This window comes from Triturus cristatus, chromosome 9, assembly GCF_964204655.1.
Source record: "Triturus cristatus chromosome 9, aTriCri1.1, whole genome shotgun sequence".
NCBI lineage: Eukaryota > Metazoa > Chordata > Amphibia > Caudata > Salamandridae > Triturus > Triturus cristatus.
In genome coordinates, this window is record NC_140592.1 from 408,319,758 (window position 1) to 408,391,846 (window position 72,089).

The window sequence follows — 72,089 nt, forward strand, 5'->3', positions numbered from 1 at the left end:
AGCCCGAACTGCCAAGCCAGGTCCTCCCTGGACCGGAAACAAGCATCCTAGGAACGGTTTCGGGGTTTCACCCCTCTTCAGCCAGGAAAGCTGGATTCCAGTGGCATGCAGAGCACGGAACCCACGTCTGGGCATAACCGTTCCACTCGTGGTGACATGTGCAAAAACAACAGTTGATGGACAGAATGTAGAACAATGTCATACATTCACCCAGTACGGCGATCTGGGCCTAAAGCCATCGTTTTTTGCTCACCATGCCATCAGTGGCGTAACGAAAGTTCAGGGCCCCCCCCTGCAGGGTACACAGTGGGGCCCCCTCTCCAGATTTTTCCGGAGCACTCATTCCTGAGTACTGTGATGAGGGGGCCCCTGCAACTCAGGGGTGCCCCTGCACCGCGGCGGCTGCGGGGGCCTGTGTCAGCCCCTGCATGCCATTCCAGTTTGAACCCAGCCATAGGCAAATCAGTCTTGACCCTGTGCCTCATGGGAACAGTCAAGCCCGAACTGCCAAACCAGGTCCTCCCTGAACTGGAAACAAGCATCCTAGGACCAGTTTCTGGGTTTCACCCCTCTTCAGCCAGGATAGCTTGATTGTAGTGGCATGGAGAGCACGGGACCCACGTCTGGGCATACCCGTACCACTCAGTGTGACAAATGCAAAAACATTTGATGGACAGAATGTAGAACAATGTCATACATTCACCTCAGTACAGAGATCTGGGCCTAAATCCATCGTTTTTTGTTTGCTCACCATGCCATTCCAGTTTGAACTCAGCCATATGCAAATCAGTCTTGACCCTGTGCCTCATGGGAACAGTCCATCTCGAACTGCCAAGCCAGGTCCTCCCTGGACTGGAAACAAGCATCCTAGGACCGGTTTCGGGTTTCACCCCTCTTCAGCCAGGATAGCTTGATTCCAGTGGCATGGAGAGCATCAATTGTGTGTCTTTTGCTTTCTCACCCTAAGTGTGTCAGGTATGCCCAGACATGGGTCCTGGGCTCATTGTGCCGCTGGAATCAAGATATCCTGGCTGAAGAGGGGTGAAACTCCGAAAGAGGTCCTAGGATGCTTGTTTCCGGTCCAGGGAGGACCTGGCTTGGCAGTTCGGGCTGGGCTGCTCCCATGAGGCACAGGGTCAAGACTGATTTGCATATGGCCAGGTCTAAACTGGGGTGGCATGGTGAGCAAACGAATGATGGATTTAACCCAGATCTCTTGACTGGGGGTGAATGTTTTGATTTGTTCTGCCTTCCGTCCATCAATTGTGTGTCTATTGCTTTCTTGCCCTAAGTGCGCCAGGTATGCCCAGACGTGGGTCCTGGGCTCACTGTGCCACTGGAATCAAGCTATCCTGGCTCAAGAGGGGTGAAACCCCGAAAACGGTCCTAAGATGCTTGTTTCCGGTCCAGGGAGGGCCTGGCTTGGCAGTTCGGCTGGACTGTTCCCAAGAGGCACAGGGTCAAGACTGATTTGCATATGGCCAGGTCTAAACTGGGGTGGCATGGTGAGCAAAAGAATGATGGATTTAACTCAGATCTCTTGACTGGGGGTGAATGTTTTGATTTGTTCTGCATTCCGTCCATCAATTGTGTGTCTTTTGCAATTGTAAAAATGGCCAGTCCAGTCAGGGCCCAAATGGAGGCAGTGAAATGATCCCCTCTCCCTTCTAATGCGGGAGCAAAAGGCGTTCATAATTGGGGTGCAAATGGCCCTCAAACCCCTGGGCCCCGATACCATTGCACTTGCTGGATTAATGATAGGTATTCCCCTCAGTATATAATACTGACACCAGTGGTTCTATAATTGAATCACATTGTAATAAAGGTGTGAAGCAAAACTTCAGAATAGCTGTAAAATAAAAAGCAAGCAACTCGACCACTCAACAGTGATCGCCGAATGGTGCAATTCCTGGCACAGTTGACCTCCTGCAGGCTTGAAGGAGTGGAGGCAGTGAGCCGCAGTTACTTTGCCAAGCGTCCACACTGAGCATTGCTCTGGATTCTCTTTAGTGAAGAGGTTTTCTCAAGCTTCAGTAACATGCTGAGAATATTTGTCACATTGGCAACTTCGATGTATTAGAAATGTTTATTTTGGATCTTGAAAAATCTATAACGTATACTATATACAAAACAATAATGTAAGCACAACTCCATGGCCTCCCAGACACCACATTGGCACCCCTCTCATCAGGGTCTGGTCTCTGGAAGTGATGCCGCCGGATTCCTATTTACCTTCCCATCACCAAGAATCCTCTCAGGTCGCCAGGATCTTTTTATCTGCTAAATAGTGTAGAGGGAAGAAAATCAAATTTCAACACATAATCAATAAGTTGAATTTAATCTCCAAAAAGACCACTGACTACAAATCTAAATTTTTAGGAATTTATTACAATCAAGAATAACTGCACATACAAGCACCTCAGTATAAGGTGAAGCAAATAAATGGGCAGTAATACAAAAGAGATTCTATGCAGGAGTCTCATCTGACCAAGAATAAGAAGAATCAATTCCAGTAACATCAGCAATGCAATAATTACTCCAGTCTCTATATTAGTAGTCATTAGCCTAAAAGAAAATCCATTAGTCTATCCCTACTCTATCTCTAAGGTGACATCCCTACTTAGCATTTTCCCTTCCAGGTAAGAGAGTAAAAAGGTGTCAGCAGTGAAGACTTCCTTAGAAGTGCCCTCACTTAGTCAGAGCTCGCTCTAAGATGCTCCTTCTAGCTTCCCATCTAAGCCTCAACTGCTCAAGCCTCGGGGCACTGTCCCTAATACAAAATCCCCAAAACATAGAACACGCCCTCCGGCACACCTCTTCAGCCAGGTCGTCTTCCAGTACTTTTCCAGTGAAACTTGTATCCCATCCAGCGACGGTTATCTTGACCTTGGGTCCCAGGCACCTGCTCTGCCGAAAGTATCATCCTTAAATTCCGGTGTACTCCCATACTGGCTTCTCGTACCATCCTGACTCCTAAAACAAAGGCCTAGTCTCTCTAACTAGCTAAGTGTCCTTGCACCTGCAACAGAAACATGAGAACGAGAAACTTTCCACTTCTCTAAGATTTCTAACATCCTGAAACCCAAAGCCTTACCAAGGGAAATCATCTTCGGCCTACAGCATTTAGCTAACATAAGAAATGACAGGCCTTTCTCTTTAAACGTATATGCGATCAGGCCTCTACACAGTTAAACACACTTCTAAAATCACACCACAAGCATTCATTTCATTACACTTTATATATGAATAATCAAACTACATGTGCAGACTTTAATATGGTGCACATTTAAACGCAATGCATCGCATTACATGAAAAACAATCATTATGCATTGACTAAAATGCATTTGCAGTAAACTACGATATTTCTCTTCATGAAAAGCATGTCCACCCCCTCCGTCCCTCTTACCTTGGTATCTCCCGAAGCTCACCTTAGAATGTTGACAACCTGCTCATGTCAGAGAGCGGATGGCTTGAATAAAGTGACAGTTGCACTTCTACTGGTGGTGTCACTTTTATTACTACACATGGTTACATTTCTAATCATACTAATATAAGCAGTTTTGAGTGATACATTACTAAGCCACACTTTGATACAATTTCGATTAATATGTGGGTGCGGACTAACAGAGAATATGATGCACCCTTACAATTTTCTGAATAACGTGGTGCTCTATCAGAAGCAACATGGGAGAGGGCGGGGGGACATGGAAACAACATGGGAGGGTGGGAGATGCAGAAGCAACACGGGGAGGGCAGGGAACATGAGAACAACAAAGAGGGCAGAGCGGATGCAATATGTGGTGCAAGAGCGATGCAAAGGGGCTCGTAAATATGCCCCCAAGCCTTCTTGAGCAGCTCCTCATACCTTGGGGCACTTTTAAAAAGCAGAAAAGGATTCCTGCAATGAGGGCACATCACACACAATCTTGAAATCTACACTTTAGAGTTGTTTCCAGCTCATCTTGTTCTTCACCATGTGATTGTGGCCCTTTACAAAGCGCTGTGTGGTGAATCCCGAAAATGTGTGTCACACGCAACACCGTGTGAGTTGGCAGGACTGTTGATGATAAGATTGTTTTTTTGGGAGGCCTACGAATATGTTCCTCCTTAATGAGAGCAACAAAGGTCTCCTCCCCAATTATGTCTCCTCTTTCTACCTAAGTCCTTAGGAGGGACTCATTTCCATGAGAGCTCTGAGTCTTCTGGTGGACTGGGGTGGGGAACACTTGCTGGAAAAAAAAGAATACATCCCATTATGTAGCTACTGCTGCCCATATACCTTGTACATCTTGGACCTCATTTATAAAAAGTGAGGCATTGCTGCGTGAAAATAGTGATGCGTCACTTTTTATTGGGCTCTCCTTGCGACATGCAGCAAGTCCCATTTCAATGTGCTTGCATCAGCTGTGAGGCAGGCGTAAGATATTGATGCATTTGCGTCCTAGAAATGGCGCAGTGAAATCTCATAGATTTCACTGCGTCTCTTCTATGAGGCTTACTTGCGTCAGAAAGCCCACCCTGCATACATTATTCCTGGCACAGGTATAATATGGCGCAGGGGTTCACAAAGTGATGCATCTACCTAGATGCGTCGCTTTGTAAATATGACGCAACGTGTTGCATTTTTTACGCTGCCGGTGCGCCACAAAAAGTGCCGCACAAGCGGCGTAAAAGTGACGCAAGGGCTCATAAATAAGCCCCCTTGTACATATCACATATTTACCTCCCACAGTTGTAAACATTGGTAATCTGCTCTATTTTGGAATATACCTTTCTGGCTTGAAAGAAATGTTTTGGGCATGGACACTTAAACTGGGTGTTTCATGTCACAGCAAATACCAGGGTAAACAAGGATTTCATATAAAACCATACAGTCAAGTCAAGTCAAGTCAAGTCAAGTCCAAAATACTTTTATTAATTCTTTAAAAATCATAAAAGGATGGCAAACCATCATAAAATTCTAATTCTAAACATTATGTAAACATATGTATATAAAAGATATAATTATGTAAAAAGTTGTTATTATTATTATTATTTTTTTTAGGTATTGTTTTGAAACATTGATCTGGAAGAAATCATTGGAAAAGGGAGCCATGATCACAGTAGAAAGTCCATCAAAAAGTTAAATGTTTGCTTGTCATGAAGAAATTTTGTCCAATTCTTTTGCTGCTAATTTCCAAAATTTTATAGCACTGCAGGAGAGTGGAGTTGAGAACCATCCAAGACACCTGATGACCGCAACTCTACATGTTCTGATCTGTTCTTTCTTTAAGATCTCCCGACGAATGGATTTACGTTTTTTCAATAAAATGGGGCATGTGCATAATAAGTGTAATAATGACTCCTCCCCTTGACAGCAAAGGCGACATTCCTTCGATGGCCATACGTATTTCCATTGCGGGGTTAAATCTTTTGAGGGGAATGAACCCAGTCTTAGTAACATCAAGTAATGCTTTTTATAGTAAGAAATATGTTCAGTCAGATACCGTTGCGGTTTTAGCCTCTGGTATGTCTGAATCACGGCCCAGGTGTGATGTTTTTTAGAAAAAGTCTTTTTGTCAGTTAATAGGGAGTTCCTCTTGATTGCGGAATTTGCCGCATTTTTAAATCCGGGATACGTTACTGGTGTTGACCAGACCTCCTCTAGCTGTAACGCCGACAAGGATTCTGCAGTATTCTCGTCGTTGAGTTGGCATGTCTAGCTTGACTTTCGATCTCAACCCAACAACGATGGGCTAGGGTTTTATCTTCTGCCTCCCTCATCCTCCAATAGTACTTCACTAAAGCACCTTGTCTGGCCATGATCTGGTTTTTTAGTCCAAATTCTAGACGGATTTGGTCTTGTGAGATGTGTAGCGGAATTGTACACAGTCTTTTGAAGAATACGGATTGTGCTGTATTTAGGGTAGTTGCATCTTTGGTATTCAGGATTTCAGAACCGTACGAGATGGAAGGCAAAAATTTTGCAGCGATCACTTGAAGCAGGTGGCTAGTAGAACAACCTGTGAGCTTTTTTTTCAAAACTTTAAAGGCGAACAGCAGTTGTTTTGCTTTTATGCTTCCTTGTTCCATGTGTTGTTTAAAGTTTAACTTGCTATCGAGCAGAAAGCCTAAGTATTTATAGGAAGTTACGCAGGCTAAACGTTGTTCGCCCAATTTCCAGGAAAAGGAGAACCTGGACGAGATTTTGTTATGTTTTGAAAAACGCATTATTTTTGTCTTTTGATGATTGATCGTAAGTTGGTTGGAGTTGGTATAGGCTCCTAGTCCCGTGATCAGTTTCTGCAGGCCAGCTGGTGTTTGTGCTAGTAGTACTATATCATCTGCATACTGAAGGCATGGCGTTGGTATTTTGCCCAGTTTTGGGGGGTCAGCTGGAATTGACTGAAGGTGTTTGTCGAGATCTGACGTGTAGATATTAAACAAGCAGGGCGCTAAAACGCAACCTTGTTTTAGCCCGTTCAGAGTTGAAATCTTACCGGTGACCCTTAACCCGTCTCCTTTCTTAATTTGCACCCAGGTGTTAGAATACAGATTGATGATGGCCTCCAGGAGTCTAGGCGGAACCCCCCAGGCCTGCATCTTAGCCCATAGAGCGGCTCTTGGAACTTTATCAAAGGCCGCCTTAAGGTCCACGAAGCAGGCATACAGGGGCCTTGATTTTTCGAAGGCCTGATTGGCTAAGAGAGTGACAGCAGAGATGTTCGTTAAGGTGCCCATCCCCGCCCGAAATCCAGTTTGCGTAGGAGGTATTTGTTTTTTTAGACTAACCCAGGCCTCTAGATCTGCTAAGAGGTTAGATGCATACATTTTCGCCTCTACATCTATTAATGCGATCAGTCTGTAGTTAGAGGGGTCCGAACGTGGACCCGACTTGTAGATTGGGGTAAGGATACTTCCTCTCCAGGACTCGGGGATCAGACAATACAGCTCCCAATACAAGTAGTGAAAATCTCTTAATTGCAAAAGAAAATTGTTTTTAGCTCAGTTCACCTCAAAGGCTACAAAAATCCCAACAATCCCTATATATTTTCCCCAATAGCTTAGGCCTTACAGCCTATGTTAGTAATTGTTGGCGGTGTCTTTTGCAGTAGAAACCCATCATTAAGTTCGCTCGACTATAGTTGTAGGAGTTTCTTAAATATTAATTAAAATTAGAAGTCATGATAAATGGTAATTGATTGTGATTGGATGAATGAAATAAAAATACAAGAAGTAAGAGTACAAACCAACAATTATCTGTGACGTATTTGAGGACGGGCCAGAATATGGCAATATTTAAGAAGATGAAAATTAGAATACTGACTATCTTAAAAATTTACTTTATTCAGCACTCCTCCAACAAAAGCATGCTAGACGTTTTCAGATAGTCGAATAAACGATTTTAAAAAAAGAAAAAAAAAACATTATGTTGCGATGGTGTATGGATGATGAGACATGGAGAAAAAGTAACCAAATGAATAAATAATGGGATCTAAGCTGCTCTAAATTATGGTTTGTAAAGAATAAATACATAACGCAGTGCCCACCTATTTACAAAAAGTGTTCTTCTGAAGCTGATGCAAAATATCAATATTGACATCGCCCATAAAATACAAGGGGCCTCATTTATGAAAAGTGTCGCATTGCTGTGTGAAAACAAAGCGATGCAACACTTTTCAGTCCGTCATCCTTGCGACACCATGGATGCGCCATATTTGCTGTATGGCACTCCATGTCGCAAGGATTTACAGATACGTCAGTATTCCTGATGTATCTATAGGCGTAAAAGTGGCACATTGCTGAGGCAAGCCCCATGTAAAAAGGCCTGCATCACTCCTTATGCCTGCTAAGAAGAAGGCATAAGGATTTGACGTAGTGGCCTCCTAGAAGTGGTGTAGTGAAATCTCATAGATTTCACTGCGCCACTACTTTTTTGCGGGGAACGTCCAACCTGCATACATTATACCCGAAGCAGGTATAATGTAGCGCTGGGGTTGACAAAGTGACGCATCTGCCTCGATGCGTCACTTTGTAAATATGGGGCAGTGTGGCGCATGTTTTACGCCGCCGCAGCATCACAAAAGGTGATGGAACAGCGACATAAAAGGCTCATAAATAAGGCCCAAGTTCCTTGCTATAGCATGCCGTAGATTATAAAAACCCAAAACTGGAACATTCCTTAAACAAAGAAGCAGGTCTGCAATTTTCCATCAACCTGAAGAGTACTGTATTTTTTGTATTGTAGCATGTATATAGTGCTTACTACCCCTATGTGGGGAGCTGAAGCACCTACCCGGTCAGATGACAAGCTACACTGTGTCGGTGAGTAGTTGGGAGGGTGTTAGGCTTTTTTGGAACACTGTCGCAAATATATTACTAAAGCATCCTGCATAAGGACACTTTCATTAGCAGACAGCATATTTTCTATTGAAATAGCCACAACATTTCTACTGACCTGCAGTTCTACTGATAAAACTTTATAGTACATAAATAATGTGCACATTTACATATCACAGACTAAATGTATTGATTTGCTTTCAACATTTTACAAATTTTGTTTCAAAAACACATCAGAATTACATAAAAAATTTTCACTTGTGCTTTCCTTTTTATAGTTCAGCTGCAGTTATTTAAAAGTTATGCATTAAAAAAACTGACATCCTACAGCCTTTCTTTTCACACTCCCTGTAATCCAGCAAGGCTGACAGATACTTCACTGTACAAAATCCTTTAACTTTGCAGTCAGAGAAAGTAGAGTAAACACGCTCTTAAAAAACAAGCAGTAATGTGTCAAAAGACATAGACTGACATTTGACCCTAATGTTTGAATGTACAGAAAACATGACAAGATAAAAAGAAAAAGCATGTTTATACTCAGTCTTCCAAGCAACAGCATGGTTATTTGGGGGATGCTGTAGCAACCCCAGCACCCTTACTTCCAGCACATATCCCTACTCCTGCTAGGCTGAAGGAAGCCAACATTTTTAGCAGGGACTCTCACCCCGAGTCCCTCTGAGGGTCTCTCATGCTCTCAAAAGTGGACAAGCACCATCCGGGTGAGGCCTGGTTGGGATATAGCTCATACCTCCGCTATATGGGCACACTGCAAAAGTGAGACAAAGCGCTTTGTAGGTTGATGCCCTGACAGTCCAAAGTGAATCGGCTTGCATTGTGTTTTTCTTTGGATCTCACTTCTCCATGTGCTCTAATACTTTTCTTGGATTCTAGAGACCTTTGTTCTTTCTAGTTTACATAAGGAGGCATCCTCCTGACCTTCTACTGCTTCCTCCCAGAACATCTTCCATGTTTATTATTAGTACTGATTGACACTTCAAGGTAAAAAAAAAGAGACTATATGGAGAAAGGAGACTTACCCTGTTCCCATTATTTCTCTAGGACAACAGCGTGGCACCAATTTGTTAGTTCTCAGTTTGTTCAAGCTTAGCTAGCTCTTCTCATCTGTGCACCTCACGAAAAACACAAAATATCCCATAATGCTTTAATGGGGTGCATTTCCGGTGACAATAGGTCACAATTGATACGGAAATCCTGTTGCACTGAATCATAAAATGAAAGGATACGTAATAGAAGCGGCAGCATTCAGTGCTAATCAGGTTTTATTTCCATAAAACACTGGAAAAAGGAGGGGATAATGTAATATCACATAGGTGCCTATCACGATCCGGTAAAAACCGGGTACGAACCGTCGGACGGAGCATATTCTCCGTCCGACGCGTACCCGGTCGTCAAAATTTACAAACAAGGAATTACGATTCGCACGGAACACCATTTCCGTACGATTTGTAAAAAAGCCCGACCGAACAAAATAAACCTACCAATCCGGGAAAGGGCCGACCTGACGTCGGGACGCTCGCAGCCTGCCATTCACGAACCAGGAATCACGATTCGCACCGACGTCATCCCGCACGGTGAATATTTTCCGGCTGCCAAAAACTGCCGGGAAATCAGGACGACGCGAACAAGGACCACCAGTACGCGACGGACAGACAGGACGCCGCGAACAAGGAGGACCAGTACGCGACAGGACGACGCGATCAAGGAGTAGCAGTACGCGACGGACACACAGGACGACGCGATCAAGGAGGACCAGTACGCGACGGACACTCAGGACGACGCAAACAAGGAGGACCCGTACGCGACGGACAGACATGGACCCGAAACTACGTGTCATCCCGGCCCTCATAGCAGTCCACCTCCTCTACAGGTTCCGACGCAGACGCCGCAGAAGGTCAGAACAACTAAGGGAGGGGGGAAAGTGGGGGGGGGTGGGGGTGGCAGGACCAGGGCAGGCCACAAAACCCCCACCAAAGTCACACACCACACATGCCCAGGACATACCTGACACCCATGCCCTGGTCACTACGAGGGGGTGGGGGCGTGTCCAGCTAAGCCAGCGACCGCCACAACGGAAGTCCGTCACCACGCGAACCGGCAACACAACCAGACCGGTACGTCCCGTACCCACGCCTCAAGAGCGTGGGTACGAGACGTACCACGCCCACACCCACGTCACCCCAACAATGGCGGGACGGATCGTACCCACGTGGCAAAGGACTGGGTACGGCCTGCACAAGCATCACATAGCGTGGGGACGGATATGTACGGACCCTACCCCCACCCGCGTACGTATGGAGCGTACACCCACCCCACCAGTGTAAGTACGACTCGTACCCTCACCCGCGGACGTACGGACCGCACCCCCACCCCAACATTGTAAGTACGACTCGTACCCTCACCCGCGGACGTACGGACCGTACCCCCACCACACCAGTGTAAGTACGACTCGTACCCTCACCCGCGTATGCATGGAGCCTACCCCCACCCCAACAGTGTAAGTACGACTCGTACCCTCACCCGCGTATGCATGGAGCGTACCCCCACCCCAACATTGTAAGTACGACTCGTACCCTCACCCGCGGACGTACGGACCGTACCCCCACCACACCAGTGTAAGTACGACTCGTACCCTCACCCGCGTATGCATGGAGCCTACCCCCACCCCAACAGTGTAAGTACGACTCGTACCCTCACCCACGTATGCATGGAGCCTACCCCCACCCCAACAGTGTAAGTACGACTCGTACCCTCACCCGCGTATGCATGGAGCCTACCCCCACCCCAACATAGTAAGTACGACTCGTACCCTCACCCGCGGACGTACGGACCGTACCCCCACCACACCAGTGTAAGTACGACTCGTACCCTCACCCGCGTATGCATGGAGCCTACCCCCACCCCAACAGTGTAAGTACGACTCGTACCCTCACCCGCGTATGCATGGAGCGTACCCCCACCCCAACATTGTAAGTACGACTCGAACCCTCACCCGCGGACGTACGGACCGTACCCCCACCACACCAGTGTAAGTACGACTCGTACCCTCACCCGCGTATGCATGGAGCCTACCCCCACCCCAACAGTGTAAGTACGACTCGTACCCTCACCCGCGTATGCATGGAGCCTACCCCCACCCCAACAGTGTAAGTACGACTCGTACCCTCACCCGCGTATGCATGGAGCCTACCCCCACCCCAACATAGTAAGTACGACTCGTACCCTCACCCGCGTATGCATGGAGCCTACCCCCACCCCAACAGTGTAAGTATGACTCGTACCCTCACCCGCGTATGCATGGAGCCTACCCCCACCCCAACATAGTAAGTACGACTCGTACCCTCATCCGCGTATGCATGGAGCCTACCCCCACCCCAACAGTGTAAGTACGACTCGTACCCTCACCCGCGTATGCATGGAGCCTACCCCCACCCCAACATAGTATGTACGACTCGTACCCTCACCCGCGGACGTACGGACCGTACCCCCACCACACCAGTGTAAGTACGACTCGTACCCTCACCCGCGTATGCATGGAGCCTACCCCCACCCCAACAGTGTAAGTACGACTCGTACCCTCACCCGCGTATGCATGGAGCCTACCCCCACCCCAACATTGTAAGTACGACTCGTACCCTCACCCGCGGACGTATGGACCGTACCCCCACCACACCAGTGTAAGTACGACTCGTACCCTCACCCGCGTATGCATGGAGCCTACCCCCACCCCAACAGTGTAAGTACGACTCGTACCCTCACCCGCGTATGCATGGAGCGTACCCCCACCCCAACATTGTAAGTACGACTCGTACCCTCACCCGCGGACGTACGGACCGTTCCCCCACCACACCAGTGTAAGTACGACTCGTACCCTCACCCGCGTATGCATGGAGCCTACCCCCACCCCAACATTGTAAGTACGACTCGTACCCTCACCCGCGGACGTATGGACCGTACCCCCACCACACCAGTGTAAGTACGACTCGTACCCTCACCCGCGTATGCATGGAGCCTACCCCCACCCCAACAGTGTAAGTACGACTCGTACCCTCACCCGCGTATGCATGGAGCCTACCCCCATCCCAACAGTGTAAGTACGACTCGTACCCTCACCCACGTATGCATGGAGCGTACCCCCACCCCAACATTGTAAGTACGACTCGTACCCTCACCCGCGGACGTACGGACCGTACCCCCACCACACCAGTGTAAGTACGACTCGTACCCTCACCCGCGTATGCATGGAGCCTACCCCCACCCCAACAGTGTAAGTACGACTCGTACCCTCACCCGCGTATGCATGGAGCCTACCCCCACCCCAACAGTGTAAGTACGACTCGTACCCTCACCCGCGTATGCATGGAGCGTACCCCCACCCCAACATTGTAAGTACGACTCGTACCCTCACCCGCGGACGTACGGACCGTACCCCCACCACACCAGTGTAAGTATGACTCGTACCCTCACCCGCGTATGCATGGAGCCTACCCCCACCCCAACAGTGTAAGTACGACTCGTACCCTCACCCGCGTATGCATGGAGCCTACCCCCACCGTGTATGTTCCAAGCGTACATATCCAGAAATAGGAGGTGTGTGTGCAGAGTCCTCCCAGCAGTGCCCTGAGACAGGAGGGGTCGGTGTGGAGTCCTCACAGCAGTGCCCTGAGACAGGAGGGGTGGGTGTGGAGTCCTCCCAGCAGTGCCCTGAGACAGGAGGGGTGTGTGCCTATCACTCCCAGCAGTGCCCTGAGACAGGAGGGGTGGGTGTGGAGTCCTCACAGCAGTGCCCTGAGACAGGAGGGGTGGGTACAGAGTGCTCTCAGCAGTGCCCTGAGACAGGAGGGGTGCAACACGTGTGTGAGGCTGGAAGTACCCGCATGCATACTGCCTACAAGGGAACATGTCCCCATGAACTCATGTCAACAGACTCCACACACAAGTACAGTGATCACCAAGGATGCCACGAATGTTGCAGGTGGAGACATGGCCCTGCATGCATGGCCAAAGTAGAAGGGCTCCGTCACACACACAGCTCATGTAGACACAGCTCTGCGCTAAACATTGGGAACACCCTGCAGGGAAGATATCAGGGTACACAGAGGAAGGAATACACCCTGGGACAATTGCACCATGCATTAACTGCTCACATGAACAAAGAAACTTAGCTAACACCTTGTGATGGCACACAGATCCCAGGGTCCCCCAAATGACAGCACACTACTACAGATCCCACACACCCAACACATAAACACCACCCAAAACCATGTAGCAGCCCCACCAACACCAATACCAGCATAGCAGTAGTGTTATAATGAAACAAAAATTAAGCTTTATTCAGCATGAGCACAATGTCCGTGGATCGCAGGCAGTTCAATATTCACAAAGCCCATAGGGCAGTCAATGAGTCTCAGCTGGATGGGGGACACAGTGGGATGCGTGTCCCCTACCTTGCCTGCACAGTTACATGCCATCGTCTTCCACAGGGGTGAGGGCATCATGGGGGGGGGAAGCAACAGGCACCGCAGGGACATCAGGGCAAAGGGGAGGCGTTGTGGGTGCAGGGATGGAGGACTCCACCACAGGGGGTGGGGCAGGGCCAAAGGCGGAGGCCAGGATGGCACTACACACCTTTGCAAGGTCCTCCAGGGATTCCCCTGCACCCGAAGGATCCACAGGCCCCAAGGAGGGGGGGGGGGGGGTCAGAGGGATGGGTCGCAGCGCCACCGGGGGAGGGTGTAGACAGGAGGGGAGAATCAACCACCCTGACCGAGGACTTCCTTGACCGCTTGCGTGGTGGTGTCACTGTGGGGCTCAGGGACAGAGCGGCCATGAAGGAGTCCTTGGGGGAGATGTGGCCAGGAGAGCTGAGGGGAGGGGATTTGGAGGGAGTGGACTGGGTGGAATGCGGACTCCCACTATGGCTGCGTGTCACACGTTTGCCCCCCGACCCAGTGGGTGTGCCTACCTCACCCTGTGTGTGCGTGTCAGGAGGAGTGCGGTGGACCTTCCCTGCTGGTGTGGTGCCTGTGTCTGTTGATGTGGGTGCATGCCGACGTCTGGGTGTACATGGGACAGGCATGGAAGTGGGAAGTGTGGATGGGGCAGGGGTAGGTGGGGGGAGGTCGCGCTGCAGGAGACCCACTGCTGCAGTCAGTGTGGAGTCTATGGACCTCAGCAAGTTGCGTTGGTCAGCCTGCGATGAATGAATGCCCTCCAAGTATGCCTCGATGTTGGTGAGGGTTTGGCCGTGGGCATGGAGGACATTAAGGATCGCAGCCTGACCAACCTGCAGTTGCCGCTGGATGTCCACAGACTCAGCATTGGCGGCAGCAGTGGAGACAGGGGCAGGGGGTGCGGTGCCTGGCATGAAGGAGACATGCGGTGACCGGGCACGCTGGGAAGGGACACGAGCAAGTGGGAGGCGGCTGATGGGAACTGAGGGGGCGGTGCGAGGTGTTGTTCCGCTGTCAGCTGCTGGTGCAGCCACCGCCCACTCGGAGACATCCTCCTCGGACCTGTCAGCTTCGTATTCTGACGTGCCAGTCGACAGGTCCTCGGCCGCACTATCCTCCACCTCTGTCCCACTCGATGTGCCAGCCCCGATGTCACGGCTGGCACTGGTGCTCGGTCCCTCCGCCTTGTCTGTGTCCATGTCTCCCTCTGTGTCCCCCGACGATGCTGTGGGCAGGGTGGAGAGACAGAAATTAATGAGACACCTGTACACATCTGTCACATGAGTCCAATCTAAATAGGTAACATAGCATAGCCTGAAAAGGAAGATCACTAACATCTACTAAACAAGGTACCGATGTAGGGCATGAAACACACAGTTGGTTGAGCCACCATGCCACTGAAATACCATGGAGAGCATGAGACAATAGCTAAAGACAGGAAACGGAGTCTGACATAGCACCCAGGCCCTGGGGACAATCCAGCACTGCATCTGCACCACACAGCGTTGGCGAAAATACCGATGACCAGGGACCATATCCATGAACTTGAGACACATGCTGCATAGGTAATGCTGAAAACATGCCCAACATGACTCGGTCACTGCACCTTGCGTGTGTGTCCAGACAAACAACACACACTGGCCAGACCCAGCAAGTAGAAATCAGGATTTGACATATAGGCTGTGCCCGCCCCAGCCACCCCCTACACGAGGCAAATAGTTGAGACACAGGTGGCACCAACATCTCATAGTCTGGGTGATAAACACAGGGGCAGGCAAAATGCAAGATTGGACGCCAAACAGCCAAGGTGCGCCTGTACAAATAATGAGGTACCAGTGCCCATCCTCAGATGAGTATAACAAGACACACAGGCACTAGCAACTGTGAGTATGAAGAAGGACATTCAGGTCAGGCTGCACAGTGGACACCTGTACAAAATAGCACGTCTATATACATGGTGCCAGGGGACAATGGCACAGAGCACAACCTACGCTGTAGACACTGAGAGTGTCCACGTTTATGATGACACATACAACACCGATGAAAAGGTGCCCGAGGGGACAGTAGTGGCCACGCAACTCCATGCTCCTGAATGGTAATGACTGCAACACACGCCACCATCCCTGCACTATGCGTATCGCACACTCATGCACATCATGTCACAGGCCACTACATAGGACATGCGCGCTGTAAGGCATGACACATGAGAGACCAACTCCCATATCTGGACTCAGCATCAGTGCCAACTGACATGGAACCCACATGCAGTGAACTTGACAGGGCACAGCCAAGGTCCCAAAACCTGTTACGCACCACCCCCACACATGATGCTACAGGCATAGTTCTCGTGGACAAAGAGCCAGCCTACATTACCTTGTGGAGGAGTGACTACACACAGACCAGGGAACACATTGCAAGGAGGGGAAGGGTGGCAGGGGCGCAGCGCTATACTGGGGCAAACTGGATCTGCACAGCACCTTTAAACCCTGGCAGTGAATTCATGCTACTGTGCCCTTACAAATGCCGGTGACACACAACAAACACACATGTACCTACCCCCTTCCGGCTGCTGCATCGCCTGTAAGCGCCTATCCAAGTCTGGAAAGACCACCGGCAGCACACGCCTGTGGAGGTGGTTCAGACGGCGGCGGCCGCGGTTCTTGTGGCTCACAGGTGAGTCCCCCAGCAGGACCCGTGCAATCCTCCGCGTCCAGCACCGGATATCCTGCCAGCGTTTCCTCACCTGGGACAGGCTCCGCCTCCGACCATCCACACCCCTCACGGCACTGACGGCGGTCAGCCAGATCTGCTCCTTGGCAGTGGCGCCTACCTGTGAGGAAGAACAAGTGACACCACATCAATACACCAGCCACATGTCACAGAGAGACATTTGATAACAAATTAGCTGGTAACAACAAGGCATGTCATGCAGCCAACGCATTGCACCTTTGTCATAGGGACATGATCCTCTGGTGAGGGAAAAAGCAGTACGTGCCATAGTGGGTACACAGGTGGAATGATGGCAATGTCACAATCAATTATCAAAGCTCACACTGTGCATCACACCCACCCCTCCTGTCTCAGGGCACTGCTGTTAGTGATAGGCACACACCCCTCCTGTCTCAGGGCACTGCTGTGAGGACTCCACACACACCCCTCCTGTCTCAGGGCACTGCTGTTAGTGATAGGCACACACCCCTCCTGTCTCAGGGCACTGTTGTTAGTGATAGGCACACACCCCTCCTGTCTCAGGGCACTGCTGTGAGGACTCCACACACACCCCTCCTGTCTCAGGGCACTGCTGTTAGTGATAGGCACACACCCCTCCTGTCTCAGGGCACTGCTGTTAGTGATAGGCACACACCCCTCCTGTCTCAGGGCACTGCTGTTAGTGATAGGCACACACCCCTCCTGTCTCAGGGCACTGCTGTGAGGACTCCACACACACCCCTCCTGTCTCAGGGCACTGCTGTTTGTGATAGGCACACACCCCTCCTGTCTCAGGGCACTGCTGTTTGTGATAGGCACACACCCCTCCTGTCTCAGGGCACTGCTGTTAGTGATAGTCACACACCCCTCCTGTCTCAGGGCACTGCTGTTAGTGATAGGCACACACCCCTCCTGTCTCAGGGCACTGCTGTTAGTGATAGGCACACACCCCTCCTGTCTCAGGGCACTGCTGTTAGTGATAGGCACACACCCCTCCTGTCTCAGGGCACTGCTGTTTGTGATAGGCATCCACCCCTCCTGTCTCAGGGCACTGCTGTTAGTGATAGGCACACACCCCTCCTGTCTCAGGGCACTGCTGTGAGGACTCCACACACACCCCTCCTGTCTCAGGGCACTGCTGGGAGACATCAGGCATCCCCCCCCTGGGACCCCCCCAACATGGCATGTGTGTCACACCAGGACACAATGCCAGAAGTCACAGTCACAACATAGGGACAGTCTGTGCCAGTGGCCTATGCACTCACCTGATACCCTGGTCGCCCATACAGCATGGGGTACTGTGGGAGGATCACATCCAGCAATGCCATCTTCTACTCCAGGGTGAATGGCTGTGACCTCTCCACAGCCCTTGACATGGTTCCAGGGAATCAGTAGCAGCAGCTGGGTCGACAAATTCAAAGATGTGCAGGCAAGTACTCCCTCATGGGACCTGGCTGCCTTATATGTGCCTTTCTGCCCTGTCTCATGCACAGGAGTACAGAGTGATTGGTCACTCACATTTGCATCCTATGTTTCCACCAATCCCTTCAAACCTAGCAGTCTGTGTGTACTCTATCTGTTTCATTCTCCTGCATGATCTCAGCTCCACAAACACATTGCAACAAAGTATTTTAATTCCAACTGACTTCTGCTGTTCACCTTCCAGAAGAAAATCGAATTTTGAACTTGGTCTCCATGACAACCAGCATGCATGTAGGCCTTAATACTTGTCCCTCGTGTGTCCCCTATGTAATTTTGAGCTTCACACACAGGTACGGTGCGTTCCGGGGCCCTAGGGCACCCCAAATGCATTGCAACGGCCCGTACACGCGTGACTACGTTCACTATCACTATGGGTGGCCTCGCGTATGCGTACTCGTAGTGATAGGGAGCGTACAGGCGTGTGTACGGCCCGTACCACTACGAGTACGCATACGCGAGGCCACCCATACTGATAGGGAGCATACAGGCGTGTGTACGGCCCGTACCACTACGAGTACGCATACGCGAGGCCACCCATACTGATAGGGAGCGTACAGGTGTGTGTACGGCCCGTACCACTACGAGTATGCATACGCGAGGCCACCCATAGTGGTACGGGCCGTACACACGCCTGTACGCTCCCTATCAGTATGGGTGGCCTCGCGTATGCGTACTCGTAGTGGTACGGGCCGTACACACGCCTGTACGCTCCGTATCAGTATGGGTGGCCTCGCGTATGCGTACTCGTAGTGGTACGGGCCGTACACACGCCTGTACGCTCCCTATCAGTATGGGTGGCCTCGCGTATGCGTACTCGTAGTGGTACGGGCCGTACACATGCCTGTACGCTCGCCATCACGATGGGTACACATACGGCAGCACTCCCATAGTGATATGGGAACGTACACAGGCCCTCTTGGCAGCAGTACAGCGGTTTTCACACATCACAGTGGTGACAGGCGGCACACAGGTAGGGATAGGGCGGACATACTTGTCTATGGATGGACATACTTGTCCATTAATTGACATCGAGGCATCGTCTGTGCATCACTACATGTGTGGGGCACAGGTGTGACGGCCTGTGATGTGGAACATTACTCCTGAGTCGAGAAGGCACCAGATGTATGATGAGATGTCTACAGATGTACTGTGTGATGGTGCGATGTGTGCCAGGCATGCCCTTGACTCCTTTGACATGTGTGCATGTCGTACTGCGCACTTGGGGTGAGCGTCACTGGCATGGCACGGACACCAACACACGGAAGTGTCCCCTGATGCCCGGTACAGGGGTTATGACACCTGACTTGTCACTACCCACGGTGGACAATGTGACTATGTCATGTATGTGTGGGGGCTTCCCATCAGGTTGATGTTGGAGCACCCTCAAAAGCTGCAGCCGTTGCAGAAACCAACATGTGTCTGTGTGTAGATTGTCATTGCACACTGTTCCGCACACCATGCCACATGTGGTATCGGATGTGAGGTGCACATGTATGCATGGGACACGGAGTAGCGTGACAAGGACATGTCAGCATCCTCACAAGGTATGTGTGGTGAGTCATGACATGTGCACCTTCAGGGCAAGGTGTGTGGGCTGGCCTAGTGTATTGTCATGCGACCTGTGGCTCCAGTGTTCCGCTACCAATCTCTTCAATCGGCATCCTACTGCTGCTGATGTGTGGGCGTATGTCACTCCTGTGTTGCTTCTGGCTGTTCACTTGCACTGGGACACAGCTATTCCCATGGCGTGGCATGGGGAGGTTCTCAATCTCCGTGTGTAGCTGGGTCTTTGAAGGAGTGTCACCTTGCATCCATACGTGTCCTGGCCATGTAGCACATACCTGACTCCCTATGTAGCATGTGTGTATTGACAGATTAACATGTGCTCAGTACACATGAGTTGTTGTCGTAGTGCACTCACTCTTCCTTGTCACTTCCAAATTACTGCAGAGCGCCGCCTCTTGCCCGAAGAATTCCAGACTTGGCTGCCATGCAGGAGAATGACAGCATCCGGCTCTACCGCTTCACCCAACCGTTGATTCTGGAGTTGACGGCGAGACTGGCACCACACCTGCAACCGCAGCACAGGTATCCCACGGCACTGACACCCCAGCTGAAGGTAATGGCTGCCCTACATTTTCTTGCCACGGGTACCTTTCAAAATACCATAGCTCATGTTGGTGGCATGTCCCAGAGCACATTCAGTGGTGTGCTGCATGATTTCTTAGAGGCCATGTTGATTCACCTGGATGACTTCATCAAGTTCCCAACCCCTGAACAGATGACTTAGGTCAAGCGTGGATTCTATGCCCTGGGAGGGATGCCCCATGTCATTGGGTCCATAGACGGGACACATGTAGCTTTGGTACCACCACACGCACGGGAGGTGGCGTACCGCAATCGGAAGCACTACCACTCCATCAATGCCCTTGTGGTGTGTCTGTCCAACATGGTGATTTCACATGTCTGTGCTCGTTTTCCAGGATCAGCACACGATGCCTACATCATGAGGCGTAGCGGGATGCCTGATATGATGATGCAGCTGCGCAACGAACGGGCATGTGTTGTTGGTGGGTACAGTCTGTCTGTCCTGTATTCAGTATAGCCTACCAGCACGACCGCTTCACCACTTCTAACGATGACCATGTGCTTTCCATGTAGGGGACGCTGGCTATCCCAACATGCCTTGGCTGCTCACACCTCTCCGCAACCCCATCACGCCGGCCCAGCTCCGCTACAACACCGCCCATGGCCGGACAAGGCGAGTGATAGAGAGGACGTTTGGCATGCTGAAGAGCCGATTCAGGTGCCTCCACAAGACCGGCGGCGCACTCCCATATGCCCCGGCGAAGGTCTGCAAGATCTTCATGGTCTGCAGCATGCTGCACAACATGGCAGTTGAAAGAGCAGTGCCACTCATCCTGAATCAACATGACGAGGACCATCCACCCGTGGAGGACAAAGGGCTTGGCAATGGGGCTAGTGATGTGGAGGATGTGGAGCCGCAAGAGGACATCCGGACTCGGCTCATACGCGACTTCTTTGCATAGTGGTGAGTACCAGTGTCTGAGTGTGCACGCATTGGTCCCCGTGTGGCATGCGTTGTGATGTGTGTCTCCACCTGCATGTATGGCACGTGAGTCAGAGGTGTGCGTGGGTGTGTCACTGGAGTGATGGTGCCAGTGATGGTTGTACTTCCCCAGTCATAATTGTGACCTAGCATGTTGTCATCCATACATGTGTCGAGTAAATGCACATGCAAGTGGCTGTGCTTTTTGTGGCTGACTTCTTGTGTGTCTCTCTTCCCCAGGTACCTGCGCATGCCGTCTGCTGGTTGCATTGTTGTGGCACTGCTATTCCTCATGGACATGACATCGTGGGCTGACTCAGCGTTACAGGCACCGACACGTTTGGAAGTCTCCATGGGGTAAGGGATGCATCTGGGGTGTATTGGGTGTGGCAGTTGTTCACGATGTGTGCACACTGCCCCTGTTGGTGTTTGGTTCCTCTGCAGCCATGTCGCATCCCCATGGGACACGACATGCAGCTGTGTACACCTGAATAGATGGTCTGCCTGGTTGACAGTCATCAGTGATGGGATAGGGGATTGTGATGATGGCATCAATGTGTGTGACACTGCCCTCGGACACATTCGGTTAGCATTGGCTTGACATGGTGTGGGACTTCGACATCCGCGGATCTATGGTGTATGGCAGGCTCTCCGTGTGCAGCTGTGGGTATTTAGCTGTTAGCCGACGCTTGTGTGCCAGTTCCATGGCGAACACGCATGTGTGCTGCTGAAGGGGGGTGCCAGTGTTGGACCCACATGTTACTCCACATGATGTGTTCATGTGTACTTCGAGTTGCCTCTGCAATCCCGAATACATGACTAATAAAGGTGTCCCTATGCCTCCAAGGTGCCTCTTCTCAGTCAATGCTGGTGTGTTGCCACGGTGCATCCTGCTTGTCTGGCATGGTATTCCCTGATTGTGGCTATGTGTCAATGTGTCGAGTGGCAAGATGCAAGCTGTGTGTGTGGGCTGAGACTGTGTATTGGGCATGATGTCCATGACTGTGTGGGTATTGTGACATGTGCCATCCCCATGCATCCAACGTTGGCCAGGCCCCCATTCTCTGCATCCACCGGACTCAAGCTTGCAGGACATGTTTCTGCCACCTGTCTACACATACCTGGATGCCCCCCAGGACACTGGACTGGATCCCTGACCTCTGCGCATGACTGTTGCTGTACTCAATGTGTGTGTCAGCACGGTTGTTCGGTAACCCCCTCAGCTGGTTGGGCCCATCACGGGTGTGTATGGTGCTCCATGGCTGTCTTGCCTAATACACTGTGACCCATGTGTCCTGTGCCAGACTCAGGCCCCAGGGTGTGGGTGGTTGAAGACAAAAGATGACTCAGGCATGTTTTGACTTTACAAGACACATGTTAGGTAATAATGCTACTAGCAGGCATCTACTCTTCATAGTGTGATTTATTATTTGGGGGGGGGGGGACAACAAAGTGAGTGTCTTTCCGGGAATTTGGAATCCAAAGTTCAGTAGGGGAGTTGGTGTCCTTGCCATTGGATATCCTCAGAGTCCATGCCACAGTCTTTGTCAACATTGGTCAGCCAGTGACCAGCAGGGCCATGTGGCAGAGAATGTCTCTTGATGCTGTGATGCTGTTGCTCCAGTGGGCCAAGGTGCCAGGCCAGGTGTCCTGGGAGATGGTGATGTAGCGCCGACCCTCACGGTCCTTTCCGTGGACGACCCGGCCTCCTGCGGGGAACCTCAGCAGCAGGCCGTGACGACATCTGGGATGCTCCGTCGGATGTTTCCTCCTCCTCCTCCTCCTGATCCCTCCCTGTGGGTGGTGATGTTCTCCGCCTTCTGGCACAGGGAGGGTCGGCCATGTTGTCGGCCATCCGACGGAGTGTAGCGTGAATCCCCTGGAATGCCGTCACTTGCTCAGCCTGTCTGTCCTCCATCCTCCGTTGGTGTACCAGTAGACAGGCATGTAGCTCCGCATGTTGCTGGGCCTGCTGGGCCTTGATCCGCTCGAGGACGGACACAACCTGGGCCATGCCCGTGGTGTCCTGCCGGTATGAGTCCAGGATGTTACGGACATGGGGAAATACCGGATCCCCAGCCAACTGGTCAGGCTCGCGCCTCCGCCGTCCTCCACTCCCACCACCCCTGCCCACTTGCGCCTGGCCTGCCCTTGTGGGCACATCGGGTCTCCGGGACCCCTGAGGGGTGGCATTGGCGTTGTCGCCTGCCTCCTCCTGGGTGCCCGGGACACCGTGTCCCTCCTGGCCAGCCTGGCTGCATTGTGGTGTTGGGGCAGGGATCCTGGGTGTCTCCTGGGATGTGGCAGGAGTGGGGGTGGTGGTTGGCACAGTTGTACCTGACGCAGGTGCTGCAGGTGGTTGGACACCAGAGGGGCCAGGTCGGTCGGGGTCGTCCACAGAGTGGTGAGAGTGGTCGCTGCCGGTGGGATCGGACTCCTGCAGATCCGGGTCCTGTGAGTCTTCCCCCCCAGTGTTGGGGGGTGCACCACGATGTTGACCTGTGTGTGAGAGAGACAATGTTAATTTTGGTCCATGCAACATCCATGTTTCATCATTTTCAAAGTTGGCACATTTCCTCTTGGAATTAGGATCTGTCTTGCATTCCACTCACAGTGCACTTGTGCATGGGTGTGTCCCTTGGGCACCACTTTGGCCCCTTTAACTATGTGTGGCACAGTCTTACTTGCTGCGTCAAGTGTGACTGCAGTCAGCAGTGGAGTGGGCAGGTGTTGTGAGCCATGCATTGGCGCCTTCCGTGTAGCACTGTACATGTGCACATGGAGTTGTTCCACACACTTATGTGATGCAGGTAGCTGTCATTGTGCTCGTGCACAGGTTGTGACATGGCCCTGTGTTTTGCCATGGAGAAGAGGGGGGGTTCTGGCACGGGCCACCCTTGGCTACATGCACGCAGTCTACCTGCTGACGAGCAGACATTCCCACACACCACACGGCTGATTTGCTCTCCCTGTGTCTCCCTCCCTCTCTGTCCCCCTCTCCCTCCCTCTCTGTCCCCCTCTCCCTCCCTCTGTGTGTCAGCCTCCTCCCTCTGTCCGTCTCCCTGTGTCTCCCTCCCTCTCTGTCCCCCTCTCCCTCCCTCTCTGTCCCCCTCTCCCTCCCTCTCTGTCCCCCTCTCCCTCCCTCTGTGTGTCACCCTCTGTCACCTCAGCCCAGCTTCCTGGCCACACACTGTTAGCAGATCTTTGAGTGGCCCTTGGCTTGTTGATGTGAGTTTGTTTCTGATCTCCAGGCACCCATTGGGTGTGATGTGTGTCTCTGCGCTGCTGCTGTGGTGGTGTGTGCTGCCACTCTTTCACAATGTTGGCTGTTCATTAGCTGCTGTCATGTGCAAAACAGTGCCTTCACCCCCATGTGTTGATGCAAGGCGTCCGCCATTTGCTGGCAAGTCATTCCTGTGTTGGGACACACTGTTTGTCTGGCTGTGACCTAGGCCATATGGGCAGAGTGCATTGTTGTCTGCTTCGGAGTCGCACTATGTGATTTTTGGGGCCCAGCCTCCCGCCATCCGGGTTACCGTGTCATGTGTTGTTGTCTTCTGTGGCCTGTGACTTGACATTGTCCAGCTGGGTGCATGGGGCATGGTGGCAGCAGTGGCATGTGCGTGCTCATGGAGTGTGGTTGAGTAATGCGATGGCTTGTGGTGGTTGCGTGCCTGTTAGTGATTTTGGTTGTGGATGCCGTTCCCCCCATGTGAGGTGCGTTGTTTGTGTACTCACCCGGGTCTCGGAGTCCTTCTAATCCTTCGACTGCCTCCACCGGCAGTATGGCCATCACCCTCTCCTCCCAGGGATGGTACTGTACGGGTCTGCGTGAGGGCCCTCTTCCGGTGGCGTTGGCCTGGTCGTGTTCCTCCTGCCTCTTGGCTCTGACCCTCCTCCGCAGATCATACCACCTGTTCTGGCATTCCTGCCTGGTCCTTCTGGTGTCCGCAACAGCATTCACAGCATCGACGATGGTCTGCCACATGGCTGTTTTTGCTGCCAGGCTGGTGTTTCTGACCAATGTTCCAAAGATCTGTGGCTCGACTCTGAGGATTTGATCAACAAGGACTTCCAACTCTCGGTTACTGAACTTTGGATTCTTGGTAGTGGGCATGGTGAGGGGTGTGGGTGGGGATGGTGGGGGGGGTGTGTGGACGTTGGGGGGGGGTGTGGATGGTTGTGTGTCTGTGTGTGTGTGAATGTGATGAGGGAGTGTTTGTGAGGGTGGTTGTGTGAAGGTGTGCAAGTGTAAGGTGTGGTGTAGCTTGTAGTATGGTTCTGTGGTGTCTGGCAGCAGTGAGTCTGTTGCAAAGGCTCATGGTTTGTGTGTGTGGGCCCTTTTTATTGGTCCATGGGTGGGTGTGGCAGTGTTTGAAGTTTGGGTGGGTGTGTTATAAGTAGTGGTGGTGTTTTGGCCCTCTGTTTGTCTTTGGCAGTTGCAGGTCAGTGAAGGTGTATTTGTAGTGTTTGTTGGCCATGTTTAGTGGCTTTGTGCCATTCGAATAGTGTATTCTTGTGTTGTTTTGTTTTGTCCTGGTTGTGTACGTGCGTTTTGAGCGTGTGTACGGTGTGTACATGGGCCATTTGGTTGTACGGTGCTGTCCTTGTGTGTGGGTTGGTACGACTCGTACATGCGGTTGTGATGTTGGGGCCTGGGGTGCGCTCCGTACTTAGGAGGTTGTGTTGGGGGTAGGACCGGAACGTACTGGGGTGTACATAGACGGTGGTACGACACGTACTGGGGTGGGGGTACGACTGGAACGTACTGGGGTGTAGGTACACGGGGGTATGACACGTACAGGGGTGGGGGTACGACTGGAACGTACTGGGTACACGGTGGTGCGACACGTACTGGGGTGGGGGTACGACTCGAACGTACTGGGGTGTACATAGACGGTGGTGCGACACATACAGGGGTGGGGGTAGGACTCGAATGTACTGGGGTGTACATAGACGGTGGTACGACACGTACTGGGGTGGGGGTACGACTCGAACGTACTGGGGTGTACATAGACGGTGGTGCGACACGTACAGGGGTGGGGGTAGGACTCGAACGTACTGGGGTGTACATAGACGGTGGTACGACACGTACTGGGGTGGGGGTACGACTCGAACGTACAGGGGTGGGGGTAGGACTCGAACATACTGGGGTGTAGGTACACGGGGGTGTGACACGTACAGGGGTGGGGGTACGACTGGAACGTACTGGGTACACGGTGGTGCGACACGTACAGGGGTGGGGGTAGGACTCGAACGTACTGGGGTGTACATAGACGGTGGTACGACACGTACTGGGGTGGGGGTACGACTCGAAGGTACAGGGGTGGGGGTAGGACTCGAACATACTGGGGTGTAGGTACACGGGGGTATGACATGTACAGGGGTGGGGGTACGACTGGAACGTACTGGGTACATGGTGGTGCGACACGTACAGGGGTGGGGGTAGGACTCAAACGTACTGGGGTGTACATAGACAGTGGTACGACACGTACTGGGGTGGGGGTACGACTCGAACGTACTGGGGTGTACATAGACGGTGGTGCGACACGTACAGGGGTGGGGGTAGGACTCGAACGTACTGGGTTGTACATAGACGGTGGTACGACACGTACTGGGGTGGGGGTACGACTCGAACGTACAGGGGTGGGGGTACGACTGGAAAGTACTGGGGTGTAGGTACACGGGGGTATGACACGTACAGGGGTGGGGGTACGACTGGAACGTACTGGGGTGTGGGTACACGGTGGTGCAACACGTACAGGGGTGGGGGTAGGACTCGAACGTACTGGGGTGTACCTAGACGGGTGGGGGTATACATACACGGGGGTACGTGTCGGACGTATGGGGGCTGGGGGGAGTGTTGGGCACGTATGCGGGCACATGTCTCCATGGTTGCTATAGGAGTTCGGTGCGGACGGTGTTTTTTCCATACGGTTGTAACCTCGGACGCACGGGATGGATCGTGATTCCTCGGTCGGACTTGACTTTTCACGTTTGTAAGGTAAATCGTCCGAGGACGTGTCGGACACATTTTCCGACCCGAGGACGTGTGGGGAATGATTCCCAATGCGGTTCGTATGGACTTTTTACCATGCGAATCGTGATTGCCAGTTCGTACGGCACTTGTACGATTCGTACGGTAAAAAGACCGGATACGAGTCGCACGGGGTAATTTTTTACCGGATCGTGATCGGCACCATAATGTGTCAGTGTTGTGTGTGACCTAGTTGGTAAATAGACATAATATTGAAAAAAAAATATCGAGTGATCAGAATATCGAGTTTTTAATATAGAATGGACAGAATATCGAATTGCCAAAATATAGTGGTGAAGAATATCGAAAATCAGGTAAGAAATATCGATTTCAATAATATAGAAGTAAGTAATATCGACAGTCATAATATAGTTGTTAAAAATATCGAATTTTTTATAGTGTTTTAAGTGTTAGTATATGTGTTAAAAGTATGTATCAATATTGGAATATATGTTAGAATACTTTTAAAGTAATGAATTTTATGTTATTTTATTTTTGTGTAATTTAATTCCGTAGCGGGTTGTGGGTTTATAGGGGAGTAGGGTGGGAAGTAATTTAATTATATTACATTAAATAATAATTTATAGGAATTATTAATTATTTTTAATTTAATTTTGCGTTTTACTTCTGTAGCGGGTTGTGGGTTTATAGGGGAATAGGGTGGGAAATAATTTAATTGTTATTAGTAAATTATTAATTGGTATTGAAAATTAATTGGTTGTTGATTAATTATTAATTGGTAAATAATTTGTATTAATTGGTAATTAATTTGTATGAATTGTTTAATTGATAATTATGTTAATTGTATTCATTTAATATATGTAGCGGGTAGTGTGTTTATAGGGGAATATGGTGGGAAGTCATCATCATAAGTCTTTATTCGAATTTAAAATAATTCATACAAGACACAACAAATCACAATATAAAATCACAGTAGTCAGTTCAATAAATACATTCCAATAAATAAATAAAACCTTTTAGATAAGAAAATATTAAACAGACAGCAGACAAATGACATGATATGCACATAATAAAAAGAGGTTATTTAAGGCAGAAATAACAGCAGTGCATTTTGGAAACTTCAAGTCAGCCCTTGTACAATCTCTATGGAATGAACAGTTTTTAATCTAAGTGACCATGCCCACCCCAAATATTTAGCCAGACCTATTGAATGGGCTGGTAAGGTGCTCGTGCTTAAAATTCCAATAGCTACGGCAGAGCTCCTAGTGCCCATCAATTTACATAAAGGGGAAAGCCAGTGACGTCGAGGGGCGACATATACTGGGCACACAAAAAGAAAGTGGCCAGTGGTTTCTCGTTTGTCTCCACAGGCAGGGCAAATACATGTACTTCCACCAAACCACCCAGAAGTTAAAGCCCTTAATGGAAGGGAGCCTGCTCTGAGTTGGAAATAGAGTTTCCTATCCTTTGGAGATGTTATCAAGTCCCAATAGGGTTCCAATAGGGGTAGAGCCTTTGCCTCTAGGAAACGATGAGTCATGGAAGAGGAAGGCAAGGCTGCCCACACCCTGTGATTTATCTTGTCCCAATAAAGTTTTTTCATAAGCTTTTTTATAGGAAAGACAGCGGCCACTGGATCATTCCATAGGTTTTCCAGTCCCAAGGCAATTAGTGAATCTCTGAGGTTCCTTAACCACTTAATTTTATGAAACGTGTCAACCTGAATTACGTCCATGATACCCACTGCGTAGGGTCGTAGCTCCGGGGTGGTCCACAATCTCCTCCAGTATAGAACTGGCCGGAGATTTGCCAAATCTTTGATGGACTTCCTACCTAGGTCGTAGCGCAGTGGGACCATTGGCGTACTTTGTGGCAGGCCTGTGATTGAGCGGAAAAATTTGTTTTCAACTACCATGAGGGGTGTTAATATATCAAAGCCCCACAACTCAGCTCCGTACAGAACCGAGTTTAAGGCCTTTGCCTCGTAGACTTGTAACACCGGTTTAAGAGGTTTAGTAAAAGATTTTTTGAACTCTTTAACCAGCGTTCCCGATATTTGTGTGAGTTTCAGTGTTGACATTTCCAGATGCCTGTTCCACCGGTTGTTGTGGGACATATGAATGCCTAAGTATGTAAAGTTAGCAACCTCCTCGAGGGTTTGGCCATTCATCCTAAGCTTACCAGCCCTATAGTTAGTGTGTGGGTTGAAGGTCATGAGCTTTGTCTTTGCCACGTTGACCTCCAATCCATGGTCTTTACAAAAATTTTCAAAAATTGCCAACGCCTTCTGCATGCCGCTCGGGGTTTTTGACACTATAAGAGTGTCATCGGCAAACATCAATATTGGTGTTGTGACACCCGCCAATTTTGGGGCATCGGTATTGGTCTGAAGCATGTAGTCCACTATTCCATTAATGTACAAAGAGAATAGTGTTGGGGCCATTGCGCATCCTTGACGGACTCCCCGCTCTACTGGGAACTCGATGGTTGATTCCCCCAGGCCACCCCATTGGATTTTTGCATAGTTAGACTCATGCAGTCTTCGAATTAAGGTCAGGAGTTCCAAGGAAAGTCCTAACTTTTCTAGGACCCTCCAGAGCTGTTCACGAGGGACTAGGTCAAAGGCAGCTCTTAAGTCCACAAAGGTGACGTAGAGACTGCCTTTGCCCAGTTCAACAACTTTCCATAATAGTTGCTTAAAGCGGAACACCTGATCAATGGTGCTAATGGATTTGCGAAAACCCGCCTGGAGACTGGAAAGAATCTCGTTCGCACCAATCCAATTATGTACCTCATTCAGGACCATCCTCCCAATGACTTTTTGAATTGTGTCAATTAGGCTGATGGGCCTGTAGTTCCCCGGGAGGCTTTTGTCACCCTTTTTATAGATTGGAATTATGACTGCGCCTCCCCATGATTTAGGTACTGGCGCGCCCTCAGCCACAGCATTCGCTATATGAGCGATATACTTACTCCATGAATCTTTATTCGCTAGAAAAAGATCAGAAGGAATACCGTCCAACCCAGGGGCCCGTCCTGCAGCTACACAGGACAGTGCGACTAAGCAGTCTTCCGGGGTGAAAGGCCCTGACGAATAAAAAACATAAGGGATAGTGCCCTGGCTTATGTAAAGGGGATCACGCGCGTATTGAGGCTTAAAGTAGGCCAGCCAGTCCCCTTCTGAGACATGGTTTGAAGGATTTTCTGATAGACCTCCTCTGCCCCACTTCAGAACGTTCCAAAATAGTCTAGCATCACGGGAATCACTGGCTTCCTTAAGGTCCTGCCAAAACATTTCTTCCCACTTTATTTTAGCTTGTGTGATGCTTTTCCTATAAGCAGATCTTGCTAATTGGATAAATGGGGTGCTACCACTAGATAAGGCTTTAGCCAAGGTGGATCTTGCATTTTTGCAGTGTTTATCGTACCACTTTGGTTGCTTGGGCTGTTGCTTAGTACCGTGCCTTATTTGCTTGAAAAAAAAGGGACGTAAACCCTCAAAAAAAGACTCGTGCAGCCTAATTACTTGGTCACGGCTTAGCGGAATATCCTCAAGATTCGCCATGATTGCAGAGAATTTGATATTAATCTGGGCCAATACTGAATCTTTGGACCTTACAGATGCCCATTTTAACCTACGTAGATCGTTGGTAGGCACTCTTACCGGGGGGACCCGAATTGCTTCTTTTAACATTAAGCATGAGTCCCCCCACCAACTATGAGAGACACAAATGGGATTGTGGTCGCTCTCCATTCTTTGCACCACCTCCATATCGATAGGGGGGGACCACAATCTCATACAACAAAGGACATAATCAATCCGGCTGCTTGAGCGGCCGTTATCGAAGGTCGATGCTCCAAGCTTGTCCCCGTTAACTCTACCATTCAAAGCCCGGAGCCCAAATTCTAGGCACAGTGCATTGACCTGGGTAGCCACTACAGACCACCGTTTGATTGGGGGTAATGCAAGGGCTGGGATGCCCCATCGTTGGTCCTCTTCGGGGTCAAGCCCCCATTCAGAATCACTATCTAGGAGGGGTTCAAAAGTGACATTGAAATCCCCAGCTACAATCAAGTCCCTGCTACTCGATTTAGATTCTATAAGTGCAGTAAGGGATTCAAGCACACTTGACTTCTTCCCCTTCGTGCCCCGTAGGTAGACATTATATATATCCACAGACTTCTTAGAGCCAAACGTGAGCCTAACCAGTTGTATGTCCTGGGACCCAGTATCAATCCCTGTGGCCTGTGAAAATAATTTCTGACGAGCCCATATAGTCAAACCCCCAGAAGGACGGCCTTTTGTGCCTTTGGTTGCTGGGACATAAAAATTCAAATAACCCGGCATATACTGGGCCTCAAGGGACCAGGTTTCCTGAAACAGGCAAACATCAAAATCATTAATGAAACTCACCCATTCAGGAGTATCCATTTTAGTTGTGATACTAGCCAGGTTCCAAGACAAAAGGGTGCCCCAGTTTTTACCCGCACATATAACACGGGACTCGGCAGAATGACCAAATACATTTGCCCTCGCTTCGCGCATATGTGATGACAATGGTGAAATCTCTGGCATGTTTACCAGTCCATCCGTTGTTGAGTTGACAGTAACCTCTAATGCCACAGGAGTTAAAGGGGTGTCAATGGAATGGATATGTCAATAGCATGTAGGTGTAGTATAAAAATAGTTTAAATCATGCACCGCAATTCCAGATCTAGGGCCATAGGAATTTGTTTCCGCAATGAACTTAGAAAGACGCGCATCTTTAAAATTAACAACAACACAATCGCCCTGAGTGTTTTTAAGTAAAGGTCCTACCCATTGGACCCTTCTAACAATAATAATTTGACCATTCAATTCATTTGGAATGGGTCTGTGAATGTTGAGCCAATGACTAACTGTGTTTTTTAATTGGTCGTATGATTCATGTTTGTTAGTGGGAAGTTCAGGAACGCCGGTTAAAACAACAACATAGGGGAAGGATTCACATGGGAGATGAAGTTGGATCGGGAGTGGCCTAGATTCGTTTCCTTGTGGAACAGCGTTCAAACTAGGAGTAATAGTGCTCGGGCCACCCAAATGCATGGTATTTGTGTTAGTGTCCTGTGCATCTTTACTTGACCTACCCTCGCACCTCGGGGATTTGCAGTTTTGTGACTTTCCCTTCTGTCGAGATGACTGGTTGCTGTTTATGGTTGGAGTATCTACAGCAGTTGGAATAGAGGCAGAGACGGGCGATATGGCTGATATGGGTAGGGCAGAACCAGCAGAACCGACATAGTTATTATTTTTGGATATGTCTTTAGCGCATAGTTTGACAACGTTCTTCACCGAGCAAAAGTTATCCAGAATAGTTTGTTCTAGTTTATCTACTTTGGATACAACCATTTCGATCCTTTCCATTAAAGGGGATATTAGAGAACGAACAACGCTTTCTAGTTGAAGGGCGAAATTGCTTGGATCAAAAGGAGGTAACTCAGTTCTACCAGCGTCCTCCTCTGAAGTGCCTGGGCTAGTGTTAGGTAAGTCAAGGGGCACAATATTTTTAAGTGCTTTGGGAAATTTAGCTGGTCTAGAGCGCTCATTCGCCCTCCCCCTTTTCTTTTTCTGTGCAACTAACCTAGTGGGTGTAGAAGATCTAGCCCCTGCTCTAGTGTGCGGACGAGGGGTTTTGGGTGCTAGTATTGAATCTGCTTCCTCTATTGGTGATGCAACCACTATGTCAGTTCTATCTGGTATGGGTCGTAATACCTCCTCTCGGGGCTGCTCTCTGTTATTGCTTGGTGAGCTAGCGTGAGCTAAGGGGCCCAGTGATGAGCGCCTTGTGAGTAAAGGCTCTGTTGATAGACGTCTTTCGGTAATGGCAATCTCATGCTCCAGGACCGAGACAGCACGGGTGATAAACTGATCCATGGTCCCTGCAATTGTGGTTTGAGCTGCGGCACGTTTCCCCTTCCCTGCCATTTTCACGGGAGCTACAGCACAGTGGTCAACAATGTATAAAATCAACTGTCATTAAGCTTCCTAGTTTTGTAACCAACAGCGGCTTACTTGGTATGGCAGTCGAAACTGAGTGTGGCCCAGCCCGGCCTCTTCCGGCCACAGACGGTCCCGCCCTTGTCCCGGGCTTCTCCCGGCGCCACCCGCGCGCTACCCGCGACGCGGGGGCAGGATGCGTTTTGTAGCGCCTCCGGGCGCGCTGATTGCGTGTTTCCTGGTCCGGTCCCAGGGGATCGTGGGGGATGTAGTTCCGCACAGCGGTCGCTGGAAGGTGCGACGGCGGGAACGAAATGCTGCTGCAGGCGCTAGGAGGAATCCGGGGTCACCAGACTGCTCCGCTGGATGGCGACAGCGTCCCCAGGTATTTACCACGTTTCTGGGTCGTCCCCCGCTCTGCCGGGGGCAGGATGCGTTTTGTAGCGCCTCCAGGCGCGCTGATTGCGTGTTTCCTGGTCCGGTCCCAGGGGATCGTGGGGGATGTAGTTCCGCACAGCGGTCGCTGGAAGGTGCGACGGCGGGAACAAAATGCTGCTGCAGGCGCTAGGAGGAATCCGGGGTCACCAGACTGCTCCGCTGGATGGCGACAGCGTCCCCAGGTATTTACCACGTTTCTGGGTCGTCCCCCGCTCTGCCGGGGGCAGGATGCGTTTTGTAGCGCCTCCGGGCGCGCTGATTGCGTGTTTCCTGGTCCGGTCCCAGGGGATCGTGGGGGATGTAGTTCCGCACAGCGGTCGCTGGAAGGTGCGACGGCGGGAACGAAATGCTGCTGCAGGCGCTAGGAGGAATCCGGGGTCACCAGACTGCTCCGCTGGATGGCGACAGCATCCCCAGGTATTTACCACGTTTCTGGGTCGTCCCAAATGAAAGGTCAAAAAAGGAGGTCAAAGAAAGAACCACTCCGGTATCACAATGGCGGTGCCCTGACCGCCATACCAGATCTGTGGGACAGGAGCAGCTGATCAAGTCTCAGCCCAAGGTACAACAAGGACGCGGAAATGAAGGAAGTGCTCCGGTACTTCAGTGTGTCCGCTTTATAAACAATAGGTTTTATGGTACACAGGGAAGCGCTGCGGCACTTATTGCAAGTGCATCCGCAACGCGTAAAAACAAAACAAAGTCACGGAAATAAAGGAAGCGCTTCAGTGGTCCCTCACGAATACCTGCTGGATTTTGCTCTTCGGACAAACCGGGCCTGTAGACGGGAACTGGGTCAGCCTTCCGACAGACGAATACATCCAGGGAACCTCGGAGTTCACGGAAGAGCTGATCTCGGAATTACGGGAAGCGCTGGCAGTTTTTCTCGCTGGAAACCGGCGGGGAAACACCATCCGCCATCTTGAAACACTCGATAATGGATTGTGGGAAGTAATATAATTGTAAATAATTAATTATTTAATTAATTTGTGTATATTGTTAGTTAATATATCTTTAATTTAATTTTGCGTTTTACTTCTGTAGCGGGTTGTGGGTTTATAGGGGAATAGGGTGGGAAGTAATTTAATTGTTATTAGTTAATTATTAATTGGTATTGAAAATTAATTGGTTGTTGATTAATTATTAATTGGTAAATAATTTGTATTATTGGTAATTAATTTGTATTAATTGTTTAATTGATAATTATGGTAATTGTATTCATTTAATATTTGTAGCGGGTAGTGTGTTTATAGGGGAATATGGTGGGAAGTAATATAATTGTAAAAAATTAATTATTTAAATAATTTGTGTATATCGTTAATCAATATATTATTAATTAATTAATAATTAGTATTATTTGCATTTATTAATGTTTGTTATTGAAAAACAATTGGTTGTTAATTAATTATTAATAGGTAATTAATTAAACAAAAATGTATTGGCATTTATAAATAATCAATTATTAAATCGTGTGTGATTGGTAATTAATTGTAATACTTGTTTTGGTATTAATAATTAATTAATTTGTAAAAAAATATTAATTTATTATTTTCCCTACTATTGCACTTACTTGAGTGGGAATAGTAATTTTTACCCCTACGCTATCCAATGCTTTCCCTATTATTGCACTCTCTGGAGTGGGAATAGTAATTTTTACCCTACCGCTATCCAACGCTTTCTCTACTGTTGCACTCACTGGAGTGGGAATAGTAAATTTGACCCTCCCGCTATCCAACGCTTTCCCTACTGTTCCACTCTCTGGAGTGGGAATAGTAATTTTTACCCCTACGCTATCCAACGCTTTCCCTACTGTTGCACTCTCTGGAGTGGGAATAGTAATTTTTAACCCTACGCTATCCAATGCTTTCCCTACTGTTGCACTCTCTGGAGTGGGAATAGTAATTTTTACCCCTACGCTATCCAACGCTTTCCCTACTGTTGCACTCACTGGAGTGGGAATAGTAAATTTTACCCTCCCGCTATCCAACGCTTTCCCTACTGTTGCACTCTCTGGAGTGGGAATAGTAATTTTTATCCCTACGCTATCCAACACTTTCCCTACTGTTGCACTATTTGGAGTGGGAATAGTATTTTTTACCCCTACGCCATTTGACGTTTTCTCTACTGTTGTAATCACTGGAGTGGGAATGGTAAATTTTGAACTCCCACTATCCAACGCTTTCCCTACTGTTGCACTCTCTGGAGTGGGAATAGTAATTTTTATCCCTACGCTATCCAACGCTTTCCCTACTGTTGCACTCTCTGGAGTTGGATTAGTAATTTTTATCCCTACTCTATCCAATGCTTTCCCTACTGTTGCACTCTTTGGAGTGGGAATCGTAATTTTTACCCTTCCCCTATCCAACGCTTTCCCTACTGTTGCACTCTCTGGAGTGGGAATAGTAATTTTTACCCCTACGCTATCCAATGCTTTCCCTACTGTTGCACTCACTGGAGTGGGAATAGTAATTTTTACCCCTACGCTATCCAACGCTTTCCCTACTGTTGCACTCACTGGAGTGGGAATAGTAAATTTTACTCTCCCACTATCCAACGCTTTCCCTACTGTTGCACTCTCTGGAGTGGGAATAGTAATTTTTACCCCTATGCTATCCAATGATTTCCCTATTTTTGCACTCTCTGCAGTGGGAATAGTAATTTTTACTTTCCCACTATCCAACGCTTGCCATACTGTTGCACTCTCTGGAGTGGGAATAGTAATTTTTACCCTCCCGCTATCCAACGCTTTCCCTACTATTGCACTTACTGGAGTGGTAATAGTAAATTTTACCCGCCCGCTATCCTACGCAGAAAATATTGAATATTTTTAATTAATATTACGTTAATATATATGTATTAATTATGTTTTTTTTTTACTTACATTAATTTTAATGTTATTTAAGTATTTTTAAGTATGTGTCAGGTAATTATATGTATTATTTCATTAATTTTACATTACTTTTAAAACATTTAAAAAATTCGATATTTTGAATAACTATATTATTTACAACGATATTTTGGATTCTATATTTTTGTACTTTCCTGTTTGGAGATAGGGATTCGATATTTTGGTATTCTATATTTTGGCATCGATATTTTTGTAAGTCTATATTTTTGTAGTCGATATTATGTCAATGATCCACCTAGTTTACTCCAAGTAGTGAGTGCATAGTGTTCCAACAGTAGAGATCTACATTCTTCAAAATAAACCGCTGAAACTGATAAAAACCGACAAAAGTGAAGGCTGTTTTCAGTGTTTAATTCATGCACGAGTTTGCAGGTGGTGGGCACCAGCACTCCTTTTCAGGGACCGGGCCTTATTTTTCATCATCAGGCTTTGACCCAGAGCAATACAGAGAAAGGCACAAAAGGGAGTATGAAGAAGAAAGATAAAGTTAGGAACACAGAGTCAAAGGGAGAAAGTAGGAATGAAAAGGGACCTGCATGAGTAATATAAAGAGGGTGGAAGTGTAGGGTGATGGATAGAAGAAGCATGAGGCAGAATTACGACTAAAAAAACCTCTGTATTCTTTACCTCTTTATTCTTTATTCTTTTTTTTGGAGCAAGTTCTTTAGAAATCCTGGGCTTCTAAAAGTTTTACACAATGAGCAGTGATTAAGCACTGATTACCCTGGGAGCCTAGGACATACATTCATTGATGATGAGCCAACAACATGTGAGTGTACAGTGTAAGTTTTATCAGCCTTTGGCCTCTTGATTACATCACAGATCCAATCCCATGTCCCAACCTTGACTGCTCAACAGTCTTCTATTTCCTCCTGGCTGGCCAATAAAGGGGCAAGGATTGGGAACTATAGGCAGTAAACTGGGCATTCAGAGCCTGTCAAAGGCAAATCAAGGCTACCTGCTTCAAACACATGCTACCCTATTTGGCGACCATGCTTCTACATGGCTTGGTGTCCTGCCATTTCCCTGTATACCAGGGCACGAGACGGGGGTACACGCGGGTGGACGGCGTCCATCCACTTTTTTCACAGGGTGGACGCCTTCCATACTGCCAAGAAGTTGGGCCCCTCTGAAAAAGGTGCTGAATTCGTCCCGGTGTAATTTCCAAACACCGGGATACTTTCAGCAGCAGCTGCACGTTATTATCTGCTTTTGATCTACAACAACGTTCAGGCGGGGACCGGGACAGGATGGGGCTCTCTTATTTCTGATTCCTGCTGGGCCAATAACAATGGCCGATTCTGAGGGGTCATCAGGCCTCCTTTTGTTGGAGTCTCCTGGCTGGCAGCAGTTTGGAGCCTCACACCTAGTAGCAAATGCAGCAGAGGGGAAATAAAGGCTCACACCTTGGTAGCACTTCAGACAAACTTAAGTGAGGCAGCTTTTCACTTTGTTCAGTCCCTGTTTAGGAGATATGCATGCACAGTAAGAACCTCAGATGTGTTGATATTTCCCAGTATTTGCACACAAAAAAATATCATTTATGTAGCGCATACTACCCCTGAGGAGGCGTTGAAATAATTTATTTATCACTATTTTTTCTTTTAAAGCACTATGGGTAGAGGAAGCTTTACGCTGACAAAAGGCAACATTGGTTTATATGAAGCCTACAAAAGTGTGAAACTTCTGCCTAAATCAGGAGGGTTTGCAAGTATACTCGAAATGTGCTCAAATGTACTCATGATAGACCTGCTAAACATATCTGTGAGGGCTTAAGATCTGATGTCACTTCTTGTGATGTCACTTCCTGTGATGTCACGCGCAGTGATGTCACGCACCACACACGCCGCGATGACACGTGCCGTGAGTGATGTCCGCGCCCGTGATGCAACTTGCATACTGATTAATTAGGTTAGTCCCCCCACTTCTCTTTTTAAGACTTGTGCCCTGCCTTATAGCAAATACATTCATTTACTCAAAATTATTCCATTCCTATGAAGGATGTGCATACAAAATAGTCACACTAACATACCATGACCAGATTTTCAAAAGCAAAAACCGGGCGATTTCACAAACAAAGAAGAAGGACTACAATTTTGCCCCAACTACGGGGCACAGAAGGAAAGCGCTCATCAATTTAGACAGCACAGACGACGAGGCACTAGAGGTGAATTATATGTAATCTTTACACACAGTATCACCTTTGTAAATTGTATTCCTCTCTTAGGGCTACTAATAAATCTTGCACTGGAGCAGGGGAACACTTGCTTCTGTGTTCTGTCAACCCTCTCTGAAAACCGGGACCTGAGCTACATTTACAGACATAGATGGTCAGAGACCAGGGCTGTCCCAGCAAATCCTGAACGCCTTGTCACCCCAATCTAATTTGAATGTGAGGCTAAGGAACAAAAGCGAATACAATTCTTGGTGGTTACATTGTACATCCTCGGAAACCGGAATGTACCTCCCCGCCTCACATGGCAGTTGACCAATTGACGAAAGGGCTCACAGAGGCCTTCTCCCGGGCAGAGAGGTCACAAGGATGCAGCTGCTTCCGGTCCTTCCGGTCCCCAGCCAGCGACGCTCAGCACATTGAGGAAGCGATTCCTTTCTAAAGCGAATCGGCCTCATTTTATGACCTCCCCAGGGTTTCCCTATCCTCAAAATGGAAAGAGGTCAGGCTCGAGTCGGGCTATAGAAAGGGGCGACCGCTTCGGTTACCTGTAGCTCAGAGCCTGGAAAGGAAAGGGATAACGAAGGGCAATTGTCCGTTCTGGACAGGTTCTGACAAACAATGCCTGGGAGGCCGCAGATAGCATCAAGGAAACAGTTATTCATATTGACTCAAAGCCAAAGTTTGAACAAATGAGAGGCAGAATCTGAGAAAACACATTAAAAAGCTGGACGCACAGCTTGGCAAGTGAATGGTGGGAGGCAGTCCTTAATTTGTGAATGAATAAGTACAGGGTCCCAAAGTTTTGCTCAGAAGCCTCTGGCTATTCAATATGTCAGCATCTCACACCTCGTTAAGCCACCTTCACACTCTCCCTGCCCCTTTATCTCACTCACGTGGGCTCTTTCTCATCTCAGCTTTCCCCTGTGCCATGGTTTTATTTATTTTTTTCTTGTCTTTCCACCTTGTAAGTTGTTGTCTCTCTTGCCCTGTGTCAAAGTCGGATGAGGAAATAAGAGATAGCCCCCAAAAAGGAGTGCTGTGGACCCCATCTGCACACACCAGCTCAAATTAAGCACCCATGGGAGGATATTTCACACCTAGAGAGAAAGAACGTGAGACACAAGAAGGGAGCCATTTCTATGGAGGGAGAGCAGCACAAAGAAAGACGAGTGATTTTCTGTGCACATAGATGTCTAAAAGTACACACACATATGCAAGCCCATTGCTGAAAAGCGTTACTAGTAGCAGTTAGAGTCCTTCATCAAATAAAAAAAGTAAAGAAATGGCAAGGACAACATTTGCCCCAGTAAACTTCTCCTATCCTCAGACATGGTATCAAAGACGACAAGAATGTGACTTGATAACAGAAAATCACTGACATCCTGTATGACACCTCCAATAACATCATTAGTGACTTCACAGATGACATCACATCAAAAAAGTTACAGAAACTTTTTTGAGGAGTTTCTGAAGCTGTGCATTCACACTAGTGACACTAAGGTCCTGATTGTGGTTGGCCCAGAAAAGGCAGAGATATTCATCTAACCGCTACAGGGTTCTCCAAAGACAGTCCTGGGGGTCCGCATCCATGCCAGATTTTTAAGATAACTAGATTTATCTAAATGAGGATATGCTAAAAATCTGGCATGGATCCAGCCCTCCAGGACCGACTTTCGAGAACCCTGAATTCTAACCCAAAATGTTTTGACACTGCAGGGATCTAAACATATTGTGTGTGATAAATCGCAACCAGTTTCAATGCTGCCCTGACCACTGGGGATAACATGAGGATTTTGGTGCTTATGGCACAAAAATCAAGCTTGTCCTGTTATTTATCCGCCATGCTTCCTACGACAAATTGTGGCAGGTTTAACCTTCTGAAATGTTTCCTGGATATGTGTTGCTTATCAAACAACTTGTATGATATGTACGGTAACAGCAGATATTGCACACTTTGCCATTAATCAAACAAACCTTAATCGTGCCTAATCTGTCCTCATGATACTAATTCATATTTTGTACACAAACAGACACACACACCAATGATCCCCCACGTTTGCAGTTACACAGCACTTCCTACACCCAGTAAAGGCAGCAGTGGCGGGTTCTCCGCTAAGGCGGAAGAGCATTGCCCCACTGCTCACGGAGCAGTGTAAAAGAAAATGATAATAACTTAAGTTATTATTATTTTATTTTTAGTATCCGTCAGGTTCGGGTGGGGCCGGGCTAGGCTGGGCTCCTCTGAGGAGGGAGGAGGAGTGGTTGCTGCACTTTAAAGTACGCATGATAGTTTGGCCGGCCGTCTTGGCCTGGCCAAACCGACATGCGCACTTTACATGCTCCCCACCCAGGCTGCATAACAGTCTGGGTAGAGAACATGCCCAGGCTCTCATTCCCCATCTGAGCGCCGAACCCCGGCTCTCAGACAAATCAAAACGCTGCATTGCAGAGTTGTGATTGGCTCTGGGGAGACTGGGTGCTTCCTTCTTCCGGCCGGATCGAAGGGACGATATGGGAGAGACGGAGGAGAAACGTGGTGATCAGGTGAGTGAATTTTTTTATTTTATTTTTTATTCTAGCAAGATTTATTCCTATGGAAATCTTTGACCCATTGGATCTGACAAAGGGTGTAACCAAAATACGGTCTTCATTGTAATTTTTCATCCTAAACAATCAAGTCTACTACCTTTATTATTGCTTTGTCACCATAATCAACTTAGACATACTGTGTTAGTGATAGTCTTTCACACATCATTTAAAGAAATGTCCCTCAGAACCTGGGTATGTATGATATATAAAGAAGTGGTTCTGTCGGGAAAGTGTCAATTGCTTTGTACTGGTGAAATCACTGTATCCACAACATTAGATTTTTTGTGAAGTAACTATGATTTATATGGAAGGTTCAATGTCCCTACTGGAGAACCAAAACTGTACTGTTTTAACACACCACAATGACAATTATTTTTTAGTCCAACAAAATGTTTTGTATTGTACATAAATTACTGAACATGGCTGTCAATAAAACAATACAAAGTAGGATAATAAAGTAATTAAAGTGCAAAAAATGACTTAGTGGTGATATGTGAAAAATGTGCTATACATATATTATACAAATAGGCAACATTTAGGAGCAACAATATTGATGTAATACTGTCCAATGTTCTTAATGCATGAATACACGACCCAAGAATGACTTTGTGTTGGGGCCTGTGCAACTGCGTGGACTAGCGTGACTACAACGTCAACGTTTCGACTCTAGGAACTAGCACAGCTTAACATGCGTCAAGGGCAGGTCTTTATCGGGACAAAGGATAGATGAGCAATGGTTGACAGCCGAAATTAATCGAAGATGATTCCTATGGAATGAATAGTATAGGATCTGGGAAGGTTCAGCATCCGTAGACACACACCGCCAGCCTACGGGGAGCGGGAGAAGTGACTTTCTCTGTCTGCTTCCACAGTAGCTCGGTGGAAGCAGACAGAGAAAGTCACGTCTCCTGCTCCCCATAATAACGATCCTGAAGCTGGCGGCGTCTATTTAATCACTTAATCTCCAACCGACTGGTGGAGACGCTAAGGAATCCTTTACACTGTCCCAGACCACAACCGCTCGGTGTGTGTCTACGGATGGTGAACCTTCCCAGATCCTATAGTATTCATTCCATAGGAATCCTCTTCGAATAATTTCGGCTGTTAACCATTGCTCATCTATCCTTTGTCCTGATTAAGACCCGTCCTTGACGCATGTTAAGCTGCACTAGTTCCTAGGGTCGAAACGTCGACGTTGCAGTCACGCTAATCCATGCAGTTGCACAGGCCCCAACACAAAGTCATTCTTGGGTTGTGTATTCATGCATTAAGAGCATTGGACAGTATTACCTCAGTATTGTTGCTCCTAAATGTTGCCTATTTGTATCATATATGTATAGCACATTTTTCACATATCACCACTGTCACGTTTTGCACTTTAATCACTTTATTATCCTACTTTGTATTGTTTTATTGACAGCCATGTTCAGTAATTTATGTACAATACAAAACATTTTGTTGGACTAAAATATAATTGTCCTTGTGGTGTATTAAAACAGCACAGTTTTGGTTCTCCAGTAGGGACGTTGAACCTTCCATATAAATCATAGTTACTTCACAAAAAATCAAATGTTGTGGATACAATGATTTCACCAGTACAAAGCAATTGACACCTTCCCGACTGAACCACTTCTATATATATCAGTCTTTCCCACATGGCATCCATCCGGTATACCATGATAAAATGACAAATATGTACAAAATTACACAATGCAAACAATATAAAATCCCTGTTAATAGAGCCTTTTAAGAATTAACATATTGCAAATATTCTATCCCCATGAATTGTTCAGTTGGGTCACCAAACCCTTGCCTATAACAATAATATGTAAGATTCCGTGCAGCAAAATACTATGCCCAGTTGAAATTTAAATTACGCTAGTGTAACTTGTGTAATTTCATGAATTTTTCATTACGCTTATTGGATGGAACTCCGTAAATTATACTATTATGCCACATCACGTAATTGAGTAGCCGATCCTGGTAAAATTATGGCATGCATGGGAACAACACAGACAACCAGAACATGAGTGGCAGTTGTTTACAGCACTTGTGTTTTTTATGCTATTTTCTAGCACGAAATGAGTCTGTGCCTCCAAAAATTGACATAGGGATGAATTATGTGCTACAATATAGTGCTAAATGATCTGAATTTCATGTACATTTTTAGAAATTTCACATATTTACACAGAAGCAAATTGCACGCATTTCACACCTAATGGCTTTAGAACAGAATATTAACAATCCATCATTAAAAGCCTTTTGCCTTTAACACATGCTTTTCACAATTGGTAAGTCAGGCCTACTTGCATTGTCATTACTTTTATTATAAACCAGATCACGCCTAAGGAATCTGACATAACTTTTCCCAGTGAACCCATAAATCCCATAGCATATTGTTAGAACATTACAAATATGTAAAGAATGACAGTGGTCAAAACAGTATACAGCTCCTCTAAATAAAGCCTAATAAGAATCATCACAGTCAAAATCTAATCCTAGGATTTGTATGAAAGGGTGGTCAACACCAAAACACTCGAATACTAAGGTAATTTCTGAGATTACATGTAATCAAATACCTGTTTACAGCCTGTAACATAGTGTGGTAGCAATCTGCAGTTGGAGGTCTATTAGATTTTACTAATACTTTTAACAATAAATTAGCCACGCCTACTGCCTTTGTCATCATTTTTCATAATAAACAGATCAGACTTATGGCTTCTGGCATAACATTTCCCTGCATGCCTATCATACCTATCGGTGCTATCATTGGTTTTTCGCTATAACCAACTCAGGCACACTGTGCCGAGTGTAAGCTTTCCCACAAGACAACCATCAAGCATAAAATCATAACATTACAAATGTATAAAACAATTACAGTTGACAAAGCAAATATCTGTCTCTCTTAAGAGGGTTTAGCACAGATTGTCACAGTGCAAATCATCTACACCAGAGGTAAAACCAAAACCACTGCCTACTACAGTGATATGTGAGATTCCATGTAACAAAATACCTATCTGTTGGCTGCAATACACCCTAATAATAACAACCGACTCTTAAATGCCCATTCATTTTAACACATGCTTTTGAAAGCAAATATGTCAGGCCTACAGTCTTTATCTTAAGGCTTATATAACTAACTCAGACCTACTGTGTTAGGCATAAACATTCCCACAAACAACCTCCAGGTAAACAGTAATAATATTAGAAATATGTACAAAACTACAGTTGTCGAAAAATATAAAATCTCTGCTAATAGTGCTTATTAAGGATTATCATAGTGCAAATCTTCTATCGCCATGATTCTTCCAGGTGGGTCACCAAAACCCTTGCCTACTACGGAAATCTGTGAACTTCAGTGTAACAGAATACCTGCCAACAGGCTTTAGTACAGCGTAATAAGAATCCACTCCCTAAAGTCTTTTGCTTTAACCATGTTTTTCACAATAAGTAAGTCAGACCTACTTGTTTTGTCATACGTTTTCCTCATTAAAAAATCACTACTAAGGAATCTGACATAACGCTTAAAAGTGAGCTGATAAGGCCTATAGCCTTTACCATTTGCTTTATACAGTAACTAACATAGGCTTTCTGTGCTGCACATCAGCTGGCAACCTTTATACATACAGTTTTAAAATTAGAAATATATACAGAATTACAGTTGGGAAGACAGCATACAAGGCCTCCCAGTAGGGGACCAAGAATCATCACAGTGAAAATCATCTACTCCCGGGATTTGGCAGAGTTGGTGACCAACACCAAAACATTTGCCTACTATGGAAATCTGTGAGATTACGTGTAACCAAATAACTACCTACAGCCTGTAACATAGTGTGTTAACAAACCAGTTTTAGAAACCTTTTGGCTTTAACAAATGCTGTTCTCAATAAATAAGCCAGGTCTACTGCCTTTTTTTATAACTTTTCATTATATACAGATCAGGTCTTAAGGAATTGCCATTGCCTGGCCATCAGAACCAACTCAATCCTGCTTTACTGAGCACACACTTTGCCACAAGCAAAAAAGTGCAATACGCGGACTCTTTTTTGATGAAGCACACAACTTTGCTCCAATCAAACCCTCTACTCAGGGCAACCAACATGTGGGTGGAGTTTAAGCCCCTCTCTCAATAGTACTCTGAAGCAGTGGTTAGTTTGTAAAATAAGAAGTGCCGGGGCTCTTCTCAAGAGGCAGCACTAACAGGAGAAATGTGCTGGTGCAAACTGCCTCCTGACTAGAGCCCCGGCGCATATTATTCCGGAGAGGACTTGGCCAAGTGGCTAGAGCTGCTGATTTTAGAGCTAGGGAACCGGGTACGAGTCTCGACGTGTGTGGTAAATAAAATATTACCTAGACTGAATTTTCATACTGGATCTTAAACAAAATAGCTCAGAATAATAAGAGGCAGAATCCGTGGTATAAGAGGTTTCTGAATGGGCTTTATTCCAAAATGGCCGACTCGAGTGGCAGCCTTCAGGTTCCGTCACCATGAAGGTTCAGGAAGTGAAGTACGATATTTTATTGACAGGAAATTGCTTTTATAGAACATACATTACAATGAAACAAATGTAGAAGGCGTAACAATTGATAAGAGAAACGATACTGTGACTACGTAACCGAAACTAGGCGTAACAAGGAGTAAAAAGAAACATGATTGGTTATAATATCATGCATAGGTGGATCTATAAGATAATACTTGGCAGAGATGCGCGCGCAGCAGCATGACGTGTAATTGACGTGCAACTAGGGGGTGAAGGGGACTTGACATTTAGCTCTACATGTGGAGACGAAAAGTCTGGGGGGTCAAGTCAACCTAATCCCAAATCATATCTAACATCCTATGTTTAAAGAACTATGTTATCCACAAGGAAGGACTCTCGGACAAAATCTATTCTATACTGACTGTGTGTGCGTGCACAAGCGTCTAAGTGTCTATATGAGATGCAAGAGGCAGAAAACTTTCCATGGCAACTGAGCTATGAATTACTTGTATGAGGGCAGAGAAGCCAGGCCCTTTGCTCGGAAGCTAAAGGAAATGTTTACCTAAACTACTAGACAGGAATGCATCGGCTGAAGAGCAAAGTAGATAATTCGAAGGTGAAATACAGCTTCTTGGCAGGCAGGCGAAACTGGCCGAGGCAGGCACCGTTAGCTGCACAGGAGATAGGACAAAGTTCATGGATACAGATGCGAGCTCAAGCTGACGCTTGTCAGAGGCAGAGAGCAGGGAAGAATTCAATGGCAGAATCGGGCCTACTTTGTCTGAACTGTAAAAATGGAGTAAGTTAGCCATATAAAGTCGGTGGCCTTTCATACTTAGGAATCGAATATCCAGCCCATTAATGGCGGATCTGACAGAGGACATGTTGACGGTGGACGCACATGTGTTTGCGTCTTCGAAACTGGAACTGGAGGAAACATACATGTGCTTGTAACATGCATATAGAACCGTTGGGGTCCAAGATAGGGGACATAACTGATCAGGAAAATCCACATTTCCACATTCCCTCCTTGTCCCCTACTTGCCCGTCAAGAAACATCAATCATCATTAATCCATCGATTTGCTCATGGAGCATCATTTCTTCTTCTTTCTTCTTCCGTGATCTTGAGTGAGAACCTTGATGCGGAATACACGATGTGGCGCACAGACCACAGATCGCTGGTCCACATTGCAGGCATAAGCAGCAACTGAATAGTATAAGAAGGCCAATACCTAGGAAGGATAGAACTCTCCATCCCCAGGCTGATATCACACTCCAAAACCACCCGGACCAAGTCCAAGTGCCTGGATTCTCGTGTATCTGGCTCACAATCTTATGAAGGCGTGTTATAGCTTTATATACAGATGGCGAATTTTCTGGTATGAATACGCAGCAGCTGGATCCGATGACCCTACAAGCTCCGCCCCTATCGGCCAAGATGACGTCAAGGACAAGCCGATTTTGAAGAACAACAATTCTCATCACTGATTGTTCCTCTGTCAGATTGCCTAGGGCGGCTATAGTCTCATTCACTACAGCTTCAAGAGTCTTGGTTAGTCTACGTATCAGCTTACTATTTGAAATTGTACCTATGTAGGGAAAGATACCTTTATTGAAATCTACATACTTGTCCCATGCCGTCTCAGTATAATCGACAACTGGGAGATCTCTTCGCTCTCTATGGTGTACTAAATGAACATTTCGATAATAATCAGGAAGAGCTAAGAAAACAGGTGGCAAAAGGAATGCTATGTAACAGGTACCATCCCAGTCTGGTGGTAGACCCATGTATGCAGTCTGACCACATATAAAATAGGAGTGGCGTGAAGCTCTAAATGAAGATTTGCCTTCATCACTAAATTCTATTGTAGTAGTACATTTGCTATGGCCCATATGTATGGAACCAACTTTTCTTACACATAATTCACCCTTAACTGGAAATACTGACATGGTGGGCAAAATTAGCTCAACTTCGGATTCGACATTCAGAATCATGAGATTAGGTGTAAAATTACCTAATCTATATACTTCATTTTCTAGATCCGTTCCTGTTCTACTGGGGTGACCCTCCTTGTCAGGGTAACAGACTTTGTATAACACTATATTCAGATTTCCCCATATCCAATGGTGTTGATAAACTGCTGTATCTGAATCTATAGAATTGATTAAACTGAACCATGCTCCACAGGAGCCATTATGTGTGAACGGATGTGGAAAGAAAGGCAGAACTCCTTTGTTATTCTGATATGGAGGGAGTCGGCCACACACCCAACAATTCGTAGCATTACTAGTCTGATGGGAATGATGTAACATACTAATGAAAGTGTTATTACGCAGCGCAAGTCTATAGGACAACTCATGTGGGGGTAGGTCACTAAAAGAATGTTCATCAGTTATATTGAAAACATGTTTAGAAACGGGATAATATATATGCAACAATATACTTGCAGTAATTATTATAAAACTCAAGAAAAACAAAATTAATAAAGTCACGATACAGTGGCTACGCAGTAATTTACAGTATGCATGTCGTTTCAACATTGTTCTTGACTGTACATGATTCAGACCTAAGGGATACATGTCGGGGACAGATTCAACCGCTTCACCTTGGAGAGGACTTAAACAATCAAATCGTCCGACAGCTTGGGTCTGGATCTGAGTTTCAGTTTATAGAGGTCCGTGCTACTGGCCTCAGCCAAAGGTAGCTTTGAGTCAATGGGTGAAGACACACGGGGAGGACTGTTTATATCTGAAGGAAGTCCATGAAATTTCTTGATGTGGCTGGAATGGATCCAGCCCTTCCTGCCCTCGATCTTCACAGCTGTCCTTGTCGTCAGCAGGACTAACTTAGGAGTCTTCCACCTGGGCTCCAGCTGAGTCTTTCGGTCGAAATTCCTTACAAGGACGAAATCGCCTGGGATTACGTCATGGGGTTTCACCTCAGTGTTGTCAGGAAAAGCTGCGGCTACCTGTGAACGACAAGATTGTAGTGCAGACATCAAGGAAGCCAGGTAATCTGTCAGCATATTACAGTCAACATCAGTTATTTTACGGGGTATAGGCGTCCCCCACATATTCGGTGGTCTGCCAAAGATCACCTCATAAGGGGATAGCCCTGTTCGAGAGTGTGCTACCATTCTCATGTAAAATAGTGCAACTGGTAAGGCTACTATCCAGTCAACACCTTTTTCCTGACATATTTTAGACAATCTGATTTTCAAAAGTTGATTATGTCGTTCCACGAGACCTGCTGCCTCGGGGTGTCGGACACAATGAAATTTCCACTGATATCCTAGCAGGAGTGAAACATGTTTCATCAATTCGGATGAGAAAGGCTGGCCGTTATCTGAATATACAACACGTGGTAAACCATACCGTGGGAAGAATTCTCGAACTAGCTGCTTGGCAGTAGTCGGGGCAGTGTAATCTGATACTGGGTATGCTTCAGTCCACCGGGAAAGAGCACAGACAACTACAAGAACATATTTGAATCCTCGACAAGGTTCCATCTGGATATAATCCATCTGGAGGACTTCAAAAGGGTGATCAGGAGGCTGAAATCCACCCTGCTCTACGGGAACGCTTTTCCCTGGGTTAAACTGGCAACATATCATACAGGTACGGACTTTTTGTTTAGCTGCTGCTCGTAAATGTTTGTTAAACCAAATGTGCTGAATGCTGTCTAGCATAGCTTTCTCTCCTAAATGTGCTGGACTGTGAATTGTAGCTATAACCGCTTGGACCATAGAATCAGGAAGGAACCATACAGATTTCTCCTTCGTCATCCATCCCTGATCTGTTTGGATCCCTCCTAGTTCAGTCCATTTCTTTATTTCTTCTGCTGTGGCATGTGTCTGTATGTCAATTACGTCAAGTGCGGGATCCTTAATCGTCATACACTGTGTTGGTGTCGGAACTATTGGCTTTGTCATGTCGGATGTACGAGTCTGAGCAGTCTGTTTAGCTGTTCTGTCAGCTAAATCATTGCCTTGAGAAATGATATCAGTAACCTTCGTGTGTGCTTTGCATTTCATAATCGATATTGCAGTCGGTAAATGAATTGCGTCTAACAAAGCATGAATGAGGGACCCGTGCTGAATATGGGTTCCATGAGAAGTTAAATAACCCCTCTCTCGCCAAAGCACCCCGAAGTCATGTACGACTCCGAATGCATAACGTGAATCAGTATATATGTTGACTTTCTTGTCTGTGGCTTGAATACAGGCTTGTGTTAGAGCAATAAGCTCTGCTGCTTGGGCTGACAAAGTATCTATACAGTTTGTTTCAATAACTTCAGTGTCTGTTGTGACTGCGTACGCGGCCACTAAATTTCCTGTACTTGTTCTCATGCATGAACCATCTACATACAACGTCAGGTCGGGATCTAACAATGGAACGTCTGTTAAGTCTTGTCTGGGTTTCGTCTTTATCTCAATAACTTCAACACAATCATGAGCTAGTGGGTCTGTACCCATTACGGGTAAGAGTGTAGCAGGATTCAATGTATTACAACGTCTGATTTCTATGTGTGGCTGAAACAATGTCAACTCATACCCTGTAAGTCTAGCTACGGTCAAGTGTTGTGTTTGCGTCCGGTTCACAAGAACCTCTACTGCGTGTGGTACTTGTACTGTCAATGGATGCCCTAACACTATGGCATCGCTTTGTCTGATTGCTAAAGCTGTTGCTGCTACTGATTTCAGACACGCAGGCAGAGCCTGAGCTACGGGATCTAATGTACTGGAAAAATAAGCACATGGCTTGCGTGATCCTGCTTGTTCTTGAGTGAGCACTGACAAGGCAGTACCTTCACGTTCTGTAACAAAGAGTGTAAAATGTTTGCTGTAACATGGTGTCGCTAAAACATGTGCTTGACATAGAGCTTTCTTTAAGCTTTCAAAAGCTAGTGTGTGTTCCTGAGTCCAAGGGAGGACAGTCGATGTGGCTGCCTCCTGTGTTGTCAACTGAATGAGTGGTTTTGCTAGGAATGCATATTGAGGGATCCACTGCCTACAGTACGAAGTGAGGCCTATGAAAGCCCGCACTTCCTTTTGTGTCTTGGGTATTGGCATGTTTGCAATTAACTGAATGCGATCAGGTGTAAGCTGCCTTCCCTCCTTGGACAGCGAGTGACCAAGATAAATAACTCGTTGGACACAGAATTGCAGCTTTGAAGGAGACACCTTGTGCCCCTTGTCGGCTAGAAATTGTAAAACTGTCAGTGATGCTTTTTCACATTCTGGTTCGCTTCGTGCGGTGATCAGTAGATCATCGACGTATTGAAGCAGTGCAGTGTTAACTGGCATGTGTATACTGTCAAGTTCTCGTTTCAGTGCTTGACTATAAATGCTGGGACTTTCTGTAAATCCTTGAGGAGCGCGTGTGAATTTAAAGCTTCGTCCACTCAAACTAAATCCGAACAGATATTGGCTTTCCGGATCTATTGGGACGCTGAAAAAGGCATTCTTGAGATCAATTACAGTGAAGAATGTAGCTTGAGAATCAATAGCTGTCAGTAATGATGAGATATCGGGGACCACAGGAAATTGTGGCACAATGCATTTGTTTAATTCGCGCAGATCAATAACTAATCGATATACTGGTGGAGCCATTGGATCAGTTCGTTTAAGAATCGGAATTATCGGTGAATTACATACATTGGAGTCGGTTTCCACAACCACTCCTTGGGCAACGAGCTCGTCAATGATTTTCAGTAAAGCCGCTACAGCATCTTGTGGTAACTTGTATTGTCGCATTCGTGGTAATACCACTCCTGCCTTTAATGTGACTCGATATGGTGTAATGTTCATGCAACCAACATCAGTAGGGCCTTGTGCCCATAAATGTGCGGGTAAAGTCTGTAGTCGGGAATCCATGTCTCTGGATACATAGTGACCCTTAAAATCACGTAAAAACAATCTTACTCCTTCCGGAGAACAACAGATAATAGCCCCTAGGGCTTTCAATGTTTTTATACCTAACAAGTTTTCTGGACATGATTTGGTAAGCAATAAATCAGTAGTTCGTGTCAAGGGACCAATCGTAAGTGGAAGTGGCTGTGATACTTCATTAACAATAGGCTTTCCTGAAAAACCAAGGGAAACATTTTGAGAGCCTGAGAGGGGTGCCCCTGGAACTTCACTACGTTTTATGGTTGTTCGACTTGCCCCTGTATCGAGTAAAAATTTTCTGTCTTGACCTAATAATTCACTATGTACATAAGGTCCTTCTTGATCTACTGGGATCTCAATAAGGGGTAAGTCAACTTCCCTCTCTAGGCTGTTTCATGTGTAACGTTGATACTCAGGATATTCGTACTGTGCGGTCTGGTACAATTGTCGCGAAGTTGTTTGTGTGGCAGCAGCAGGCAACGGTGGTGCAGCTGGCACAAACTGTATGGGCTGTTGTGAGGCTGGCATAGACTGTTGCTGAGCTGGCATGGCCTGTCCATGCTGCGTAGCTCCTTGTTCATTCTGATCCTGTCTGACTAGTCGTGGTCTTTCTTTTGCAATACCTATGGCTATATTACGCTTCAGGACTTGACAATCGTGTACATAATGGCCTAGTTGCTTACAGTAATTGCAGGTTCCTTTTACAGGAACTGCTGAATCTCCGGAATGTGTCACACCCTTTTTGTGACCATCCGCTGGTACTGTCTGGGAAACTAGCATTTTCATTTTAGTATCCTTCATACGTCTTTGCTCGTGTTCTTGTTCGTCTCTAATTCTATTGTGATGATACTGTAACATTTGTAGCATTTGTGACGGAGTGTTACTTTGCAAGGTACTCTCGAATTTCAATATTCTATTCTTCACTGGAGGCAATGCATTTTCTACTAATTTTGTCACAAATAAATGTGGATATGAGTCACTACTTGCTTTTATACCACTGTTTATACCAAAACATTTTTCAAATCGGGCATAATAATCACTTGTGTCTTCATCCTGCTTTTGTTTACAGGCTGTGATTGCACCCCAATCTTCCTTTTTCGTAGTTAATAACCGTGGCAGTACCTGTACTAGTAAACCTGGTAATGCTTTAACTTTATCCCCGAGTCCTGAACCAGCAGTTCGGGCTTTCTCTTCTGCTTCTAATGCTGTCCAATCTATCTTTTGGTCTCCCACTTCCCACTCTTTTTCCTTCAGCTTTTCATAAATGCCAGCAGGCATTAGCACCTTTAATATCGTCATAATATCAGGATAGGTGTACTCTCCCATCAGTAACATGTCTTTAATTTCTCGGTGAAAACCCGCTGGGTCTTTGTCATGACTGGGTACTACTTTCTTCATTTCTAACAATTCAATTTTTGTTATGGGTGTGTATACAAATACACGGTGAAACTGATTGTCTTCGCCCTTTATTGGGTGCACTTCTCGTAAGGGATTCTGTCTATCCATGTAGTACGGTGTTCCTTCCTTGTTGGGGATCGAGAAAGGATCTGGGCTTACGAAAAGGACGTACTGTTTACGTGACATTAGTATTTCTTTAATTAACTTGTTACTAGAACCTCTCCATCTATTCGCAAGTAGTTCGGTTAATATATCAGGTAAGGGACCAGGATCAGCATGTTGGCTCTTATATAATATAAGAAGTTGCTGAATCATATAGATCCCAGCTAAACGTTGTTCATCTGGACTGAGGTTTAAAAACGTGTGTGCGACTGTCACATCACCATATTTTCCGGGACTGTCCATCCAATGAACAGCTGACCTAGCTAATTCTTGTTCGTCCATAGAATCGAGGAGGTGGTAACCCCTTCGTTCTCGAAGTATTTTATCTGCGGCTTGAAACAAACGTTCGGGAGACTTCATATTTATTATAGGCGTCGGATAGGTTCTGCTATTGTTTGGACATACAGAGTGTATCGGATCAGAAAAACATCTAGTATTATTACAAGTTCTTCCTCTACCTACATAGGCTATAGTGTCTGGCTGTCTTACGGAATCCCCTGATTCGGACGCTTCATCTTGCTCAAACTCGTCTGTTTCCAATCTTTCTTCATGTATGCGTTCTACTTCTTTCCTAATTTTTCGGCACATGGCTACTATACTTCCTTGTTTATCATGTTTTCCGTCTGATATATTCTGACTCCATTTAGTAAGAGTTTGCATTATTTCCGGGTCTACCCCCGGTCGGTCTTGATTTCTGATCACACAATTTACAAGAAAACGTAACAATTCTCCCTGTATCTCTACTTTCTGATATTCCATAGCTCTGTTAATGCATTCAGGGTCTTTTCCTGTTTGGACAAAATGATATATGCTATCTAAATGCATAGCCATTCCTGGCAGCCTCCCTAAAAACGATGCAGCTCGTCTAACACGTAATGATGCCAGGACCATTTCGTCCTCTTTACCGGGCACCGGATCATATCTACAATCTATCATAAGATCCTTAAGCATACGGGTATTTATAAGTTTGGGCGTACGTGCATGTACTGATTCTTGGAAAGAAAATTTACTCACTCGGGGTGGCGTGGAATGAATGCTAGTAGCACCCCCCGTAGCCCCCTCTAGGGTACCGGACGTGAAAGGATTCGTTGAACGTGCTACAGCCACTACAGGTGTGGACACAGCTGTAGAATCGGTTGCGGGGACAGATGCGGAAACAGATGTGCTTGTCGTAGCTTGTGTCGTGACTTGTGTCGGAGCTTGCTGTGGTACAGAGACAGATACCTGATCTTGACGTTGAACCCCCCCAGCAGACGGTCTATGTGGTGCGGGGTTAGCATATTCGGGAACTGCGTCATCTAGATAGGAGGAAAGAAAATATCTTCTGCGGTTCTGGGATGTCCTTTAGGATGTACTTTTATCGGAAACAATGGGGGTGGCAAGTCTTTTGGTATGGCCGCAGTAGCTTTAGGCAATCCTTCGGCCAGAAGGGGATACATTCCTTTTATAAGGGCATTTCTTTGTCTCTCTGTTTGTTCTGCTTGTACTTGTGTACCTTCTTCAATCAACAGATTCTCTCGAACCTTATTTGCACTTGCTTTACTTCTCTCTTCCTGTCTTAGCGCTTTTTCGGTGCGCCTATGCGATTCTTTACGCCATAACTCAACAGCGTCTTTCTGTGACTGTCTAGCTTTCCTCTTCCACAACTCTTCTTCTACTTTCATGATACATTCTGCATCCCAGGTCCCAGCGACGGGCCATCTCTGACTTTCTGGTAACTCTTTGGTGTAGTCCACCCATAGATCTAGGAATAATATGGCGTCTAAGCCATGCTTGTGATACATAAAGTGCCCTGGAGTGTCCCTAGGAGGAATAGGAAAAGCCTCTTCAAGCACCCCTTTTCTAGTAGTGATCTGTCTTAACTTCGAAAAGAGCGGCATATTGACAACTGATCTGATACTTAATCTTGAACACACTTAATACGGAAAAACACAATAATGAACAGTGAACAATGAACAATCATTCATACCACAATATGCAGGACATTTTAACATACTAAACATTAAACATTAAACATTTTAAAAATGACCAACAATGATGACAGTCTGCATAACTAATCACCAAGCTGAATTCTTGACAATAACTAGATACTTCGGAATACTTGATATACTGCTAAACAGTACATATACACTGCTAAACAGTGCAGACCGGATTTGTGTACCCAAATCCGTCTTGACCGGCACAACCTATGTGCGCGTCAACACGCCTCCCCGGCGATGGTACTCACCGAGTAGCTCAAAACGAAAGGCCTCGGAGAATGGACTGGACTCGACTACGCTACGGACATCGGACCCTCTGGACATCGGGACTTCGAAAACCTGGTGGGTCTCTGTATACCTCGGATCTTGCTCTCTCAGCTGGGCTCTGGTCGGGATACTTCGCACTTCTCACCGCCTCGTCTGGGTTGATCGCAGCCTCAGTCGCCCCCGCTTGACCGGAGGGAGCTACAGGAAATCCTGCTGGTACGCGTTATGGTCCGTCCAGCTGTGGCAGGAGACCGGGCCTGCAACGCACCGCCGGCGCGTGAGATGAGAAAGTGTCCCTGTTCGGGCGCCATTATGTGGTAAATAAAATATTACCTAGACTGAATTTTCATACTGGATCTTAAACAAAATAGCTCAGAATAATAAGAGGCAGAATCCGTGGTATAAGAGGTTTCTGAATGGGCTTTATTCCAAAATGGCCGACTCGAGTGGCAGCCTTCAGGTTCCGTCACCATGAAGGTTCAGGAAGTGAAGTACGATATTTTATTGACAGGAAATTGCTTTTATAGAACATACATTACAATGAAACAAATGTAGAAGGCGTAACAATTGATAAGAGAAACGATACTGTGACTACGTAACCGAAACTAGGCGTAACAAGGAGTAAAAAGAAACATGATTGGTTATAATATCATGCATAGGTGGATCTATAAGATAATACTTGGCAGAGATGCGCGCGCAGCAGCATGACGTGTAATTGACGTGCAACTAGGGGGTGAAGGGGACTTGACATTTAGCTCTACATGTGGAGACGAAAAGTCTGGGGGGTCAAGTCAACCTAATCCCAAATCATATCTAACATCCTATGTTTAAAGAACTATGTTATCCACAAGGAAGGACTCTCGGACAAAATCTATTCTATACTGACTGTGTGTGCGTGCACAAGCGTCTAAGTGTCTATATGAGATGCAAGAGGCAGAAAACTTTCCATGGCAACTGAGCTATGAATTACTTGTATGAGGGCAGAGAAGCCAGGCCCTTTGCTCGGAAGCTAAAGGAAATGTTTACCTAAACTACTAGACAGGAATGCATCGGCTGAAGAGCAAAGTAGATAATTCGAAGGTGAAATACAGCTTCTTGGCAGGCAGGCGAAACTGGCCGAGGCAGGCACCGTTAGCTGCACAGGAGATAGGACAAAGTTCATGGATACAGATGCGAGCTCAAGCTGACGCTTGTCAGAGGCAGAGAGCAGGGAAGAATCCAATGGCAGAATCGGGCCTACTTTGTCTGAACTGTAAAAATGGAGTAAGTTAGCCATATAAAGTCGGTGGCCTTTCATACTTAGGAATCGAATATCCAGCCCATTAATGGCGGATCTGACAGAGGACATGTTGACGGTGGACGCACATGTGTTTGCGTCTTCGAAACTGGAACTGGAGGAAACATACATGTGCTTGTAACATGCATATAGAACCGTTGGGGTCCAAGATAGGGGACATAACTGATCAGGAAAATCCACATTTCCACACGTGGCTCAACATCCTGTGATTCTGGGGAAAAACGCGTGCCTTCTAAATAAGTGTGTCCTTAACTGGTGCTATAAGTGCCAGTGCCAAGGATTAGGTGCCGGTGCTGAGCACCAGAAAGCACCGGCTCAAATTAAGTACTGCTCTGAAGGCTCATTTTTGTTGATCATGTGAAATACACCGACAGCTACCCTGTCAAGGCAGACTTAAAAATCCATGTGAATTACCGTAGCCCTGGGTATCTTGTATTGCTCTCAGACACACAACTACACTCTAAAATCTAAAGTTAATGATGGGAAAGGAAGGGGATCTGTCTGTTACCAGGAAAAAAGCAAATGTTGTAAATTATTTACTTATCTAAGACATTTTAATAGAGCCATGTGTGGGGCCTCTGAGCGTTCAAGCTCCATTCCATTGTAAGCTTGATAATTTATGCGTGTTTGTGAGCCTTCTCTAGGTGGCCATATTGCTGCTGCCTCATGCCGCTAGATAAACAAATATAACAATCACAGCTGTTTGGAGGGAACAAGCATTTTTCTGTGGAAGCACACAATTTTCGCCTATTCAAAAATGGATCTCCTATCAACAAACATGCGGACGGAGCAAAAGACCCTCAATTTAGTACTCCTGAATTCTCTTTTTTAGGTTGAACACATCAAGTATGGCGGGAGCTGCACTGTCAAGCCAGACCTAAAAAAGGGTTGAGGATAGGTAGTAACCTATATGGAGGTTCAATAGTCTAACCGACACTGTCTCATCAACGACTATGGTTGATTACATATATGCACAACTAAAAAAGCAAGACTGCTGGGGTAACTCAGTATGGCAGTGCACTGGTTATTAGGAAGAAGGCCGGTTCAAATTATTGGGACAAATCAACATGTAAAGGCTATTGTTGGTCACAAAAGAAGCAATAAGCATTGGTACATACTACACTGTAATGGTGCAATATGATGATCAAATGAATAGGAAGGCGAACTTCCAGCCAAATTACGCCGCCCCAAGAGAGTGTTGTTAGGTGGATAAATTACACAGTTTGCAGTCATTAATCAGAGCTACATTTGCACCATCATGCCTGGACTGCCAGTTTTATTTCAACTGGCATTTTCCCCGGTAGGCTGGAGCATTTGGAGGCCATTTTCTTTGGGCATTGGGACGCTGCTGGCATCTTTGTCACTATCTCCAGCCTCTCCAGGTAATTACAGCAGGCAGGGAGCATTTTTTGGAGGGGGGGTGGCGGAGCCGTGGAGCAAGCAGGGCTACTTTTGACATTTTTCCATGGGCTGCTTTTGGTTTCTAGTCGGGCCTGTACATTCTTCCCAAAGTCTCCCAGCTGTTGCAGAAGCTGGGTAGCTTGGAAAACGATTTGGAGAAAAAGTCTATTCAAAATGGCCTGTTTTAAAACTATCAACTGGACAGGCTCTGGGTATTTGAGAGAGATGATGCTCTGCTACCACCTGAGTAGAAATCTAACGCGTCAGGGCCCCTGTTAATGGGTGTCCTCTCAGTAAAGCTGAACACTGGGGCGGCAGAGGCTTTTCGGTTCAAGACCCATGCTTCTGGAACTCCTTGTCATTGACTTTAACGTAGATAACCAACCTGAGCCTCTTTAAGGAAAGTTCTCAAGGCATACCTGTTCCTAGTGACTAGATCCAGGAAAGGTGCTACTGTTTGGGATATGGTTCTGAGATGGCCTCAGTTTTCTTGCTGACACAGACCAGAGAGAATTACATAGGGGCTTTCCTTTGTTTACCTGTGCAGGAATCATTTTTATTAAACTTAAAATAAAGTTTGTTAGGAACTTGTAACATGAATGCAGTTTATTACTTCATTAATTCAGTCTTTACAAAATTGTTTATCAAAGTATACCAGGGCAGCAGTATGCATTTTGCATTGTATCAAAGGTCCTAGCAGGTTTCAAACTTTGGATTGGACCAAAACACGTGCAGCTCCACAGCTGTAGAAGCAAAGGTTTGGTTCTCAGAATCAACTATCTTCTGCTAATACTGCACTCTCTTCCACCGTCACCCAAACCTTTTCTCATGTGTCAGGAGGTTCTATTGAAAAAGTAGAGAGAAACTTTGGGGTAGTGTCGACGTCTGGGGCTGTATTATAGAGTGCCCCTGGGCGTAATGGGCATTTGCACCCGCTTTGCGGGTCCACAGGGCACTCTGGTATTACAGAAGGGGCAGCAGACGCTTGTGCATCCCCTTCTGTAATACCGATAGCGCTGGCGCACATGAAGCGCCAGCGCTGTCTGCAGGGGGGCTTCCCTCATTGGCATGGGGGCGTGCCCCATGCGAATGAGGGAATCCCTTTGGTCTGCACCCGCGCTGTATTACCAATGCAGAGGCAAAGAATCCCCCAGGAGGCGTACTGACAGTGCACCACCTCAAAGGTGACACACATTCTCATGTCGCCTCCTGATGGCAGCCTGCTGGGGGGGATGAAAGGGGGTCCCATGGACCCCAAAACATCCCCTTGTAGGCGGGTGTAGTCACTGACTAACATCCTAATATCCTGCTGCATCTGGCAACAACAGATCAATCACTTGCCTGACTGTAAAATATCTTCCGGATATATGGCAAATACTCCGGCTTCACAATAAATTGCGAAAAGTCCCTGCTGTTCCCTTTAGAGGAGAAGGTGCAAGACAGAGGCTTTGCGTTGCCTCTTAGGCTAGAACCCCACAAATTCAAATACTTGGACATATGGATCACCAGGGAGGCCACGTCCCTCTATGAGGCAAATCTACTGCCAATTGTTAAGGGGCTGGAGAGAGATGTGAAACAGTGGAGTACTTTGCTGTTATCTTTCCTGGGCAAATTCGCAATGTTTAAAAAAATGATTGCTCTCCCCAAGCTAATCTATATTCTCCAGAACAGCCCATATAAGATCCCGAACTCCTTCTTTGCCAGAGTCGACACACTCATGAGAATACTGCTTTGGGGGAGGTGGGGGACGGGGCCCAAATTGCAATGCCGGTCCTGTAATGCTCCATTTATGAGGGTGGTATGCCGCTCCAGAATGTCAGGAAGTATTATGAGGCGTCCCAGGTTAGCATTGTTAATGACTGATCTTACATGGCCTGGGATGACCTGGCCTTTCAGATGGACAAATGAGGAATGGGCACCCAGAGCTACATTCTTGCACTATATGGGTGGAGACTGAGTCCCACGGTTAGGCCGAAGATGGCGACAGTAATAGCAATGTGGCACAGGTTGCATAGAGAGAGATGCAGTGGGATAAGGAACTTACTCCTAAAATGCCATTATGGGAAGGGACTTGATTGGGGCCAGTGGTGGCACTGGGAGGCTTCTGTTTATGGGGCAACACAGGCCTCTCCACACTGGCAGATGTCTGGGAGGCAAATGGCATTGTCCCATTTGAATATCTGAGGAGGGAATATCAGATACCTGCATTGCCGTGGCTGCAATGTGGCCACTTGAGGCATGTAACCAAGGGTGGACATTCAGTGATAAGAAGACGCAAGATTATTCCCCATTGGAGGAGAGGCTGCTGGATGAACACGTTCACTAAAAGCTCATCTTGGCGACCTATGGGACATTAATGAGGAACACACAGGGACCACTGATGAGACTGCAGGGCTGCTGGGGGTAGGATTCGGGGGAACTGGATGAAGAGGACTGGCAAACAGTGTTCAGATCCCTATAAAAGTGCCGATCAAGGGGAGCTACTGATTGATACAATTAAAAATGCTCCATAGAACGTACTACATGAGAATTCTGTTATAGAAAATAGGGAAGGCGGGGATGCACTGTGCTTATGAAAATGCGGTTTGGATGACACACTTATGCATATGATATGACTTTGTCTGAAACTGCACTTCTTTTTTGAGGTGGTCACCACATCGCTGGAGGAAGCCATTGGGGTGTGAATAGAACTTCAACCCAAGTTTGTGCTACTTGGAATATTGGGGCACTCAGTAAATCCTGGTAAATGTGGGGTGCATGGTAGCAAAGAGGGATATAGCCCAGAAATTGAGTGGCGGGATTCCCTCTTAGTTCCAGGGCTGGGAGACTGGCATGAAATGCTGCAATCTAGTGGAGAGGGGAGTATACTAAGGTAGAGGCTGCCTACATAAGTTTGATCAAATTTGGGGGAGATGGGAAACAGACTTTAGACACTATGGGCAGACTGGAGTGTGGAAGGGTACGCCCATCAGGTTGGGGGTGGGACACTGGGACGACATTAGCATCAGAGTGTCAGTAGGAGGCACACATCTCATCTGCAGGGGTGGCAGTGGTCATAAATGACATGACCAGTGACAGGAACTGCATATGGTTTAGCCGGATTGATCCAGCTTTATTTCTTGCTGCGGGGGGATAGGGCGGGTCAGACCTGGTCTGAGCGGGTGCCATGTCATTGTATTATCACATGTTTGTACTGCTCTTTGTTCCTATAAACCAATAAAAAGATTTGTTTTAGAAAATAGAATCACACAATGAATATGAAATTAAAGGTTCTGGTAACTTTGCTCCAGCAACTCCTTTTGGTTGAACCAATCAGGATACATTGTCTTCTGGGGTGCAGGTAAACCTCCATTTTCTCATCACCAACCAAAGAGGCACCCAGCTGCACATCCTTGGAAAAGTAGAGATGTACCGGTCTGTCTGGTACAAAAGGCTCTTTCACATCCCCACACGATGCATGTTCACAGCAAAGTTCCAATTACTGCCCTCTAATCTAACAGTTCACAGCATAAACAAAAGACTATTCTAACTAACAACGAGTCTTTTGCAATTCCAGGGGACACTTGAATTTATAAGACAACATGGGAACAACTCAAGAACAATATTTCATTCAGAATCAGAAAAAGATCTTTTAAATATCTGGTTAGGCTTAAGGCCTAACCACTATCACGCTAAGGGTTACAAATCTCCATTATGATTTCAATCAGGTTATAATACGTTAATTATACTTTTATTATATGAGTGTTACCTAATTATACCATTATGCTGCCATACATTAACACACAGATTAACATGTGAGCACGTTGATGAACGTATGATTAGGAATAGGGTGGAGCTCCCAATTATGGTGCTCCACACTTATGCTCAGGAGATAACTTTCAACTACAGTCATGTACGTGTCTCCAGTGCATCCCTTAGCCATGCTAAACCATAATTTTAAGATCTATTCAAATTCGTTCAGTAAACATTCCAGACCTAGCAATAATGAGCAGAGTTACTGCACAGTTTTGCCTCCTCACACACAAAGTGTAAATTTTGGAGGACATCACATTACAGTAGATATTTTCAAGGAGATTTAAGCCTGGCCCTATATAATATATATATTCCCCAGAAGCGGTCACCACTGGGTAGTTATAGTTAGGATTGTGTTTCCATAGAAAAAACACTTTTTTTGTTTTCTAAATAACTTTGGTGCAGCTTGACAAATCTTCATGAAACATTCCCCCCAAAATGTTTCTTCTACCTCAGCTCCTTCCTGAAAAGTTTCAAGGTGATCTGTCAAGTGGGGGCCGAAAAAAACACAGGGGCTCCAAAACATGTTTTCCCCATTTTTTATCCATTGGAAATTAGACACAGCTGTAGCCCAAACGACTGAATGGATTTACACCAAATTAGGCAGAAAGCTAGATTTTAGTATAGAAAGCATGCGTTTTGTGATTTGATGTAAATCATTTCAGTAGTTTTTGAGACCCTTTGCCTCAAAAATGTTGTATATTTCTTGCTGTGGAGGATCCGCAGAGTCGTCAGGTTCCGAAACGAGATCTGATTGGCTGCCACTACATCAATAATGATGTGGTTGCAGCCATTTTAGGACTCAGGACTCAGTCCAAAGTCCTGAAAAAAAAGGTACAAAAAATATATAGGGGAGCAGGTTAGGGATACTTTTCCCCACTAGACCCAGTGTAGGGATACCATTGGGAGCCTACTTGGGGCACCAATTTTTTTTTTTTGTAATGTAAAAATTTGCGGTGAGTCCGTGGTGAATCTGCTGTCAATTTTATTTCATAAAAAAGTGCAGGTTTCCACAGTATGAAAAAACAGAACCACAGGGTGGGCCAGGTGTCAGCACATATTGATAAATGAGTGGAGGGTTACATGTTGCCCCTTTCCCATAACCTTGCAAAGACCTCATGGACCTCAACCACTGGGACTGGCTCGATATTATTAAGGGTAGGAGGGCATGCGGTTCTCTCAACCCGAGTCTTTTGCAAGCTCAGTGGACCCCATCCCCCAGGTCTACATTGAATTTTAAAGGAAAGGGGGCACGTGGCCCACTTCCCCAAGCCTTATACAGACCCAGGGGACCCCATCCCCCAGGGACAGTTATTTAGAAAAGGGGAGGGGGAAGTGCACCGCTTCCCCATGTCAATGATCAACCCTGAGAACCCCATCCAATGGGGCCTGTATGACTGCTGTTTTCTGCCTGGGAGAGTGCAGACAGACTCTGCCAGCTCTCTCCAGGGTAAAATGCTGGGAGCAAAAGAAAGGTGCCAGCTCCAGCTAGCACCAATGGCTGGGGAGCCGCCTGCTGCCACAGGGCTCCGCCAACGGCCCCCAACAATCCCTGTAATGCTGGGCCCCGGGTGGGCACTGGGGCACTCAGCAACATTTTAAAAAAATTGCCAGCTCCCGCCAAGAGAGACGGCAGGGGCCTGGAGCCCTGGGGTTCCCTCTGAACCCCTCATCAAAATCTAGAATGTGGGTGCCCGGGATTGGCACCCACCATAAAATAACAAAGTCGCCGACTCCCACTACAATGGTGGTTGGGAAGCTGGCTGAGGCTGCCAGTCTATGATACACTTGATAGCATGACTACAGCATTTGAAATGACATCATTGATGCCAAGAACCCGCCATGCATAATGTTGTCAACAAAGGTGATTTTATTAATAGTGTCATAAAACATGTCATTAATGATGTAATAAGTGAGATAATTTGAAGTGCATGACGAGAGCGTGAGTTATAGTTAATTTAGGACATGAGTTATAGTCACTTTAGATAACTATAACTGGTAAATTTAATTGATTTTGTTTGTTTAAAACAGCATGTTTTAACTGACATTTTCATCTAACTATAACGTCCCTTTGACCTTTGGCTTTTTCAGTGAACATATATATATATAAATATACACTAGTGTTTTTTTCACGTAACAAATTAATACCACTTCTAACTATAATGTCACCTTTGTTTTTTCCAGTGAAATTCTAGGGTTTTTTAACGTAAAGTAAAATATCATACCTATCTGTACGCAGTAGGCATTTCACTACCTAAGGAGCCTTGAGTATGTGGAGGGAGTGAGCTCACCATGAAGAGCTACACAGAGAGCGCAACTTCTCCCACCTAATTGGGCTTGGGTGTCTGGAGGGAGTGGGCTCTCCATGAAGAGCAGCGCAGACTCCTCATGCTGTACGTAATAGGGGCTTGCCCATCTATGGGGGCTTGGGGGCCTGGAAGAGTTGGCTCTATGCACAGTCTGCGCAGTCGGGGCTTTACTATAACTCATGCCCAAAAGTAACTATTACTCACGACCCTGCCATGCACCTCTAATTACCTTATATAAATCCCTAATGATAGCATCACTGCAACATCTAAAATGACATCTTTGATCACTGTGCGTGGCGGGGTGTGAGTTATCGTTACTTTAGGGCACAAGTTATAGTTACTTGAGATAACTATTATAACTGGTAAATTTCAGTGGTTTTGTTAATTTAAAACATTTTGTTTTAACTGACATTTCCATTTAATTATAATGGCTCTTTAACTTTTATTTTTTTCATTGAATTTCTAAGGTTTTTTTAATGTACTGTAAGATCTTATTTCAATTCCTATACATAACATCACTTTATCCTTTGCTTTTTTCAGTGAATTTCTATGTTTTTTAACATAAAGTCGGTGTCTTTCACTGTTCAAACCCCATGCAGATGCCAAAACTCCCAACCCTATGCTGCGCCGCACACGGCCGAAGGCTGTGTGTGGCGTGGGGTGGGACACATGGCCTGGCCAAACCCCTGCGGGCACCCAACCCCCCACCATGCAAGGCCTTTGGCTGTGCACAGCACAGCATGGGGTTGGGTGCAGCCGGGTGCCTGGAAAGCCAGCCATTTGTATACTTACAATGGATGTCACAATGCCATCTGGGGCTCACTCAACTTCGTTCAATGTTGGTGGTTGTGGGGGAGCCTGAATGACCCTTCGGTCCCTGCTGGCTCCCCAACTAACACCCATCCATATTTTACGACCACAGAAGCTCCACAGACAGAGTAGAGAACTCCACCCATAAAAAGATAGGCCTGTCATATCTTTCTATATGCATGTTAATGATAATGTTAATGACATTTGTAAAGCGCGCTGTTACCCTAGGGTGTCCTGGCGCTGAAATCAGATGTCCTACAGAGGCCTAAACGCGGGGCAAAGTAGGTTTTTAAATAGACTGGAAAAGCCAAGTCTTCAGGGCCTTCCTGAAATCCAGATGATTAGTTATACATCTCAGATGAAACGGTAAATCATTCCATGCCTTAGCAGATCCCAACACAAAATGTCTACCTCCCCACTTGGTTTTTTTTAACCAGGGGCACTGATACCTGTTTTGCTTCAGAAGAGCGCAGGGTTCTCCTAGGAACATACCACTGGAAATTTTATCTAAGACGACGGGGTCACTATCCTTGGAGGGATTTGTGGACCACACACAGGGCCTTGAAACATACGCGTTTTTTCACGGGTAGCCAGTGGAGCTTTTTAATCTCAGCTGAGATTGAGGCATGTTTGGGTGTGCTGGTGAGCAAGCTGGCTGCCGCGTTCTGCAGTAGCTGAAGTCTTTTCATAAACCCTTCCTGGATATTAAAGTATAGGCTGTTGCAATAATCCAGTTTGGACATAACTAAAGCAGTAATTACTGTTTTTTGGCTTTCTTTGGGAAGGAGCGGCATAATATTTTTGCAGGATCTCAGTGTATAAGATGTTACCGATACCACTGCATTGACCTGACCCTTAAGACTGAGTTTATTGTCAATGTAGACTCCTAAGTTCTTTACTTTCCTTATTGGTGTTGGGATGGGGCGAATTGTATCCGACCACCATACCGGTGACCAAAAAGTCGGATTGTTGCCAAACAAAAACACCCCCGTCTTACTAGAATTAAGCTTGAGGCAGTTTTGGGTCATCCAGCCACCTACAGCTATCATGCAATCCTGGAAGCGAGTTGCCATTTCTTGCATCCTATCAGGTAGCAGTGACACTACAATTTGAGTGTCATCTGTGTAAGAGGTTAAATTAAAACCAAAGGATTCGATCAGGGGCGCTAGTTGGGAATCATACACATTAAAAAGAGTTGGACTGATGGAAGATCCCTGTGGAACTCCGCACGGTAACGTGAAAGGTTTTGCTGTGAACTCCCCAAGGGACACAGTCTGAACTCTGTCGGAAAGGAAGGATCTGAGCAGCATCCAGGCTGTCCCCTTCACTCTGATCTCCAGCGGCCTATCCATCAGTACTCCGTGATGGACAGTATCGAAGGCTGCTGAGAAGTCAAGCATGATCATTGCTGCTCTTCCTCCCTGATCCAAAATAGTCCTAATTTCTTCCGTGGATTTGAAGAGAGCGGACTCAGTACTGTGTCCACCCCGAAATCCATATTGAGTCGGATCTAATATCTCGGAGTCTTCCCGAAATGTACTGAGTTGTTTATTCATTGTTTTTTCAATTATTTTCGCCGGTAGTGGAAGTCTCGAGATAGGTCTGAAATTGTTGGAGTCCTTGGGATCTAGATTAGGTTTCTTCAGAAGGAGTATTATAGATGCTCTTTTCTATATTTTGTGGAAATAACCTTCCTCAAACATAGCATTAATAATGGATGTTAGAGTAAGAGCAGCTGGCTCCACTGCAAGTTTAAGAATAGACAAAATGGATGGATCAGATGGTGAACCCGATTTTGCCATCAAAATCATTTTCGAAGAATCCATGATCTTCACTGGGCCAAATTTATCAAATTGAGCAAGGACACTAGGTGTCGGCTTAGAGTATGCTTCCACTTTTGGCCTATTCTTTGTCTTAGGACCTGTAAGCGTAGAGAAGATAGCGTCAACTTTGTTGAAAAAGAATTCTGCTATTGTATCACACAGTTCTTGGTTTGCAACAATAGGGGGAGAAGCTGAATGTGCTAAAGCGGAGACAGTTTTAAATTGTTCCTTAGTCGAATTCTTAGCTAGGTTAATTTTGAGTGCAAAGAACTCTTGCTTTGTTTTAGACAACAGCTGTTTGTACTGTGCTAAAATGTGTTCGTATTCGATTTTATCTGTCTCTTTATATTCTCTACTCCATGCATAGTTCTCCATCCCGACTGCAGAGTCTCTGCAGTCGTACTATTAACTCGTAGTTTGTGATTCCTGAAAAAGAGTAAAGTTACACAAATGTGTAAATTTACCTTTCTGAATCAGTCCCTCTGTTTGTACAGGCCTCACCTTACAGGGAACCAGATGGCCTCTAACCGTGGAAATTTGTATAAATACTGGCTGTGTTTTCAGTCTTGAGAGGAGTCTGTTGACTGATGTTCTCCATCTGTCAACACACTACCTCAGCGTGTCTAAATAAAAGTCTATTCTGGTATTACCAGAGAAAAGTGTTTTTTTCCACAAGAAGACCCAAGTAGAATGTGAAAGTTGGTGGGTTCAAATAAGCTGATGAGATTGTCAGGGTCTTCTAAGAGAGTTCCAATATAATCTGTTGGGTATGTGACCTCTACAGAATTCGTTTTAAAAGCGTCACTGGTAGAGGTAGAAGTCCCAACTCCATCGCCTTTACTGTCAATTAGTGATGTGTGAGAGAAGAACGCATTTTCTGAGTATAGAGCTGCTGGTGAAGCAGAGTAATTTGGTTTATCCATAGCTTGGTAATGGTTGTAAGGTGTTGTCCATGACTTTATGGCCAGGACAGCTTAGGGCCTTCAGAAACTGCTAGATACCTTTGTTTCTGTCAAGTCCTAATTGGGACTCTGCACGAATGCATATAAATCTTATACTATGGTTTCTGGCTCGCCGCAGAGCAGGATTCTCCCTTTTCACATCAATGCCATGATTCTTGGGCGTGCCCCTACTTTTACATACTTGGGGGTGCTGTTTGACATGAGGTCCGCGTGGAAGCATTCAAGGGCGGTTAGATCAATGCAATTTGACAAAGCCACCACCTCTCTGTTTAAATTTGTCTCCAAGTTAGGGTCTATGCCAGTGAATGCGGCAATTACTACATACAAAGCTAGACCTGTCCCAATTGTTTCACATGGTGCGGGCATTTGGGGCTACACTGATCATTCACAACTTCAGATTGGTGAAAACAGATTCTTGCTGAGATTGCTGTCAATTCCTCCCACATGCCTGCCATTATCGCATACGAAGAACTAGGTTTGCACTTCTTGGGGGCTCAATTGAGGATGGTACCCACTTTGCTCTGGTTATCCATCTTGTCTAGGCCTGAGACATCTCTAATTCAATCTGTAGTTTTTGATTGTATTAATCTGTCAGGAACCCACACAATCAGAAGGCTAGCCCATATTAGGGAAGACTTGCTTGGTATGATGAATCTATATGACTCTCCGCAGTCCATCACCAGCACTGACAAACCACCGGTGAAAGCGGACTTATCAAAGTGCTTAGCAGAGAAAAGATGGGAGGTTGAGATGAGGAAGAAATCAAATCAGTTGAAGCATATTTCCCTCCGCGTACCTCCCTCTCCATCGGGCCATAGCTGCTTAGGACTAACCCTGGGCGTAGTTCGCGAAGTAGCGCTACGCATAGCTACGCAAAGTGCGCTTCGCACTACGCGAGCTACGCGTAGCACTTCGCGAACTGCGTAGTACCCTGTTCGCACTGTGCAAGATGCCGTTTACAATGACTGCACAGTGCGGACAAGCATCCGGCACTGTGCAATAATTGAAAAAGGCATCTTGCACAGTGTGAGCTGTAGTTTTCTGCCGCTCAAGTAGATTTTTACTCGAGCGGCAGCTTTCTCAAGTTTCTCATCGCGACCACTCGCAATGAGAAACCTGACCTCCCCCCATTGGGAATGTCGCCGGGAGGTTCATTTTCCACGCTCGCGATCGGCAAGTTGATGTTGCTGATCGCAAACGAGGAAAAAGTCTCATCGGGATGTCATTTTGCTTGCTCGCGGTCGCCAACTTGACGTTGAGAACTGCGAGCAAGCAAAAAAATGACGCTGCACTACGCTATGCGTGTTTGCACTGTGCTACGTGCAATTCGCGTAGTGCGAAGTAGCGCAAACTTCACAAACTACACGAGCGTAGCGTAGTGCTTTGCCCTCTTAGGACAAGGGTTCTACTAAATACGATTCCGGTTTAGAATGGCACACTACTTGGTGTCCTATCCCTCTGATGTTTGCATGAGCAAAGATCTGATTCCATGCCCTTGCAATTCTTTAGCCCTACAATCACAACCACATTTTCTTTTTTGTGTGAGTTGTATTCTGTTCCGCGCAGCCCCATTTTAAAACCACTTTTAAGAAAATTGCAGATTAACAAATGCAAGGGGAAGATGGAATATTTTGCAGCTGTTGCAATCTGATGTTTGTCAAACTTTTCTTGAATTTTTAATTGCAGCAACTAACCAAAGGAAGAGGGTGTGGAAATGAATTGTTTTTATATGTGTATGGCCAACTTTTACTGACCGATTGTTTTATAGCACATGTATCTTGGGAAGGAACAAACTGTACGGATTGTTTCTGAATGCATTGGGTTCCATGATTTTATTCAATTGTTATATCTTTCATAATCTGCTGATTCGTAATGCTTATATGCCTGGCTCTGCCTGTGTTTTATGTTTTTTAATGTCTTTTATGGTTTAATATAAACCGAATTTGCCTGTGTTTTATGTTTTTAATGTCTTTTATGGTTTAATATAAACCGAATAAAAATTCTTTGAATTGAACTGAACTGACTTTGGGACTCTAAGAGGTCTGTAATACAAAATGCTTTGGACAGTGAGAAAGACAAGCGGTTGGTTCTGATGAACCTAAAGGCCTCCTTAATATCAAGTCTAGGTAAAAAGACCAGACAACTTGTTGCAGGCTTGGTATGACCTTTACTATGGGCCTGATTCTGAGTTAGGCGGAGTGACATTACGGCATAGAATTTTGCTCCACCTGACTCAGAGTTGGTAGGTTTTACCGCATGTGACTTTGCCAGTTGTGGGAGAACCATATCCGTTTTTCTGGCCAGAAGAATCCATTAAGGCTTTGGTTGCATCAGCCAACTCTCTTTCATACCTGTCCTGCTACACAAAAAGCTTCCACTTCCTTACTCTTCCCCCCACCCCCTCAATTACCCCCATCCTATTCACAGGCACAGACAAACATTTACCACCTACTCAGAGCAGGTGGTAAACCTATGTGGTAAAATCCCATGGAATGGCAAATACTTAGTGGGTTTTATAAGTGAAAACATCAGTCCCACATGGTAATTACCCCTTTTCTTGGGGGTTGCACTCTTAAGTGAACAGTACTGATGTAAAATACCACACAATAGTGGTATAACCAGATATTACCTTCACCTCAGTACTGTGAAACTGTATGTATGACTAAACATTGCGTGGAAGTTCAACACCACAATTAGGAAAAATCAGCAGAGGAAAAGTCTTCCCTTAGTGAAGTCAGGTCAGGCTCTGCTAAACTATGCTAAGAATCACACATTTGGAGACAGTGGTCTGACCTGCCACAGAGTCAGACGTGTGCCGCTGAGCTCCTGCCCGTGACAGGGCCTCAGAGCCATTATTCCTGCGGGAATTGAAGGTCTTCTGGGGGGGGGGGCACTGACTGACCTTGGCGGAGGAAAAAGCGATCGAAACGCCTCTCTGCCCGGGCCAAGCACCTTGAAACTCAGATTCTGGCGGAGAGGGAGGTGTGACCTGCGCCCAAGATGGCGGCAGGTGTGCCAGGGAGATGCTCTGAATGTTGGTGAGAGCGGCGACTGCCTGAAGCTGCTGCTGAGATCTGTCCGCAAAGATTATTACCCTGGAGGGATGCACATTGGCAGGGCCAGCACTAGGAATGGGCAGTATGGGCAGTATGGGCAGCCGCCCAGAGCCTCGCTCTCACTCCACCAGCATGGGGCCTCGCAACAGTGCAATACATAACAAAACCTCTTGTGTCCCTGCAGATCCCATTGAAGAAAGGTGTCTGTTTGCAATTGGGCTTACAAGAGGGGGCCCCCACTCTGGGCCTCTCAGGGATGGTGTGGGGAGGCCTAGGGAAGGGGGACACTTCATCTTGTGCCAGTTGCAAGGAGGCCTAATTGCAGGTGTGTCCTGAAATTAGGCCTCCTGTCTGGCTGCCCATTGAGAGACACTGCGGGACACCCTTTGTCAGCACTTTACAGTCTGCACTGTTTTAACTCTCAGCCCCCACGCAATTCTCACACCTTCAGCCCGATATGAGCTGGGAAAGAGGTGCTTCTAGGCGACAGAGAGGGGAGCTGCGGCCCAGGAAGAGTCTGCACAAAGCAGCTTCCAGAGCCCGGAAGGTGTCACTAATGTGAATTAGAGAGGTCTATCACATTCCACTTGCCCGGGGCCTCAAAAATCCTAGAACCCTCCCTGCACATTGGCGATTCTGTAGAGCGTTGGGCCTTGATGAGCGCGTAGAGGTCCTGTCTCTCGTATACAGGCAGGGCCGGACTGGCCGTAACGGGCACCGGGCAATCCCCGGTGCGCCGTAAGTGTGGGGGCCCCTGGGGGCCGTTTTTGTTACAGGGCTGTTTTTGCAGCATAGCTGCAAAATCGGCCCTGTAACAAAACCGGCCCTGGCAAAGAGCTCGGCGGCACCCCCAACCCCCCCCGGGGCCGAGCACTTTGCCAGGGCCGGTTTTGGTTCCCAGTCCGACCCTGTATACAGGGGCTGCTGAGGCTGCATGGGTCCAACCAGAGCACTGCATGCTGAGGGAAAACAAGCCCACGGTGCAGCTGAAGAGTGCAGGACAATAGAGGCAGTCAGAGAGGCAGAGCCGGCCGCCACTGGGGCCTGTACCGGAGCGGCTGAAAATAAAGATACTGTGTGGTGGCGAGACGAGGAGCCGGTTTGAGGAGTGAGAGGCCCACACTCCATTGTGAACCGCGCCTGCTGAGGCTGCCTTGCCCGGCCTGGAACTGCCAGAGAGTCAAGGTAAGGGGCGATAAGGAGGCACTTGTTGGGGATGACCCCCTCACTTCTGCCACCCTCAGAGTGGATAGGGCTGCAGAGACAGTGACAGAATGGACCCAGGGGTGGAAACATCTCATGGCGGAGGGTGCTGTCTGCAG